Below are 72,089 nucleotides of genomic sequence, written 5' to 3'. Positions count from 1 at the left end.
ATCTGTAAAAACCATTTACAGATAGGAGAGTAAACGCACATTAATTCATGAAGAGTAGCTATAGTCTACTCCTATTATTGTTATATTTTTGATTCTTTTACTTCCTTGAAAGTATCTTTCTAATCTCAGTTTCCTATGATCCTATTTTTTTATATTGTAAATATAACCTTATCTCTAATGTTCAAAGACCTTTAGAATAGATTTCAGGTAAGCATGGATTAAATAACTGATTCAAAAAAATAACTGATTCATATTTTATAAAGCATTGCTTCTTTCTGCTGTAAAATAAAGGGAAATATGCTATGTATAGCAACAAATATATCAGAAAAATTCTTATTACTATTATTATACTTCTATATATGGCATAAAGAATCTCAAGTTACTGAATCAAAACAAATTGTATTAATCCAAATTATGTATCTTAATAACTTTATTCCAAATAAATTGATCAAATCTCATGATTTTTCAAATGTCACAAAGATTACAAATTAGTTATGAATTTAATAAGATTAAAATATTTTCATTTAAAAGTTTTAACAAATTCTAAAAACTGCTAGTATAGTATAGTGGTATAGTGCATGATCTCTGGATCAAAAGCTTGGTCTGTGTTCAAAACTTTTCTTCATCAATTTCTTGCTCCTGTGACTGAACAAAAAACACTTTAGGTCTTGAAATTTCAGTTTCCTCATCTATAATTTAGGATTAACCATCCTTCCTCACTTCAACTATATCTTTCTGATATTGGGATCAAGAATACATGACTCACAAAATCAGCTTGTAAGTTTACAGAGTATTAAGTGTTGCAAGGTTATTTTCTTTTTGCAGTGAACTGAATTATGAATTATTGTTATTGCTTTAATTGTTAATTGAGTTAATTTACTTACATTAGTTGAGCAGAAATTGTCAAGTCTTATGGAACAGATCTAGACTTGAGGAAGTATGTCAGAATGACTTTAGAAAAATATTACTTAGGTCTCGAATATGTGTGTTTTTGGTTACAAAAGAAATTGATATTAAATTAAAGGAAAATGAAACCCCAAATTGAAACCTAAAAAAGTTTCCAGATATGAAGTGTAAATAAACTTCAGGTGTTCCCAAATCACCTACTCATGTAGATACTGTGAATGAAGTGACACTTTGTGCACGAATGTGTAAAATTATTTTTAGTATTAAGGAAAGCTGTAGCTTTCCAGTATTAAGTAGCAATATAAGAAAAAAACTATTCTGTCTTTGAGTTGTCGATCCCATAAAAATTAAAATAACTGAGATAATGTAAGGGAGAGACAAATATTTTAAATATAAAACCATGCTAGGATCTTCTACTTTTGGTTAAGATGGAATAATAATATACTGCTGCCTAAAGACAAAACCAACCAAATATTAGACAGAATGTTTGAAACAACAGCACACAAGACATTAGGTATCAAGAAATGACAAAGGATCGGAAACAAGGAGGTGACTCACTTTCTAGGCTATAGCACAGGGAGGAGAAATCCACAGTCCAGCCATTTCCCTGAATTAAGGTGGTAAAGCTAGCAGCATTGGGATGCCAAGGTAGGTACAGTCTGTAGAACAGAGTAATATAGAAAAGAGAGCTATCCTGAAAAAGAATTTCAAATATATTCAGAAGGACCCGCTTGAATGCTCAGTTGATTACTAATTGCAGCATCAAGTAAAGGCACTGCCTGATATCAGAGAAAGAACCACTCTAAATTTAGAGATAACAATATCTGGCATTTAAAGAAGTGTACTAATGCCTGTTCTCAACTATCAAAGTGGAAAACTTTACTAATAGGGAGGCAGTGTTTACTGCAAAAGTGGGAGAAAATTTAACTCTTAACACAGCTCTAGAATCACTTAACAAAGCTTAAGAGCAAGATTCAAAAGCATTATACTATTTCCAAAAAGCTTAACGACGTCCCAGAACAAAGGTGAAGTATATAGTAACAAAAAATAACATCCTATAACCATGAGGGAAAAATACACAATATCTGGTATCCAGGCAAAAATTTTGGGGTATGTAAAGAGGAAGGAAAATAGAAACTAATGAGGAGAAAATCAAAACTGACACAGAAAATACACAAATGATAGAAATTAAAGGTTAAATAGTAAAAAAGAACATTAAAACAGCAATTATGATAATATATTTTATGTGCGCCCTGGTTAATTTACTATTTGATAGGTCCCCCCCCCCCGCAAGTTATTAAGTTTCTCTTGATGCGTATTGTTGATGTATATTTATGACATGTTTCTAATTATGGATAAATTGTCATATTTTTAATAATCAAAATGAAAAATAAACCATATTTTCTAAAGCCTTGATATTTATTTGACTTCTAAAAACACTTAGTTGCATGCTTTCAAGCCCAGCTTGGTTTGGAAAATAAGTGAAAAAAATCTTTCCTTTTGTCCCTTTGATTTCCGCACTCTGACCTAGAGGACAAAAGTCTCTCCCTCTTGATTATCTGCACCGTATGTTACTTGATTCTGCCCACTGCTATGTTCTATCAGCTGAGCAATTGTGTGTTTGAAGTAGACTAAGTAATATGAGGGAATCAGAAGCAGTTTGGTATAGTGTAAGAACATTACCTTAAGGCTTAGGCTTCCTTTGAATTTCAGCTCTTCTCTTTACTCTTTCTTTGAGTTAAGAAGAATAACATAATCTCTCTGAGATAATTTACCAAAAAGTGAGAATCATAATACTTACTTGCTAAAGAGAAGAGATATATAGAAATGCCTCGCACATAGTAGATACTTATTAAACGCCAGCTTTTAGGGATAGTGATGATGAGGAACAGAATTGAAGTGAATACTTGAAGAAATGGAACTTGAAAATTTTAATAGGGCACTGTGTCCAAACAGAAGACATGTTATTTTTCTGATTGGCTACCATGTGGTGTGTGTGTGTGTGTGTGTAAATATATTTTTCTGTCCTTTCAGTTCTAATTTTAAAATGAGGGCTGTTTGTTGAATGTCTTAACATGGAGATATTAGTATTTGACCCTGTGTTTGGAAAGAGTACAGTAAATCTTAAAAACTTTTTAATTTTGTTATTTGGTCCATTGTTAGGAAATTCAATGAAATGTGAGTTAAAACACACTATACTATCTACAAAGCATTATATAAATATAAGCAGTTTTAACAATACTTATTATTTTCCACCAGTTTTAATTTCAATTAAAATAATTTAATAAATAATAAAATAATAAATGTATTAAAACCCCCAAATTCGAGAGGAAATATAGGCTAAATCGTAAATAAAATACAAAAGTCATGAAGACCATTTCTAAAAATTATTGAGATCAAGGAATAAATTGCATTAACCTAGGAATGGATATAATTATTTTGCTTAAAGAGTTTCCTTCCTCTAAGCTTTCAAGCCTTCACAAATTCATAAAGGATGAAATGAAATATTATCTTTAGTGCTCTACATTGGGTGATTATCTTCAACTAATCACATAATGTGAATATTTTGGCCTTTATGTTAGCCTACCTGAAATTTTAATTTATTGCATACTTTGGAGCACTGGTAATATAAGACTATTGGTAGCTAGAATGTATTTAATTTAGAAGCAAGACTATGGAGATTTAGCCATTCCTTACAACAGTTATTTAAAGGTGTCTGCTGAATAAAAAGGATTTATTTCCTCACATAAAGACTTAAAATTTTATCAAATTATTGATTGTAGTTTGGTTTTATGTAACTATGTTAAGTCATATAATATATTTAGTTAGTAGTATAGTAATTTATACTAGAAAGATCATAAGTGGGCAGGCTGGATGGCTCAGGAGTTTAGCACCAACTTTGGTCCAGGGCATGATCCTGGAGACCCAGGATCGAGTCCCATGTTGGGTTCCCAGCATGGAACCTGTTTCTCCCTCTGCCTATGTCTCTGCCTCTCTCTGTGTGTCTCTCATGAATGAATAAACCAAATCTTTTAAAAAAAAGAAAAAAGAAAGATCATAAATATCCACACTTTGGAATCAAATGCCTTTTGCTCAAGATCTCCAATTTTGTTTGTATGTATATTTTAGCAAACAATTTCTCTATAATCAAATATTCATACTAGATTTTAAATTTATAAATATTTATATTTATATTTTTATATTTGTATCTATAAATATTTATATAGAAAAAATATTGATAAATCACTCTAAGATAAATAACAGATCTAACAACAAGTTCAATGGATTACCAAAGGATGTAATTCTATGGGAAATCCTACAGGAAGTTTGGTTTGAGTTGAATGGCTTATGGGGCACTGAAGGATTATAATCAGCATTGCACAGACTAAGATTATCTATTTGGCAGTGCAGTTTAAATATTGTCTCTAGTGGAAGAACTACTGAGTGACAAAGAAGACAAGTTGATGGCAAAGAAGGAAACTGAGGAAAAAAGAGAAACAATGAAAAGATCATGAGGATAGATTAAGGGAAATAAGTGACAGCCTGAGGAAGAAAAACCTACATTTAATTGGGGTTCCCGAGGGCGCCGAAAGGGACAGAGGTCCAGAATGTGTATTTGAAGAAATCATAGCTGAAAACTTTCCTAATCTGGGAAGGGAAACAGGCATTCGGATCCAGGAAATAGAGAGATTCCCCCCTAAAATCAATAAAAACCACTCAACACCTTGAAATTTAAGAGTGAAGCTTGCAAATTCCAAAGATAAAGAGAAGATCCTTAAAGCAGCAAGAGACAAGAAATCCCTAACTTTTATGGGGAGAAGTATTAGGTTAATAGCAGACCTCTCCACAGAGACCTGGCAGGCCAGAAAGGGCTGGCAGGATATATTCAGGGTCCTAAATGAGAAAAACATGCAACCAAGAATACTTTATCCAGCAAGGCTCTCATTCAGAATGGAAGGAGAGATAAAGAGCTTCCAAGACAGGCAGGAACTGAAAGAATATGTGACCTCCAAACCAGCTCTGCAAGAAATTTTAAGGAGGACTCTTAAAATTCCCCTTTAAGAAGAAGTCAAATGGAACAATCCACAGAAAGAGGGACTGAATAGATATCATGATGACACTAAACTCATATCTTTCAACTCTGGTCGTGAATGGGCTTAATGAAAAGCCCATCAAAAGGCACAGGGTGTCAGACTGGATAAAAAAGCAGGACCCATCTATTTGCTGTCTACAAGAGACTCATTTTAGACAGAAGGACACCTACAGCCTGAAAATAAAAGGTTGGAGAACCATTTACCATTCAAATGGTCCTCAAAAGAAAGCAGGGGTAGCCATCCTTATATCATATAAACTAAAATTTACCCCGAAGACTGTAGTGAGAGAAGAGAGGGATACTATACCATACTTAAAGGATCTATCCAAGAAGAGGACTTAACAATCATCAATATATATGCCCCGAATGTGGGAGCTGCCAAATATATCAATCAATTAATAACCAAAATTAACATACTTAGATAATAATACACTTATACTTGGTGACTTCAATCTAGAACTTTCTACACTCGATAGTTCTACAGAACTTTACATCCAAACTCACCTGAATACACATTCTTCTCAAGTGCACATAGAACTTTCTCCAGAATAGACCACATACTGGGTCACAAATCAGGTCTGAACTGATACCAAAAGATTGAGATCGTCCCCTGCATATTCTCAGACCATTATGCCTTGAAATTAGAACTAAATCACAACAAGAAGTTTGGAAGGACTTCAAACATGTGGAGGTTAAGGACCATCTTGCTAAAAGATGAAAGGGTCAACCAGGAAATTAAGGAAGAATTAAAAAGATTCATGGAAACTAATGAGAATGAAGATACAACTGTTCAAAATCTTTGGGATGCAGCAAAAGCAGTCCTAAGGGGGAAATACATCGCAATACAAGCTTCCATTCAAAAACTGGAAAGAACTCAAATACAAAAGCTAACCATACACATAAAGGAGCTAGAGAAAAAACAGCAGATAGATCCTACACCCAGCAGAAGAGGAGAGTTAATAAAGATTCGAGCAGAACTCAACGAAATCGAGACCAGAAGAACTGTGGAACAGATCAACAAAACCAGGAGTTGGTTCTTTGAAAGAATTAATAAGATAGATAAACCATTAGCCAGCCTTATTAAAAAGAAAAGAGAGAAGACTCAAATTAATAAAATCATGAATGAGAAAGGAGAGATCACTACCAATACCAAGGAAATACAAACGATTTTAAAAACATATTCTGAACAGCCATACACCAATAAGTTAGGTAATCTAGAAGAAATGAACGCATTTCTGGAAAACCACAAACTACCAAAACTGGAACAGGAAGAAATAGAAAACCTGAACAGGCCAATAACCAGGGAAAAATTGAACCAGTCATCAAAAACCTCCCAAGACACAGAAGTCCAGGGCCAGATGGCTTCCCTGGGGAATTCTATCAAACGTTTAAAGAAACCATACCTATTCTCCTAAAGCTGTTTGGAAAGATAGAAAGAGATGGAGTACTTCCAAATTCGTTCTATGAGGCCAGCATCACCTTAATTCCAAAACCAGACAAAGCCCCCACCAAAAAGGAGAATTATAGACCGATATCCCTGATGAACATGGATGCAAAAATTCTCAACAAGATACTAGCCAATAGGATCCCAAAATACATTAAGAAAATTATTCACCATGACCAAGTAAGATTTATTCCTAGGACACAAGGCTGGTTCAACACTTGTAAAACAATCAATGTGATTCATCATATCGGCAAGAAGAAAAACAAGAACCATATGATCCTCTCATTAGATGCAGAGAAAGTATTTGACAAAATACAGCATCCATTCCTGATCAAAACTCTTCAGAGTATAGGGATAGAGGGAACATTCCTCAACATCTTAAAAACCATCTAAGAAAAGCCCACAGCAAATATCATTCTCAATGGGGAAGCACTGGGAGCCTTTCCCCTAAGATCAGGAACAAGACAGGGATGTCCACTCTCACACTGCTATTCACATAGTAATAGAAGTCCTAGCCTCAGCAATCAGACAACAAAAAGACATTAAAGGCATTCAAATTGGCAAAGAAGAAGGCAAACTCTCCCTCTTCGCCGATGACATGATACTCTATATAGAAAACCCAAAAGCCTCCACTCCAAGATTGCTAGAACTCATACAGCAATTAGGCAGTGTGGCAGGATACAAAATCAATACCCAGAAGTCAGTGGCATTTCTATACACTAACAAGGAGACTGAAGAAAGAGAAATTAAGGACTCAATCCCATTTACAATTGCACCCAAAAGCATAAGATACCTAGGAATAAATCTAACTAAAGAGGTAAAGGATCTATACCCTAAAAACTATAGAACACTTCTGAAAGAAATTGAGGAAGACAAAAGAGATGGAAAAATATTCCATGCTCATGGATTGGCAGAATTAATATTGTGAAAATGTCAATGTTACCCAGGGCAATTTACACATTTAATGCAATCCCTATCAAAATTCCATGGACTTTCTTCAGAGAGTTAGAACACATTATTTTAAGATTTGTGTGGAATCAGAAAAGACCCCGAATAGCCAGGGGAATTTTAAAAAAGAAAACCATAGCTGGAGGCATCACAATGCCAGATTTCAAGTTGTACTACAAAGCTGTGGTCATCAAGACAGTGTGGTACTGGCACAAAAACAGACACATAGATCAGTGGAACAGAATAGAGAATCCAGAAGTGGACCCTCAACTTTACGGTCAACTAATATTTGACAAAGGAGGAAAGACTATCCACTGGAAGAAAGACAGTCTCTTCAATAAATGGTGCTGGGAAAAGTGGACATCCACATGCAGAAGAATGAGACTAGACCACTTTCACCATACACAAAGATAAACTCAAAATGGATGAAAGATCTTAATGTGAGACAAGATTCCATCAAAATCCTAGAGGAGAACACAGGCAACACCCTTTTTGAACTCGGCCACAATAACTTCTTGCAAGATACATCTACGAAGGCAAAAGAAACCAAGGCAAAAATGAACTATTGAGACTTCATCAAGATAAAAAGCTTTTGCACAGCAAAGGATACAGTCAACAAAACTCAAAGACAACTTACAGAATGGGAGAAGATATTTGCAAATGACATATCAGATAAAGGGCTAGTTTCCAAGATCTATAAAGAATTTATTAAACTCAACACCAAAGAAACAAACAATCCAATCATGAAATGGGCAAAAGACATGAAGAGAAATCTCACAGAGGAAGACATAGACATGGCCAACATGCACATGAGAAAATGCTCTGCATCACTTGCCATCAGGGAAATACAAATCAAAACCACAATGAGATCCCACCTCACACCAGTGAGATGGGGGAAAATTAACAAGGCAGAAAACCACAAATGTTGGAGAGGTTGTGGAGAAAAGGGAACATTCTTGGACTTTTGGTGGGAATGTGAAATGGTGTAGCCACTCTGGAAAACTGTGTGGAGGTTCCTCAAAGAGTTAAAAATAGTTCTGGCCTACGGCCCAGCAATTGCACTGCTGGGGATTTACCCAAAGATACAGATGCAAAAAACGCCAGGACACCTGCACCCGGATATTTCTAGCAGCAGTGTCCACAATAGCCAAACTGTGGAAGGAGCCTCGGTGTCCATCGAAAGATGAATGGATAAAGAAGATGTGGTCTATGTATACAGTGGAATATTACTCAGCTATGAGAAACGACAAATACCCATTTGCTTCAACGTGGAACTGGAGGGTATTATGCTGAGTGAAATAAGTCAATCGGAGAAGGAGTAACATTATATGGTCTCATTCATTTGGGGAATATAAATAATCGTGAAAGGGAATAGAGGGGAAGGGATAAGAAATGGGTAGGAAATATCAGAAAGAGAGACAGAACATGGAAGACTCCTAACTGGGAAATGAACTAGGGGTGGTGGAAGGGGAGGAGGGCGGGGGGGGTGGGATTACTGGGTGGCGTGCACTGAGTGGGGCACTTGATGGGATGAGCACTGGGTGTTATTCTGTACGTTGGCAAATTGAACACCAATAAAAAAAATTTATTATTAAAAATAATAAATAAATAAATAAATAAATAAATATTGTCTCTAGTAAAATAAGGAATTATAGCTTCTTCTCTTTTGAAGAGTTTTAATACTCATTTTATTGTATATATGGTATACCCTGAAGTTGTCTGTAAAGATACATGAATTATTTGTTTAATGGGAAAAATAGTTTATTCTGATATAAACTAAAAATGCCTTTCTGCAGTAAAACCACATCAAGTTATAATACAAATGCAATAAATGTGTAGGTATACATTTGTATACAAATGCTCTTTTTTAAATTTATTTTTTAATACTCATATTTTGGTATGAGACAATTTCAAAGTTTCTATTGGCTCATGCATGTTTAGATATTTAATTGAAATATAAAATTATAACATTATATAATATTGTGATTGTTCTATAATACTAAATGTGTACTGTACTAGTGTTCTAGGTCTGCACTAATGGATTACACAGACTATGTGGCTTAAAACTACAGAAGTCTGTTCTCTCACAATTCTTAAGGCTAGAAGCTCTAAATGAAGGTTTTGGTAAAGCCATAGATGGTCTCTTTGAAGTCTCTAGTGAAGCCTTTGTCAACCTTTCTAGCTTCTAGTGATTTCTATCAATTATTGGCATTTGTTGGCTTATAGGTATATCATTTCTCCATTATCATATGGTGTTAGCCATGTTTGTTGTGTCTCTGTGTCCAAATTTCTCCCTTTTGTATGGTTCCAGCTAGACATGACACAAATTTTGAGGGGGAACTATTTAAGCCAGTACTTATACATACTGAGGTTCAGATTATAATGCTAATGTGAAAGATCAGTCTTCCACGATTCTGCTGATTTTATTTTTGGATGGCCTTATGTGAGTTTGTAGGGTTTTATTAAATCAGACATAAAATTTATTGTATGCCCCTTTCACCTTGATGAGGGAGACAGAAGCAGAATCTGGGTTCTATAGCTGGCGGGTCACCTCACTGAGTGAGCCCAGAATGCTCTGGGGCACAGAAAAATACCCATGGTTTTAAAGAGCAACTAAAATATAAAGGATCCAGACCTAGAACTCTGCCAAGTGGCAGGGTAGCTGCTGTACACTACTATATGTTTAGCGGTGGTGAATTCACCGATAGGACATTAAAAAAAAAAAAGCGAGAATATGAGAACAAGAATGAGAAAGTTAAAGTATTGAAACCTATGTAATTGTGTTTATAACCTAATAAACTAGTATCTTGGAATCTTGAGAAAAAAACAAAGCAAAATAATGGAACTGTATCTCATTGTCCTTTCTAGCTTTGGAAACTGATGATAATAACAAAAGAGAAATGCTTTTTTTTTAAGTTTAAAGTAAGAAATTGTGAGGTGCTTCTAAATTATATAAGTATAATATATAATTTAGAAAGTATAATATGTAATTTAGATAACCTACCAGTTAAGTATCCTTTTTCCTAAAATTAGCCTTTCAATAGTCACTTCATCAAAATGGGACCAGTCAGACTTTAAGATAGACATTGCACAGAGTTACTTTGTATTCATGAGATTCTTGGAAGATGCTTGTTGCAATTAGTGTTTTTAAGACAGAACTACCTCTGTCAATTATGTCAGCTATAACACATGCAGCTCTGAGATAGCTAGATGAAAGTTATTTATGTGTCTTGTAAAATACAGCAATAAAATCACTTCATATCTGAGCGATTGTTGTATGCCATTGGCAAACATTTTTTCCTCAGAGCATTTCTTTTGTGATAAATTAAAATTGTGATAGTTAATATATTCACATAAGTAATAGATATCTGTGAAATTTTAAAGTTTTTTAGTACCATTTTTTAACCATAGGGGTAATGTGTTTGAAGCTGGAGGAATAATTTTCTCCAAATGTTAAAGTTAAAATAAAAGAGCAAAAATGAAAAAAAAAGTTTTAAAATGTCTAAAAAATGACATTTATGATGTATATAATTTATAGTATTTTATACAGTTTTTGGGTTTATCTAGTATCAAATTATTTCAAAATTTTACAGCAAAGTTTAATGTGAATATAGGAAATGTGTGCATATTATAGGGAACTAATATTGTAAATGTCAAGGGTCTACAGAACTTAACTTTCTCATTTATGGTTGTTCTCCCACTGAGAATAATTTGTCAACTTGGAAAATGCAGGAAAAAAATGATCATATCAAAGACTTTGGAGACTTAAGACAGGAAATAATTAGGGATGAGATAAGGAAAAATCAGAGATGTTAAGTAAAACATTTGGGGATATTTTTCCTTTGTAGTATTCTACTGACTCAGAAAGAAGCAATTAAGAAGCCGAGAGCCTGAATGGGACTTTTCATAATCTGCTAGGGCTAGGAAGGGTTTCTCAGGCTTGGTAGTAGTAAAATCTTGCATTGAATGATGTTTTGTTTTTCTGTGCAATTTAAATGTTTTATAGCATCCCTGGTTCACACCCACTGAATACTAGTATGAACATCCTTCTTCTACCAAGTTGTGACAACCAAATTGTTCTTGGTAAATGCCAAATATCCTCAGGGGGGACAAAATTGCACCTGATAGAGAACAAATGGGACAAACTAAAGGAAGAAAAGTTTTAATTTAGGGCTTCCAAAGAGGGGTTTCCTATTAAGTGTCCCAGGCTTTTAATTGATACCCAAAAAGGTATTCTCATACTTCTAGATGCTACAAGAATAAACTTGAAAGAAATGACCCCCAGCAGAGTCTAAAGTCAACTTCAAAATCTTGAATCCCTTAAATGGTCTGAGATAGCTAGTACACCAAATGTCCACAAGAAGCAAACGTAATATTAATATCACCCTAGACCATAAATTATGTTTACAAATTTTCATGTTTACTGAATACTATTTCATCAACCAAATCAAGCATTCAACAAAAATAGACACCATGATCAGAATTCAAGAGATGTTCTAAAACCAGGGCTTCAAATAATGGAGTTATCACAGACTTTTAAAATATAGTTAGTATATTGAACAAATAAAAGGGGAGATTGCAAACTTTCTCAGATAAATGGAAAGCATTAAAATGAAATATGTAAAAGTTCTAGAAATGGGTATGGAATCTAAAATTAGAGAGGTAGAAGTTATGGTCTAAGAAATTCTCCCAGAGACATCTAAAACAACAGAGCTGTGGAAAGTAGAAAAGAATTTAAGTAGAGACTGAATAAGGAGGATTCTGCTTCTGGTAAAGAAGGAGTTACAAGAAATGGATTATCTGTCCCTCCTCCCTGCCTGAAACAAAAGAAAACAGAAAAGAAAAATAAAGAAATCAACTATCTTAAAGACAATGAAAATCAGGCAATGAGACACACTGGTTCTTGAGAGATAGGAGATAAGTGAGGCACACCCTAAAACTTCCCTTAGTACCTTGAAAGAGTGTCCAGGCTCTGTTGCAAGCTGTGGAGTTATTGGGACTCCTGGAGTTGAGGAGATAGACTTGCAAGTCCAGGGAAACCAAGGCAGCTAGGCATCTCAGGGCAGAGTACCACAGAGAAGAGAGCTGCACAGAGAGAGCTTTGCAGCCCTCCAAATTGAGTACCAGGAGATTACTTATCAGTGAATGCATGTAAGGAAACTACTCAAGTCCCATGGAAACACCAGGCAAAAGTTTCAAGGTAACATTGCCTATACTATCACCCTCAAGCCAAACTATCCATGGGGCTCTGAGCAGACTACTCGGGAAGGTTTGACCTCAGAAGTGGGAAAGTTAGCTCTAGATCAAGCATTGCTCCAAACCAGCCTGACAGAAAGAAATGCAATACCCAGAAGAATCAAACTGCTTTCAAGAATTTTCAAGTTCTGCACCTCAGAATAAAGCACAAGAATATTTATAGACACAAAAATAGTCACCAGCAACAATGTCAATTTCATAATGTCTGCCATCTAACTAAAGTTTTCCTAGCATGCAAAAAAAAAAAAAAATCAGAGTAATATCACCATAATGAGGAGAATAATCATTCAATAAAAACTAACACCGAACCAGGACGCGGATGTTCACACATAAGGATATTAAAACTGTTTTTATTATGATTCCATATGTTCAGAAAGTTAAATAGAGCCATGGAGAATATAAAAAAGACTCAATTTAAACTTTTAGAGGTGAAATCTATGATGTCTAAGCAGGGAAGTATACCCGATACTATTATTTGGATCATTTGGATCTGGATAACTTGTCTAGTGGCAAATTACACATGGTAGGAGTGAAAAATAGGAGTGAACTTAAAGACATAGCAATAGGAAAGATACAAAATGAAACAAAGAAGGACAAAATAATTTCAAAAAATGAAAAAAGTATCATTGATCTGGGAAATAATTTATAGGCACCACATCTGTAAATTATAAAAAAGATTGCCCCTCAGGGGATAGATTCCAGTTGATCTTCACAGTCATAGTAGTGCCATTCGCTCTCTGGACAAATGAAACAGTTCTCGTTAATGATATGGGAGAAAAAAAAATCTTTTGGAAGATGTATAGGAAGGGTTTCCTTTGTCTGAGGGAGACTGGCAGACCACCTTCCCCTTTTCTTTTATGAACATGTTGTCATGAAATGTCATTCAGAGACTATGGACATGAGGGCAGCCACCCTGAGGATGAAGCTGAAAACCAAATATTATGGAGAAAACCAAATGGAAAGAACCAGAGCAGTTGGTGTCTTCATTAAGTCATTGAATTAGCCAATCATCATCCCTTGGGACATAGACAGCGTGATAGCGATTTTCTTCATTGTTTAAGCCACTTTGAGTAGAGTCCTTCGCTATTTGTGGCTGAAAATACATTGATGTGATTGTTCAAATCCATAAAGTAATACTCAGAATTGAATCAAATCACTCCCAAAACTTCCAAAGAAGCATTCAAAGTATCTTTTAAATAGGATATTTCCTCTTTTTCAGCATCTGTGCTCCTTCCTTGACAGAAATAACTTCTAAAACCCTTAGATCTAATCACAGTGATTCTAGCCCGACATCCTTTCCCCAAATTTTCCTAAATGCAGCCCTATAATAATATAGCTAAAACACCAATGTTATCAAATCACTTCCTTATGTGAACTTCTCCAATGGTTTTGTGCTAACAGAAAATTTCCTTAGCTTCTATGAAGGATGTTTCATGATATAACATGCCTCTTAGTGTCATTTTCTATTATTCTCTACCAAAAGGCTTTATTGTTAAGCTACTGACTTTAGATAATTTAATTAGTACCTTCACTTTGAGATAAATATTTGCAGTTAGGGACATTTCAAAGATTTCTGACTTAGCTCTAGTATATGCTGTACTACCTTCCTAAAATGCAATGTGTAAACCTGAGATTCTTTGTAGATGCTTCACAAAAATCTTTCTACATGATCATCAAAGTACTTTTCACTCAGCATATACTTTTTCTGTCTATAGTGTGGTACTATTATAATATTGCATTGATTGGCTCTGTCTAGGTAGATGCTCTTTTCTCCATTGAGTAGGACCTTACTGGGGGTCAATGAGAGTAAACAGGTCATCTTTTTATGTCTAAACACTAGATTAGTAATGGAAGATAATAAGTTCCTAGTTGCTTGTTCAACGAATGAATGATTTACCATAAATTTATGTAAAGTCCTATGATAAAATATTATCTGAATCTCTTGGCTTTGATGATAATAAAATATTGAGCAAAAAATTTTCTCATTTTGCATTGCAAATATTGTAGAATATAAGAAATGTATTTCAATACAGGTGGCTTTCTTTTTTTATAATAAATTTATTTTTTATTGGTGTTCAATTTGCCAACATACAGAATAACACCCAGTGCTCATCCCGTCAAGTGCCCCCCTCAGTGCCCATCACCCATTCACCCCCACCCCTCGCCCTCCTCCCCTTCCACCACTCCTAGTTCATTTCCCAGAGTTGGAGTCTTTATGTTCTGTCTCCCTTTATGACATTTCCCACACATTTCCTCTCCCTTCCCTTATATTCCCTTTCACTATTGTTTATATTCCCCAAATGAATGAGAACATATAATGTTTGTCCTTCTCCGATTGACTTATTTCACTCAGCATAATACCCTCCAGTTCCATCCACGAAGCAAATGGTGGGTATTTGTCGTTTCTAATGGCTGAGGAATATTCCATTGTATACATAGACCACATCTTCTTTATCCATTCATCTGTCGATGGACACCGAGGCTCCTTCCACAGTTTGGCTATTGTGGCCATTGCTGCTAGAAACATCAGGGTGCAGGTGTCCCGGCGTTTCATTGCATCTGTATCTTTGGGGTAAATCCTCAACAGTGCAATTGCTGAGTCGTAGGGCAGGTCTATTTTTAACTCTTTGAGGAACCTCCACACAGTTTTCCAGAGTGGCTGCATCATTTCTACAGGTGGCTTTCTTACATCCAAGGATGATTTAAATCAATAAAGAAATAAAAGCCATTAAAAGGAATGGATAATATAAATAAAATAGTATAATGCAATTTGGATTTGCAGAGAGCACTGTGTTCAATTGTTTTCATATTATGTATATAATCTTCATGCAATTACTTTAACTATTTAAACCTCAATTTCCACATGCATACAAAGACAAAATTATAATACCATATTTTAGTGGGAATATAATGACATATGTCAAACTCCTCTGTAAATGATTAGCAGCTCTGCCTAGGTTAGCTCTAAATTTACCAAATCTTAATTATCATAATCAAAATAACTTGTCATAGCCTGTCTCTGCTGTGTTAATATAGGGTATAATCTGGTATATTAATTTGAGCTACACTAGTATATTTACATAGAAGTAAGAAAATAACAATTTTCATTGACCAGATGCAAACTTTTTAAAGCTATCTGTATCCATACTGTTGTATCTCTCTAATTTTCTCCAGACACAAATTAACCCACAGCTTTTATAATTGCTAAATTATAAGGATATCATTTGCTCTTATCTGAAGCTGTATTTATATCAGATCAGAGGAATTGATATTATCTTTCTCTTGGGAAGTGGTGAACTCCCTTCTACAGAAAACAGCAAGTCGTTACTTAAGGACTGGTTCATCAGACAACTTATGAATCCTATAGGACACAGCACTGAAATGGACAGCCTTAGTGACAAAATTACATGATAATTGCCTTATGAAATGTAGTTGAAAATGTATGTAGGCTTTTTAAATTTGTACCAGGGCAGAGCTGTCCAACAGAACTTAAGCAAACATGGAAATGTACTATATGTGTGCTGTCCTGAGCACTTGGAATAAGGCCAATGTGACTAAAGCACTAGTGCTTTAATTTAATTCAATGCATTTAAGTTAATTTAAATATCACATGCTTTTAGTAGCTACTGTATTGGGCAGCAGAGATCTGGGGAATTAATTTAGAGAAAGAAAAACAAATCCTCTCAGCTTGAAAATCAGTAAGAAATCTATCATACATGCTCCACTAAGCTCTCAATGGAGAGAATTTGAAAGTCACACAAATAAGCCACCAGCCCCTTCGCTGTCTCAGAGCTGCTAATAACAAGTAGAAATGTGAATAGACCAGCCCTTAAAAATATCTTCATGTCAATGTTTGAAAACTAAAAATAGTTTTGAGAATAGAACATGTACTAAAATAAAGAGTGGAATGAAGAAAGGCTGCACAGTAAAATGCAGGAACAAGGGAGGCAGACAGAATAAAACAAAAAGAATGATGAAGCAAAACTAATTTAGACCCCTGAAGAGATCTGAGAACCATATCCACAAAGTCTTGCAATGAAAAATGGAAAACATACAGTGATAACTCGAGGTCGGGGAAAAAACTACTCCAGTGGTAATGATAACTCTATTGTAGTAGTAAGCTTGAAGGATAATAATAGGAATGGGAAGGAGGTCTCATGTTAAGTAGGAATGCTATACACAGTTGTCCAGGTTGTGGCCTGTGCAAGGCAACTGGATGAGGGCAAGTAAGGGCTGAAATTCAGCTAATCTTCTATGTACTAATCGATAAACCCTACTTTCAGATAGCATTTATCAGAAGGAGAGAGGTATTTTCTAATTTTCCATTCCAAAGTAATCTCTTTTTAATCCTTTCACATAAGGGTCCTAGTTTTGTACTCCCCCAAAGGGATAGTGTGCATTTAAGCAGAATCTTCAAAATGAATATTCTACAATTCATTACAGAAGTAACATAAGTTGCAGGTAATATCCGTGTGAAGAACTACATGTAAGGAACAAGGAGAGAAAGCTGACAGATTATTGTAATTTTTGCATCTAAGTAATTTGAAGTATTTTAGTCACATTCATTTAAAAGGAAAACAAAAACAAAATAAGAGAAAGCTAGGAGTGGAAAAGTTTACAATAATGATTTTGGTTTGATATCTATCTGTTTCATTCTGCAGGTATTCTCTGTAAGTATTCAAATTATAATCATCCCATAAGTGTGAGACAATGGTGTCTGTGCTGATCTGATGCAATTATTTTTCAGCCATTTGCACGTACTTAGAGATATATATTTCTTCTTTTACGTGACTAGATAAAAAACAAGAATAATTATCATGATTCACAACAAAAAGGATAATTATCGGAACGCCTGGGTGGCTCAGCAGTTGAGCGTCTGCCTTCGGCTCAGGGCGTGATCCGGAATTCCGGGATGGAGTCCCACATCGGGCTCCCTGCATGGAGCCTGCTTCTGCCTCTGCCTGTGTCTATGCCTCTCTCTCTGTGTCTCTCATGAATGAATAAATAAAATCTTAAAAAAAAAAGAATAAAAAAAGATAATTCTCTTAAGTGTATTAAATTTTACATTTAAATACTACTTTTTACAGGGTATCCTATCTTTTGTAGATCATAAAAGCTCTCAATATAATATTAATAAATATTTATAATACAAAATAAGAGTACCATAAAAAAGTTAAAGAGAATGATGTAGCATAGAAAAGATTGGCACATGTCTTACATACTTCAAAGAGAAAGAGAATAATTGAGGGAAAACTATGAGAAGTAAGTAATATTTGACGTCAGTGTTGAAAAATTGTCAGGGAAAATTTTGATTCCTTAGGATGGATGGAGTGTCAAATCCCAGAAGAGGTATTAGTTAAATGCATGGAGGGAAAACAAGCAAAGCCCAATGTATGGTTTCAGGCAGTTGTATTAGCTTTTTTTTTTTTTTTTTTTTTTTTTGACTGGACAAAAGGTATAATAGGAGAAAGGAGGAAAAGGCTGAAAAGATATGTTGTCTCATTTTCATAAAGGGCCTTGAATAAAAACAAAATAAAACAAAGCAAAAAAGAATGCATCATTGAATCAGTGATGTGGGGTTATGGGGAATCTGATCAAAATTGCTTTGGGTAAAAGCATTTGCAGTTTATGTGGTGCTGGGCTACAGGCAGATAGCAAATTACTGAAGAAATAAGAGGAACTTCGTCCATCATAATATGAGCAATGAATTTCATATATGGAATAAACATCTTCATATACAAGGCAAAATCTAAAGGATAAATTTGGAAGTTATTTGCATGGACTTGCTGTCCATGTGTAAACACAAACCTGGTGAAATGGATGAAATAATTGAGGGATTTTTTTTCATTCTTTCCTTTATTTGATTTTTTTGAGAAACTAGCACACACACTAGAGATACAAAGATATGAGCCCATGATGTCATTGGGAAGGCCTTTTAAGATAGGAGGTATTACTTATAATTAGTATTACTAATAATTATTACTATTACTGCATTAGTATACTGCATTTTCACATGAAGTATGTTTGGTTCTAATACATGAAAATTTATGAAAAATAAAAATAAAAAATTACAGATATTATTTAGAAATGAGGGTAAATTAAAACTAAAGTGTTCTTAAAGTTACTAAGCATTATGTTTATCAAAGCCTAAAAGATATCCCTTTGGATCTGCCTTAATATTTTCAGTGTTTCTAAGGAAAAATACAACTCTAAGTTTGAAAATATATTTCACAGTGATATTGGATCTCAATTCACTTTCATACCCCAAGGACTGTCTCAATGACATCAGAACTTTACAGAAGAATGGAATTATATTAGCAAACATAATGATATAAGGCAGCAGTAATCAACTGCTGTATATATTTCTATAAGAAGGGAATTTTAAAGTCATGTGCAATTAATCTGAATTTATATTTTACAGTTTTATGTTCTTTTTGTTCATCATTGGAAAATTGAGTTTATGAAATATAAGGCATATTATTTATTGTTTTTTTCATAATAAAAAATAGTCACAGCCTTTAGTGATTACATTATAATGTTTTTCACATAACTCTATACAGAAAAAGAAGACAAAAAAGTTATGTTTTTCTTTCTTTTAACATGGTAGCAGCATGAAATAGCAGCAAAGTTTAAGGATATTTTTCTTTAAAGAGATCACTTATTGCCCAGATTTTGAATTAAAGTCTATTCTAGCAAGTTATGTGACTATGATATAAATTTTACTAGAAAGAAATCGCCTCATCTAAATTTAACATCAGTATCACTAGTAGTTTACTTAACATCAGTCTCACTAGTAGTTTACTTATATCTTAGGTTTTATTTATTTATTTTTTAAATATTTTATTTATTTATTCATGAGAGACAGAGAGAGAGAGGGAGAGACTGGCAGAAGGAGCAGCAGACTCCTTGCAGGGAGCCCAACACGGACCTCCATACGGAATCTCCAGGATCCCTCCTTGGGCTGAAGGCAGCGATAAACTGCTGAGCCACCCGGGCTGCCCCTGTTCTATTGATTTTAAATTGCTGCCAACCTTAGTTCATATTAGCATCATTTGAGTTTCAACTAATACTGGAAATCTAAAATTCTATATTTCATCCATTTGAAGACTGCCAAATTGAAATTTATAAGTGAATAATAAAGAATGTATCAGAACTCTATACATTCTTTATTTTTTAATAGATTTTTATCTACCTAAAAGACAGAGCACAATGGGGGGAAGGGGCAGAGGGATAGGACAAGGAGACTCCTCTATGGGTGGAGCACAACTCAGGGCTTGATCCCAGGACGGCGAGTTTATGACCTGAGCTGAACTCAGACACTGAGCAGACTGAGCTACCCAGGCTCCCTATACATTCTTTAAACATATTTTATTTTGGGGTACCTGGGTGGCTCAGTGGTTGAGTGTCTGCTTTGACTCAGAGAGAGATCCGGTAGTTCAGGGAATCGAGTCTTGCATGGGGCTTCTCCCAAGAAGCCTGCTTCTCCCTCTGCCTGGGTCTGTGCCTCTCTGTGTGTCTCTCATGAATTTAAAAAAATTATTTCATATTACACTTGAGGTAATATTTAATGTTTAGATTAAGAATGTATATGGAAAGAGTTATCTTACTTTATCATATGTCGTTATCTATGTAAACCATGCTAAACATGTGAAGGAGAAGAAAACTAGCTAGGCAATTATGAAGTTGAATAATGGTTATTTAACAGTTTTCTTCTTCATATTATTGATCATATTTGAAGATTAAATTGTTAATGAGGTCTAATTTCTTACATGTATCAATCATAAAAAAAAAATGCTGCTAATGATCTTGGCTGGGTGCAGCACCTCAGCAGGTGATTCACCAGCGAATGCCTAGAAGCCACTGCAAACCGCACCTCTGCTGTCAGCCTGCACATCTGCTACTGCCAGAGGGGAAAAATGGCTTTATCCTTCCTGCCTTTGGAAGCTTTTGTGAGCATCTCTCTTTAAGAGCAAGCTAACTGGAAACCAACTGCAGGATATTCTGGCAAATATTATCCTCACACTTTCAAGAGTGAAGGAAAATGTAGAAAAGGTCAGAACGATGCTAGAATGACAAGCTGGCTGCACATTGGCGGTCACGAGATGAAAGGAGAGACAGTAAGAGGCATTTGGATTTTGTCATTGATAATCACATTTAAGGGAGAAGGGAAATATTTAAATTCTAATTTATCAAATCACACAAGCATATGAAATCTGAGATGTCATTGTGGAATCCTGAAAACAAAGAGGTTGAGTTTATAGCAGAGTCAGTGAGAAATTCCGCAAGTGTCCTGCTCCCCAGCTCACTCCTCTACCCCATTTCCACACTTCTCAATTTTGTTGGCACCCTTTTCATTTTGAAGGTAAATTGTGACTAACATGAAAACAATGCATCCTAACCAAGGGAGAGGTGGGGGGAGAGAGGACTGTAATAAAGACTAGGCAAGGGCAGCCCGGGTAGCTCAGTGGTTTAGCACTGCCTTCAGCCCAGGGCCTGATCCTGGGGACCCGGGATCAAGTCCCTCCTCAGGCTCCCTGCCTGGAGTCTGCTTCTCCCTGTGTCTCTGCCCACCCTCCTCTCTCTGTGTGTCTCCCATGAATAAATAAATAAAATCTTAAAAAAAAAAAGACTAGGCAAAGGATTATATTTCAGAAGAATTATGTAAGAAAAAAAAGTGTAATTAAGAAAATAGCAATTGCTTCAAATAAAATAAACATCAAGCAGTATGTCACTGCACAGGATCTGAGCCTTATTTTACTTGGGGCAACACGGACTCCAGCAGGGTTCAAGAAAGCACGCCACGGGAGGACGGTTCCTTGTCCACCTGTGGCTGTCCCTCCACCTCGTGGAGGTGGCACCCGCGGTGACAGCAGTAGCCCCTGTCCTAGGATCTTGGGCATGGCATTGGTTGGGGTGCAGGTAAATTGGTTTCCTTTGGTTCTTTCTCACTTTCTAAACCAGATTACTAAATTTTCCTCTTGATTCTGAGTCATCTACATTGTTCCCAGTAAATTCATTTTTTTTTAAAGATTTGTTGATTTACTTCAGAGAGAGAGAGAGAGAGCACGCATAGTATTAGTAACAGGGGCAGAGAGAGAGGAAGAAATGATCTCCAGCGGACTGCCCTGAGCACCCAAATCCATGTGGGGCTGGATCCTAGGAGCTTGAGATCATGACCTGACAGAAACCAAGACTGATGCTTGAAGGACTGCACTACTCAGGTGCCCCAGTAAATTCATTTCTTTTTTTCTTTATGTATATTTTTTATTGGAGTTTGATTTGCCAACGTATAGTATAATACCCAGTGTTCATCCCATTAGGTGCCCCCCTCAGTGCTCATTACCCAGTTACCCTATCCCCCGCCACCTACCTCCTTTTCCACTACCCCATGTTCGTTGCCTAGTTAGGAGTCTCTCATGTTTTGTTACCCTCTCTGATTTTTCCCACTCATTTTCTCTCCTTTCCCCTATAATCCCTTTCATCATTTTTTTATGCTTCCCATATAAGTGACATTTCTTATTTAAGTTAAGAGTCCAGGTTTCTGGCTGATAGGAAAATTGGGCCCCTGGAGTGAATTTCAGGCAAGTGGCCCTGAGGGACACTGGGCTAATCTGAACTGGGTTATCAGCACACTTTGGGCTGATGGCAGTGCAAATGCAGCTGTATTAAGAGTAAAGGAAATAGCAGTTCATGGTATGTAAGGATGAAACAGCTCATTGCTTTAGCACCTATTGATACTGGAATAAACAGTCCTTTGTGGGGAGGGTCTTAAGGGAGCCAAGAACCTTTGGTGTCTAATTAGCATAAAGATGTTGAGGGATTCTATCTATGTTGCTACACTGGCAGAGATTTGTGATTCTTGGAAAATTAGCTCAGAACAGAAGAGAGGAGAAGTCTCCAGTTTTGAAAGGTAAAATTTTTTAAAAAGATTTTATTTATTTATTCATGAGAGACTCAGAGAAAGAGGCAGAGGCACAGGCAGAGGGAGAAGCAGGCTCCACGCAGGGAGCCTGATGTGGGATTCAATCCTGGGTCTCCAGGATCAGGCCCTGGGCTGAAGGCAGCGCTAAACCGCTGAGACACCCAGGCTGCCCTGAAATGTAAATTCTATTTCCATATTCCATTATGTGAGAACTACTGAAAAATCATCACTTCAATAGAGAGAAGTTGATAGAATATATCTTACCCTGCCTGGAGTCTTTCTTTCTTTTTTTTTTTTTTTTTAAGATTTTATTTATTTATTCATGATAGACACACACACACACACAGAGAGAGAGAGAGGCAGAGAGGCAGAGACACAGGCAGAGGGAGAAGAAGCAGGCTCCTTACAGGTAGCCCGATGTAGGACTCGATCCCAGGATTCCAGGATCATGCCCTGGGATGAAGGCAGGCGCTCAAACCACTGAGCCACCCAGGCTGCCCTGCCTGGAGTCGTTCAAGGAAGATTTTTTTTTTTTCCTTCAAACTACAGGTAGTTACCTATTTATTAGTAAGTCATGAAATCAGTTTGAAAATTTTTAGTGAAATAAAATGCAGTAAAATAGAATAAAACCAAAAAAGAAAATGAGTGAATGTACATTACATATTAAAAGTAGGAAAAGCAGGGATCCCTGGGTGGCTCAGCAGTTTAGCACCTACCTGCCTTTGGCCCGGTGCACGATCCAGGAGTCCCGGGATGGAGTCCTGCATCGGGCTCCTGGCATGGAGCCTGCTTCTCCCTCCACCTATGTCTCTGCCTCTCTCTCTCTCTCTCTCTCTCTCTCTCTCATAAATAAATAAATAAATCTTTTTAAAAAATAAAAAAATAATTAAAGTAGGAAAAGCGTTACTTTTGGGAATGTGTGTTTCAGTTATATATGTACATGATATGAGTTTTTCTGAGTACTTATATTTGCCTGTATCAGGTTGTGATGAAAGATGTGCTTCTAAAAGGATCTTGGCCAAAACCTTAAAAATCTTAATGGAGCAGCAGGGGTAGAGATAAAATGGAGTCAGGAGATTTTTAACATTGCTGTTAAAACCTTTAATAATGATGCTTATGTGCTATCAAAAATTTTAAATATGTATTTTCTTATCATATGTACTTTCCTTATCAGATAAGAAGTTGGACTAATCCATGTAATGTTTCCCCAGGACAGGAGAAAGAATTAGAAGAATTCAAGTTAAGGCAACATTGCTTTTTTTCTTTTTTTCTTAAGGGTTTTATTTATTTATTCATGAGAGACAGGGAGAGAGAGGCAGAGACACGGGCAGAAGGATAAGCAGGCTCCATTCAGGGAGCCCGACGTGGGACTCGATCCCAGGACCCCAGGATCACGACCTGAGCCAAAGGCAGATGCGCTCAACAGCTGAGCCACCCAGGCATCCCACTAGGGCAACATTGTCCAGGAGAAACAACCCATAAACAAATGTCTGACAGAAGAGTTGCTCTTCATAAGTGACCATGGCCCCATAAGAGCTATTAAAATATTATAATTAGTTTGGCATATGTATTATTTTCAAACCTTTATTGGGAAACTTAAACACTCTATAGGAAGGTTTTTATTATAAAACTAGGGAACAATTTCTTAACTAGACTGTTCACTTAGACTATAGAAGCAATTACTAAAATGTTTCTAAATATTAAATTTAACATTCTGTAGTAGGTAAGATGATCCCTCAAAGATCTTTATGTAATCTTTGCAGTGTGTGAATATATAATACTAAAAAGCAAAAACATTTGTATTTATTTAGGGTCATCTGCTTTAGAATTGAAAGATTGTCCTGAGTTATCAAATATGGTACAGTCTTACCACATGAGCTCTTAAAAGCAGAAAATTTTCTCCAGCTGGAGGCAGAAAAAAAGGCAGCAGAGGAGAAATGAGAGATTAGAGGTTACATTAGTGCTGTTGCTGGTTTGAGGAAGGGACAAAGTGACAAGAAAAGCAGGTGGCCAAAAATAGCTGAAAGAAGCTGGCAGGGATCCCCGGGTGGCGCAGCAGTTTGGCGCCTGCCTTTGGCCCGGGGCGTGATCCTGGAGACCCGGGATCGAGTCCCACATCGGGCTCCCGGTGCATGGAGCCTGCTTCTCCCTCTGCCTGTGTCTCTGCCTCTCTCTCTCTCTCTCTCTCTCTCTCTCTCTCTCTCTCTCTGTGACTATCATAAATAAATAAAAATTAAAAAAAAAAAAAAAAAAGAAGAAGCTGGCAGCCCCTGCTGGCAATCTGCAAGGAAATGGGGAGCTCAGTACTCCGTACTTCCTACTACCACAAGGAAATGGGGAGCCACAAGGAATAATTGAAGCCTGCCTACAACCTGCAGGAGCCAGAAGAAAAATCCTCGAGGGCCTCCAGATAAGAGCTCTGGCCATGGACACCTTGACTTTGGCCCTCGGAGGCCCTGAGTAGAGGACCAGCTGCATCTTGATAGAATCCTAACTCTATGGGACTGTGAGACAACGCATTTGTGTGGTTTTAAACTGTCAACTTTGTGGTAATTTGTTATGGTGGCAATGGAAAACTAATACACATTTTTAGCTTAAATGTTTATTCTCCATACACTAAAGTGATTGCAGAACTACATAGTGACAGCTACTCAATGAAAATAAATATTGTTCTGACAAGACTTTTTTCAGTCTTTATAGTACTCCAAAAGTGAGTTGGACTTTGCTATAAGTAATCAATGGCGTTATATGGAAATGCTAAGACTAATATTTTGTGCTTAAAACTTTTAAAGTGATGAATAATTGAATATTTGCTCCTTGGTGATTTCTTTCTTTGATGATTGTGGGAAATTTTTTCCACTTTAAAAAATGGCCAATCTGGAAACATTGATTTCTTGTAAAATGAATTATTTTTGAGATATTTCTCAATGCTGGGCAAGCATGGAAAAAAGGATCATCTATAATGAAGAGTAAGCACACAAAATAGTTTTTTTCTGAGTCATTCATTTTAAGGTTGCATGAGATAATAAGAGCAAAGAAGAAAAATTTGCAGTGGCTTTTTTTCAATATGTGCTTTGACCTTAAAAATATTTAATACCATGCTTTCCAGCTTAATAGGAAATTTATAAATACATATCTTTTTTTTCTGGCTCAGTTAATTTTTTTCCCTGCTATAAATTAATATATTTTCTTTTTCCTGTGCTTAAAATGAAAGAAGTAGCATTTAAATAAGATATCAAAAAAATAAGTGTGCATTTCTTACAGAAAAACTCTTATGTATCTCAAGGGCTTATTTTAATCTTTACTCATGTCCTCATTGAACACAAAGTACAGAAATACCCTAAATTTTTCCTCTGAGTTCTCAAACCTTCAGATTTGCTATGATCCTTTATGTTCAGTATTCATTCTTTCCTTTGTCTATATAGAGAAATGTGTGCACACACACGCAATACACATACATCTGTGCACACATGCATACTTACAGAAACTAGTTACTATGATTTTGAGAAAAGGAAAAATTTCCTTTGGATCTCATGAAAGAAATAGGTGAAAAGTGGGTAGAGTGCAACACAGGGGAAAAGCAGACTGGGAGCCTGGTGGAAGCTGTGCTCAGAGATTGGGAGTGGATATAAGGTGAGTTGAATCTGATGGATCCTCCAGCCCTGCATCCCAAGCTTTGAGGCGTTTTTGAAATATCTGCATCATTTTTAATAATAAATAGAAATTTAGGTTGAGAAATAGGTCAAACTAATTTGGGAAAATGAGAAAGTGGTTAGCTTTTCCACCTACACTAAGGTACTGCCTGGAGCCCCATGATGCAGGAAAAAAAAATTCCTTAAAAATGTGTAAGTGGATTGAAACTAGGTATATATGTCACTTAAATATAAGAGAATTGAAAAGAATGATTTTTTTTAGTTCTGTGGTTATTTTTGACAATGTATGACAAAATAATTTAATCCACAATATTTATTTAATGTGTTTCCTTCTTATTTAGTCTGAGATCTACTTTTGACCTTTATATATCCCTTATTTCCTGTTTGCATATTTGAATTACCTATCTTATAGCTTATTCATGTTTTGGAGCTAATAAATGTTACATGTAAGTAATATGCACGTAACAATGAATTAATATACAATTGGGAGCATTTGATACATTTTTTAATCTTTAGAATATTTGATATATTCAAGTAAATCAATTTTCTAAAATCAATAAAAAGTCAAAAACAGAAATGCAATGCTTGCATGCAAAATACCTATAAATATAAGTATAAATATAAGAAATTGGTAACAAAAAGAAAATCATAATTAGTATAAACAATGAATTATGTACACTCCAAACCACTCTGCTGAATGACTAAGTGAGAGAAAAAATGATTTCTTCTCATCACAATGTATTGTTAAAGGCAATGCCGTTATAAAGACTGAAACCACAGGGGCACAATGTCAAAAAATGGCTTTGTCTAAACCCTAGCATCATTTCTCACAGGCTGATACTCTTGGGCAGAAGGGTCAGTGGGTGAATGTATCATCCTCTAGTCATCCTGCAAGAAGGCATGCTTGGGCCAGGACTCAGATGAATGTACTGTCAGGCTTTGTTCCTTGTAAAGGATCTCATCCTCAGCTTTCCCATTTATATGGGGTGAGCTTGATATTAGCCCTACCAGTAAAGAACACATTTTTTTTCTTGGATCCAACTGTTTACAGAGATGCTGGGAACAAGTTTCTGAGATGAAGCTGGAATTTTGTGTAACACCTCCCCTTGATTCTGTGGAAAACAGAGTTCAGGGCAGCTAATCTTAATGGGATGGAAATCTCACTTCCTATTTTTATATTTTCCAGGTAATCTGAAGAGAACTCCCTGAAACATTTGCCGTGTACAACTCTACTTTCCCTATACGTAGGACAATGTAGGTTTATTTTTTCCTTCAGTAAAGATCCAGCCAGCTGGGACACAGTTGTATGGAAGTGCTGACATATCCAACCTGTGGTTTTCATTAGAGTGTGAGGATCTACATCTACCTAGAAAATAAGATAAAAGATAAAGATTTACACAAGAGATTTTTATAAACAACACCCCTAAAGTATAGCCCATCCCTTCCTCCTGCATTTAATTGGCCAAACATCACTCATATGCTTATGCTTAACAGCAAGGAAGGTATAGCTAGTTTGTCTAAGGAAACGGACATGGGTTCAGTGAATAACTAGACAGTTTGTGCTACAGTGTAAGTAAGATATCCCTTACAAAGTTGTTTTATTTCCTTCTCAGATTATTCTCATTTCAAATTGGCTGTCGTGACATTTCCTTGAAGAATAACAGTGTCTTACCCAACAGAATTTCTTTAATCTACAGGCTGGAAAGTGGTAAATATGAGTGATGGTGTTACTTGTTGTGAAGAAGTGTTTGCACATGTAACACTTGATTTGCATGTGGTGTTCTTTGAAACTAAAACAGTACAGATCTTTTGATCTCCTAAAGATTAGCGTTTCAAGTTAAATTCAAATTATGGAATATTTTATATAATTATCTTCAAAAGCCACATTAGTATGAAAAGCAAATTTCAGCTGATAGTTCTTTGGGTACACCCCCCCTTTAGACCTATTCTGTATAAGAAATGACACACACAAAATTTTACTTTAGAGCCTAAAACCTTTAGAAAGACTTTTGTTTTTAAATAATATGCAGTTTTTGAAATAATAAAAATCATGCTGCGATATTTTATAATGCTACTTAATAGCAACGAAAGTACAATTTAAAAAGAAAAACATAATGAGAAATCCGCTAACAACTAACAATAATATATAAGAAATCAAGAAAGAAGTTAATCTTAAATTTAATTATATAGAGTACTTGATAACGTTCATATACTGTCAGTTATCTACTTAAATTTGCATCATAATATTCCTTAGTGATCAAAAATTATTTCCAAAACTTATTACTTCTAGAAATATGGGGGTTTTAATTTTGATGGGTAAGATGGTTACTTGTAATTTAAGAGAAATTTAAAGAGACATGCACTTCAACATTCTAAAAGGTAAAAGGGATAACAGAGAAGTTTTGCCACTTGAAATCTCTGCTTTAAAATTACTGAAATGCTAATATTATAGATTTTAAAATGCAATAAAAATTACTAAATATGCCAAAAAAATTACTAAATATGCCAAGAAGTAGGACAATGTAATTCATGATGTGGAGGGAGTCAGTCAAATTAAAATGACCAAGAATAACACAAATGTTGAAATTAGTGTAAAGGACAAGTTCTTATAATAGTATTCCGTATGTTCAAAAGTTAGAGACAGTTATTTTTTTAAATTTTTATTTATTTATTCATGAGAGACACACAGAGAGAGAGGTAGAGACATGGGCAGAGGAAGAAGTCAGCTCCATGCAGTCAGTCTGATGTGGGACTCGAACCCAGGATCCCGGGATCACACCCTGAGCTGAAGGCAGATGCTCAACCGTTGAGCCACCCAGGCATCCCGAGACATTTTCAAGTTTTAAAAACAAACTTATTCTCAGACCATACTTTTGTTCTATACCAAACCTAGAACCTGAAATCTGTCTTGATGGTCTAGAGACATTTTATTCAAAGTCTATGCTTACAGGAGAATATTGGTGTCAATTTTTTACACTTAATCTGAAACAATCTAAATAAGATAGGTGCAAATATGATAAATCATTGTTTACCTTGATCCTCTGGCTATCAAATAAATTTAATTTTATTCTCTAATTCCTAATACAAATTTAAAATAGAATATTACATACCTTCATAAATGTGAACAATAAATGCATCACAGAAATCATTACTGGCATAATACCATGCTGTTTCTTCTGTGTCACATGTGATTTTTCTGTGTCACATGTAACATATTACATTTTATTGATTGTAAAATATTTTCAATTCTCGAAAAGTTTTTTTTCACACTTATTTTGTTATCACATATGGCCGAAAATAAATGGTCCTCTTATAGCTGGATAGACCTCCAATTTCTAGAGTGTCTGTATTACCACTGCTCTTATAAATGTGAGGTTCATTATTTCAGGGAATGAAAAAACCCTTCTGTCCATGTTAATAATCTCCAATGATGGTTGCTGATAAATACTTCCTAACTCCTCTCATCAGGTTGTAATACATTATTAAGAAAACAACTTTAAAATATTTTGATTTCAAGAACACATAGAACTTTCTCAAATAGCTCATATTTGAATAAATAACCAATCCTTTTAAATCTTTGAGTTAACTGAAATACTTAAATTTGTTTTTAGTTTGAAAGTTCTATAGTAGAATTCAAAAATGTTGTAAATATAAGAAAAAAATACTTTTTTTATTTTTAAATTTCTAGTATTTTCACAACTTTTTTGGTATTAGATCAGTTTTGTAGATCCTTAAGAAATTTAAAAAAAAAAAATCAGTGACTGCCAGTGGATCATACTATCTCTTCTGTGAGGATTAGGAATGGGAGCTCAGGAAGGTGAGGTGATTCATACAGAGCACTACTTTTCAAACTGTGCTTCAGGATTGTCTGGGGGATCCTGTTATACATTCAAATGTCGATTGCACTCCAGTCCTACTCACACAATCCCTGACAATGAATCTAGCATGAATAATTTTAACCAGCTTCTTAGGCAATTCTAAATTACTTAGGCTGTATCACTGGCCCAGATATTAAAAAAGAAAAATCAATTCTAGGACTGAAGCTGCATATACATCAAGTAAAATATAAACCAATTGTGCTTAAAGAATGTCTTGAGATTTTGAATGTAAACACTAGAATTTTCTAGAAATAAAGTTCCCATAGTTCAACATACTTCTGCTTAATATTGAGCTCTGTTAGAGTATTATCCTAAGTGAAATAAGTTAGATGGAGAGAGAGAAATACCAAATAATTTCACTCATGTATGGAATTTAAGAAAAAACAAACAAACAAAAAACAAACAGATGAACATAGGGAGAAAAACAAGAGAGGCAAACCACTCTTAACTACAGAGAACAAACCGAGGGTTGATCAGGGGAGGTGACTACATGGGTGATGGGTATTAAGGAAGGTATTTGTTATGAGCACTGGGTGTTGTATGAAAGTGATGAATCAGTAAATTGTACACCTGAAACTAATATTACACTGTATGTTAACTAACTGTAATTTAAATAAAAACCTAAAAAAGAAAAAAACCCTGAGCTTTTGAATTTGTTTATGCAAACTAAAATGCTCTGCTTTCAGGTATCATTGCACACATCTGGGGATTTTATGAGTATCATATGTTCTTTTCCTGTTTCAGTCATGAAGGTACAGACACTTAGAGTAAATGTATTTTCAGAATTATATGGCTGGTAAATGATATGCTAAAGATTTGCATTTACAATATTTGATTTTACTTGTAATATTTTATTTAGTGTAACATCTTATCACATCATAATCAGGTGAGAAAAAACTATCTTTTGAGGTAACAAAAATTAAAAATAAAATTTTAATTTTTAGTTTTGGTGAGGGCTGTGAGTGCAGTAGTGAGTGAGTGAGTGAGTGCACTTTGAGATGTTATAGCTACCCATAGCGAATTATTTGAGTCACCTACTATCTGAATGAGACATTATTCTATTCCTCTGTGCCTCAGTGTCACTTAGAGTGACTTACCATTTAGAGGAATAATAACAACCCATCAAGGAAATATAAGCTTTACAAAAGATTTCCAGAAAGGAAAAAATGCATAAAGATTAAGCTACCTGTTCAGCATGCATTCTATTCTTTAGTATTAAAATTGCAAATTAGAAAACTCTATGATAGTATATAAGAATAAAATGAGTATAATTTGATAAATAATGCTCTATAATAGAGATGTACTCACTGGAAATGAGTATACTTCACACTGAAGTGTGTATAGAATGGAATCAACAATCAAATTGTGTCAAAAAATAAAGAGGAATCATGGGCTGTAAAAAATAGACCTGGTGAAATGTCTGATGAAGCCACCCTGTGAATAAAATGAAAGGAAAGACAGGGCCAGCACCTCAGGAGGAAAATAATAACAATAGAGGAGAAGTCATGATAATATCAGTGGAACTATTTACAATCAAGCTATATGAGAAAATGAAGGAAAATAGTTCAGAATATCTTTTGATTTGCTGATGAGAGAACCTCTCTCATGGGCACTCTAGTGTAATATAAACTTATTGGTAATATTATCAAAATAATGTATTTGTTTTGGTTAATGCAAAGTTGGAGAGAAGTAAGAGTCTTGTCATAGCATGGCTGATTTAATGATATTAGTAACTTTATGTAAGTTATTTTCATGGCTAATTCTTTTGTATCCAAACATGAACAGAAATAACAAGCAAAACGGGTCTCTCTTCTGTCTGGTGTGTGTGTGTGTGTGTGTGTGTGTGTGTGTGTGTGAAAATATGAGAAAAGAATGTTCGTTTTCTTTCACTTAATAAATACACAAAAAGTTATAATTGAAACTAACATCCAACCAACACCTTGACATTATGTCATAGTGAACAACAAAATAATCATAGTGGTGAAAAGAGGTAACGGGAGAGATATTAACTGAATTCGAACCTAGAGATTCTTCATGTGAGAATGGAGAAAATCCTTTGTCTTTTGAGATTGAGTTCTATCTATTTTTGTTCTGCTTTACGTATATTTTGTTTTGTTTTGCTTTTAAGATGAGGAATCACTGCAAATACTTACCCTGAATTTTTTCAAAGGATGATTCCTTGTGAAAATAGTGGGATGAGTAAGACCTTCTCTGTGATAAACATCATATGCATGATACTTTGCATCACACTTTTTCTTACCCGCAACAAAAACCTGAAATGTTCAGTCAACGAAAGTGTTAGTAATGATATTCTATGTCAATTTACCATTTCTGTCAGCAAACTTTGTTATAAAAGAGAAAGTGAGAGAAAGTAAGAAAGATGAACCCACACACAAACACAAACAAATGAAAAGATTGAGATATAGTGAGCTTATCTAAAACCAGGTATATTTGACCAGATTCTGAGAAATAAAGATAGAAAATTGATCTTGCAAATAACATATATATATAGTATTTATAATATATTTTATAAGTAATTATATATATTTATAATTATGAACAGATGCATAATATGACATTCTAAAAGATACCACACATTTTTTTACGTTGCTTTTTAGAGACAAAGCAATCTTAAAGATTGGACATATTGTGCCCCTCGAAAGGTTGGCTGTAACTGAAACCCAATCTCAATTTCATTCCCTTCTTTCCAATATACTACGGAGAATAATTTCTAAATTCTAATATCCATCCATAATTATGTAGCTTTGTGGATACTGATTTAACTTTCTAGAAAAACATCCATCATTTATTTTCCTTTCAAACATCTACTCACTTCTCCAGACTTAGATAATCTGTTATTTCTTTTTCACAATCAGCTTCCACAACCAGAATTTATGTTAAGTGTATTTACTCTAATTAAAGAAAAACACGAAATAATACAAAACATAATGTTTCCCAATATCACATTTTAAATTTCTCATTCTCCACTGCCTCTACATTCAACTCTATTCCTTTCTCCTCCTGCCTCATCATCAGCTTACTTAATCAATTGCTTTGTTCCAGTTAAGCTAATTTTATTCAATGTTCAGGGCATTTCATGGTCTTTATTGCCTGTAATTTATCTCACACAGCTATTATTTCTGCTTCAAACTCCTTTTTCTTTTAAATCTATCCCATGTTGATTCCTCTACCTCTTATCTTATCATCTACTTCTTAGCATAAATGTCCATTTTCTCCAGGAAGTATTAGAAAATTCTCCTTCCCCTTACATAATTCTGAAAAAAAATCATAATTACTTGTCTCAGTGACTAATGTCCCCAACTAGACTCTTAACTCTTGCAAAATAATGTCTTCCATATTATGTACTGACTTCCTCGCACAATGCCTGACCCAATTATATTTGCTAACTACGTCTTATAGAAAGCCTTCCAGATACACATACGTCAGTTCACTAATGCAAAAATGATCTATGAGGAGCACCTGGAAGGCCCAGTGGTTGAGCATCTGCCTTTGGCTCAGGTCGTGATCCCTCAGTCCTAGGATGGAGTTCCATACCAGACTCCCTGGAGGGAGCCTGCTTCTCCCTCTGCCTATGTCTCTGCCTTTCTTTGTGTGTCTGTCATGAATAGATAAAATCTTAAAAAAAAAAGTGACCTATGAAATTAAATAACAGAAGCATTTGGTTAAAAAGTATTTTAGTAAATCATTTACATGTATATGTCTTAGAATAATACTGCCTGGTTTTGGATCCTAGGTCCACTATATATACAATATAATGTTCAGCAACTTATTTATTTTACCTGTTTCTCTTCCATCATAGATAAAATGGTATAACTATAGTATCAACATTGTGAGGATATTAATTTTATTATTTTAAAGATTTTATGTACGTATGTATGTATGTATGTATTTGAGAGCACGAACATGTGCATAGGTGAGCAAAGGGAGAGACATAGGCAGAGGGAGAGAGAATCTTCAGCAGACTCTGTACCTAGCATGGAGCCCTACCTAGGGCTCACTCCCATGATATCCTGAGGTCATGACTTGAGCCAAAACCAAGAGTTGGAAGCCTAAATGAGTAAGCCATCAAGGCACTCCTCAACATCATAAGGATATTTTAAAGATTAAAATGAGATAATACATGAGATAGCCACTTAGAAAAAAAGTCTGTAGACACATAAAATATTATGATTATATACCAAACAATAAAATGGGCATAAAAAGATTTAAAATTACAGTTCTACTAAGTTTTCTGGAGCTCAAAATAAATAAAGGAAAAAGAGGTACATGAAAAAAATCTTATATAAGCAATATTATAGTACTACACAAAATGTATAAATTACATTTTATATAAAATTAAAACAAGGGCATCTGGGTGGCTCAATTGGTTAAGCGTCTCCCTTTGGCTCAGGTCATGATCTCAGGGTCCTGGGATTGAGCCCTGCCTTGGGCTCCTTGCTCAGTGGGGAATCTGCTTCTCCCTCTCTCTATCCTTCTGTGTGTTCCTTGTCACTCTCTCTCCCTCTAAATGAGTAAATAAACATTTTTTAAAAAGAAAAAGAAAAGAGAGGAATTCAAGAAGATGCTTTGGACATGACAGAGTCAGCACATTTTCAAAAAAGTATATACATAACAAATTTTATATGTTGATTATGCCTCAAAAAATTGAAACTGGAAGAAAAAATAAATAAAAAATGTCTAAGATATTTGTGGAAGTGGGATTATTAAGTAAAGTGACATGCTTAAATTAAGACCAGGATCCCATAAAAGTCCATGTAATACTCAAAGGAGGCAGAGCCCACACATAGTGAACTGGGTACAGAGTGGATGGATGGAGACACATCTGAAGTTTAATCTGGATAGATAAGAACAAACTGTAGAAGGTTTACAATTCTAGGCTGAGAATGAAGCTTTCATTCTGGATTTCATAGTATGTCTATAAAATTACGATCAAGCAGATAACATATTCCATTACATATCTATAATTCATAAATATTACAATAGAAAAAATTAGTAAGAAATAAAATTTATTAAAATGACATTTAATGTATTATTATTCTAAGTAATTCTTGTTACTCTTTTCACCATTAACATAGATTTGAATCTGATTATTTGGATAGAGAGCAGAGGAATGTAACCTAGAAAAAAAAGCAGTTCAATTTGGTTAAGAAATGTGACGATTAATAATAACATTTTTGATTTACAGAACTTTTGCTTCTTCTCCCAACAAGCAAAGACTACAGAATTTAATACAAGCATGATGGACTAGATTATAAAATTCAAAACGTTTTATAATTAAGTATAGGTGTGCTCCAAGAGTAGAGAAGGGAAGATGTGCTCTAAGAGTTTTCCTACCATGAGAGCAATGAAACTCATTAAACCCAAGATTTGGAGATGATGAGACTCATGTTAGGATGTCATCTGTATCCCTGAGGAGTTACTCAATTATCTAGACATTTGAGCTTTCTGTGGTGCAAGTCAATAGCCAGAATTTGAATATGGGCCATGTGTTCTGCTGTGGAATCACGTGCTTCTCTAATCCCAGGCAGGCAAACGGTGTTAAAGGCTCCAGACATCCCTGGGCCTTACAGAGGCAGGTAGAGACATGTTTGAGAGGCCAGTGTGCAGGAGGATGTTTGGGTTTCAAATGATCAGGGCACAGATTAAAGGTCCTTATGACTCCAGCATGTGGCAGTTTTGGGTTCCTCTACAGAACCAAAAGCAAGTAAGACAAGCACCATGTATGAAGCACCAAGTATGAAGTCTAGTAAAAAACGTGATATGAGGCAATACAGAAAGGTTTGAAAACTTCAGTGTCCAAATGTAACCCAAGTAAAAATGAAGGGCACAGGTATTTTTGGAAAATAATTATGTCTAAAAACAGAAGAAACAGACTAGCAGTAGTAAATTTTTATTTGTTTTCCTGGAAAAATTGGGGTCTCACATATAAGTTTATCATTATTATTCATACATATGTACATTTATTTATTTTTATAATTTGGTGAATTTTTTCAGCTTTATTGAGATAATATATGTATATTAACATTCTGTAAGTTTAACGTTTACAAAGTGTTTGTTTGCATTGATTTGTTGCATTTATGTATTGCAAAATGATTACCACCAAGAATTAGCTAACATCTGCATCATGACCCATCATTACCATTTCTCTTCTGTGGGGAGAATATTTAAGATCTACTTTAACCAACTTTCAAGTATATAATGCAATATTATTAAATATAATTATTATATTATCACTAAATCTCTAATATTTACTCATCTTCTAACTGGATGTTTGTGCTCTGTGACCAACATCTCCCCCTTTTCCCTCACCTTCCACCTCTGGTAACCACCAAGTTCTCTGATAGATATTTAGGGGAAGTTTCATTTATATATAACTAAGTTGTAAGGTATAGATTGTAAGCCTGTGATGTAATATTATAGTGACCATCTGTAGACTATATTGACCATATGCAGTAATGGGGAACAATGAAAATCTAACAACTTCCCCTGCTTATCCTGGCAGTCTAGTTGGAAATTTCTCCTGTTACAAACTAGTGAAGTTGCCTTAGTCTGAAATGCTAGTTGGGAAGGGATCACAAAGGGGTTACAAATGGGATAGGGCACCTTGGTGTTTGTAAGAGGTCAGAAGACTAGAGAATTCTATGTACAATATTGCACCATTAAGGAGGATACAGCATCTTTGTTTTTTTTTTTTCTTTTTTCTTTTTACATTGGTAAGGAAAGACTTTATTAGAAAAAACAAACATATTAAGTTTTTATTTAACTTCCAGTTAGTTAATATATAGTGTAATATTGGTTTCAGGTATACAATATAGTGATTCAACACTTCCACATCCTTGATTTTTGAATTAACTCAAACTATTTTTTTAATTTTATTTTTTATTTTTTATTTATGATAGTCACAGAGAGAGAGAGAGAGAGAGAGAGAGAGAGGCAGAGACACCTCTGAGGCAGAGGGAGAAGCAGGCTCCATGCACAGGGAGCCCGACGTGGGACTCGATCCCAGTTCTCCAGGATCGCGCCCTCGGCCAAAGGCAGGCGCCAAACCACTGCGCCACCCAGGGATCCCCAAACTTTTTTTTTTTTTTTTTTTACAGAGAATAAGATACTCTTGTTTGTTTAAATTAAATTTTACCTTTTTAGCTTCTTTTCAAGTTTTTCAAGTTTTTTATTTAACTTTCAAATAGTTAACATAAGACATAATATTAGTTTCAGGTATACAATATAGCAATTCAACACTTGCATACAACACCTGCTGCTCATCATATTACCTGCACTCTTTAATCTCCATCATCTATTTCACCCATCCCCCACCCACTTCCCCTTTGATAACCATATGTTTAATCTCTACAGTTGAGTCTGTTTCTTGGTTTGCCTCTTACTCATTCTCTCTTTTTTTGTTTTTGTTTATTTTACTTTATGCTTGTTTGTTTTGTTTCTTAAATTCCACATATGATTGAAATCATATGGTATTTGTGTTTCTCTGACTGGCTTATTTTGCTAAGGATAATACTTTCTAGCTCCATCCTCATCATTGCAAATGATAAGACTTCGTTCTTTTTAATGTCTGAGTAATATTCTTTTGTATATATACCACATCTTTTTTTTAAAAAAAGATTTTATTTATTTATTTATGAGAGATACAGAGAGAGAGGCAGAGGGAGAAGCAGGGTCCCTGTGAGTAGTCTGATGCAGGATTTGATTCCAGGATCCTGGGATCATACCCTGAGCCAAAGACAGACACTCAACCACTGAGCCACCTAGGTGTCCGTATATTAGATCTTAATCCATTCATCAGGTGATGGACATTTGAGCTGTTTCCATAATTTGGCTATTGTAGATAATGCTTCTACAAACATTCAAATGCATGTATCTCTTTAAATTATTAGTATTTTTGTATTACTTGAGTAAATATCTAGCAAAAGATGCTAAATAGTCAAAGCAACCTTGGAAAAGAAAAGTAAAGCTGGAGGCATCACAATTCCAGACTTCAAGCTATATTACAAAGCTGTAATCATTAAGACAGTATGGTACTGGCACAAAAAAAAAAAACAAAAACAAAAACAAAAAAAAAAAAACAGATACATGGAACAGATCAATGGAACAGAATAGAAAATCCAGAGATGAACTCACAACTCTATGGTCAATTGCTCTTCTACAATGCAGGGAAGAATACCAAATGGAAAAAAAGTCTCTTCAACAAATGGTGTTGTGGAATGGGGCAGCAACATGCAAAAGAGTAACACTGGATCTCTTCCTTACTCCACACACAAAAATACATTCAAAATGAATGAAATACCTAAATGTGAGACAGGAAACCATTCAAATCCTGGAGGACACAGGCAATAGCCTGTTCCACAGTGGGTGTAGCAACTTCTTACTAAATATACCTACTGAGGCAAGGGAAGCAAAAGCAAAAATAAACAGTTGGTTCTTCATCAAGATCAAAAGCTTCTGACAGTGAAGGAAACAATCAACAAAACTGAAAGGTGGCTTAAGAATGGGAGAAGATATTTGCAAAAGATATATTTGGTAAAGGGTTCATATCCAGAATATATAAGGAACTTATAAAATTCAAGACTTCAAAAATGAATAATCCAATTACAAATGGTCAAAAGACATGAATAGACATTTTTCCAAAGAAGACTTACAGATGGCCAACAGATACATGAAATGATGCTCAAAATTACTCATCATCAGGGAAATGCAAATCAAAACTACCGTGAGATGTCACCTCACACCTGTCAGAATGGCTAAGGTCAACAACACAAGAAACAACAAAGATATGGAAAAAGGAGAACACCCCTGAACTGTTGGTGGAAATGCAAACTGGTGCAGCCACTCTGGAAAAGAGTATGGAGGTTCCTCAGAAAGTTAAAAATAGAAATACCCTATGATCCAGCAATTTAACTACTAGGTATTTACCCAGAAAATAATATCCTTTTTATGTCCCCATGTGCCTGTGTGGTCATGAAATCTCATTTATCTTCTATCTATGTTCATAGTATCTATTTATGCACTTCATGACAACATTTTCTCAGAAGTCGATATTAGCACTCTATGCTGCAAAACTCCCCAATAACTTTTAAATTCAATAGCTTATACTGTTATTTAGGTCAAAACATCTATATTACTCCAGATAAAAACATTTCCACTCATTGTATTCTAACACTATTCTTTTGTGTTAGAATTATGCATATAATGAACTAAATACCAATATTTTTTCTAAGTTATGGACCTGTCTTAATGGTCTAAATTGCCCTGCAGAAGACCTCATCCTTCTCAAAACATGCAAATGCATTTAACTACCTGTATTAAATAATTATATTTTGAAAACATTATAAAATTAAATTTGAATTTAAAATTAAAAATAGGGATGCCTAGGTGGCTCAGTGGTTAAGCATCTGCCTTTGGCTTAGGGCATGAACCTGGAGTCCTGGGATCAAGTCCCACATCAGGCTTCTGCATGGAGCCTGCTTCTCCCTCTGCCTATGTCTCTGCCTCTCTCTCTGTGTCTCCCATGAATAAATAACTAAAATCTTTTTTAAAAATAAAAATAAAATGCAAGTATGTGCTTTGCATTCTCATACGCATTTACATTTGGAATAGGCTCTATAGACCATAGAAATTATATTTTGTAATGAAAAATATATTGAAGGCTGGGAAAGCTTTAGCATATTTAATAATCAGTACCAAAAAACGCAAACTCCAGTGTGGAAAAATAAGATAAGCAAATAAAAAAGTAATTCAGTAAAGAATAAAGTACTGTAAAGCAAATTTAAAAACTCAGTCAAATTCACATCGTAAATTACTGGCAATACTTTAGAATGAAGATTCTCTGTCTTTCTGTCTTGATTTCTTCCCATTATATTTTATTCTCACTTGTGTAATTATTCTATCTGCTTGTGGTGGGAAGCAATAAACTCAGTACCTAGGAATGTTTACATATGATTTTTAAGTTATTTTTACTCTTTTGGAAAATTATTTTAATTCAGCAAAGAGATATTTACCAACTCTAAAGAAATGGTTGGTTCATACATATTATGCAATATACCATAAATTCATGGAATTCAAAGGTCTATACAATTTCTTATATTATTCAAAATGATAGAATATTGTTCTATAAAGTACAGATATTAAAATAATTAACTGATTAATCTATATTCTATACATTTTTTGTGTTGTAGTATTCTCATGCTCAAAATTGTTACATTCTGATAATTATGCATTTAATCAATTTTATTATAATGCATAAACCATTCAAAATTAAATTATAATTATGTTTATTAAGTGTTAATTTCATATGTCAAGTTCATCTGTTAAGTGTAAAGTACAGTGCTCTCTCTTTTATTTTTATTTTTTTTATTTTTTTTAAATTTTTCTTACAGTGCTCTCTCTTAAAGAAGTAAGTGAATTCCATTCCATACTGATATTTTAATTCCATACATAAAATTATAACAAATGATCATTTTTAACGCAAATGCATATACATAGTAAGTTGCTGTTCTTTATTATTTTTTTTATTTTTTGAGCTAGTTCTACTGTGCCAAAAAACCTTACATGTATATAAAGTCAGTATTCTCTTTTAAGAAGTAATCAATTATTTAAAATATTAGTTTGTCTATAATATACTCAAGGACTCAAAATATGATTGATAAAAAGGTTTTCAGAAAATGATACATATAATCATCTATCAAAGTTGATTCTTACATGTAATTAATTTTGAGTCTATCTTTAGGTACTTTACATCCCAAACTAACTTTTAAAAAATTATTTTAACATATATTTTTAAAAGGAACAACATTTACAATGTGTTTAGTTTATATTAACATGCTTATTATTATAATACTTAATCCATATATATTTTATAATAATTAAGTATTCTAAGTGCCTAAACATTTATTATTCTTTCCATCTCAGAAAATTTATCTCTAATATTATCCACTCATTATATTTAAACAATATGTTTCTAGTCATGTAATTACCCATATATTTACAAAGAGCTAGAGAGTTACACAGTTCAGAAGAAAGAGAGCTAAGAGTGGACATAGTGCTTTGACAAGACCAGTAATATAAGATATCATGGAAAATCCTGTATGTCCTGGGAAAAAAATGAACATCTACAATTTTTTCAATTTACTGAGGTAGATTGAATTTAAGGAAGGAATTGAATCTTTAACTTAGAAAATTATTGATCACTAGGGCACCTGAGTGGCACAGTCAGTTACATCTCGGACACATACTTTCAGCTCAGGTCATGATCTCAGGGTTGTGAGATCCAGCACTGTGTAGAGCTCTGTACTGAGCATAGAGTCTGATGAAATTTCTCTCCCTCTGCCCCTCCCTGTCTCTCTCTCTCTCTCTCAAATAAACAAATAAATCTTTTTAAAAAGAAAACTATTGATCATTATGGAATAAATTATTAAAAAGTCATGTCCACTGGAACTTAGTGATGAGAACTAAACTTGTGAGAAGAAATGTAGAAGAGAATTCAGTTTTCCCTCCTGTAAGCTCCTCTCCAGTAAGTGCATTATTGCCCTCCTTCACCTGAAGCTGGAAACTACATTCTAACATGAAAAGAGATGGAGAAAATAAGTACATTTTGTATGTTTGAGGTTTAGAAATAATACAACGTGAGGTAGTACAAAGCTGATGGAAATGATAAAATGAAGAGCTCCTCATGGTTCTTTAGAATGTATTTGAAAGCATGCTATCATTCTTATCTAATTAAAATAGGATGCAAGAAATACTTATATTAGAACATTAAAAATCTTCAACTGCTAATTTTTATAAAACACAGAATAGAAAAGTTCATATATGGCACCACTTCTGATTTTCTCTACCTTGCTACATAAATAAAATTTTTATTATAATTATAAAATGAAAGATGGAGCAAAAAACCCTATTAAAATAGTAAGACAAAAAATTTTATCAAATCAAAAGGATTCAAAACTAAAACATATATGTATATAAAACTAAACCGAGGACTGCAATCAATTTTTCCTGACAAATTCCCCAAAATACATTGCTGATACTTACATTTTACTGGGATTTGAAATATGGTCATAAGGAATTCAAAGTTCCAAGGGCTGCCATCAGGAGACCTGCATTGTAGGCCCAACACCATCACATAGGAGCTGTAAGCTTCAGCAAACTATATAGACTCTCAGTTCCTCTCTTGCTTTATCAAAACTAGTAATAAGTTTAGTAAGCTTGGGTTCCTGTGAGGATGGAATAAGATAATATGTGTGAAGTTTTAATTTCATAATATTTTCACTTCCTTAATTTTCAATAGTAGTACTTACTTCATAGAGTTTCATGAAGATTCCTAAATAACTGTTATTGTAGGTTTAGTTATTATACCAACTGGCTTGTCTTGCATGATTAGTCTGGATTCTAGATTCAATGTTATATGCATTATATCATTTAACCTTCACAACAACTCTATGAGCTCAAAACCATATGTTCAATATTTAGAGTTGAAAGAACATATGTAACATCTTCCAGTTTTAATAGCTAACAAGGCTCAATTTCTAGTATACCTGAAGCAAAAGATTGTACTTTTAACTATCACTCTATATTGAGACAATATGAATGATCTAATGAGCAAACTTATGTAGAAATATCCTCTCTGCTACACCATAAAAAATATGTCCTTCCTAAATTAATCCCTAGATATTTATTATAAAGAATCTGTAAATGGGCAAGGACAATCTGTAAATAAAGAGCTGGGAGAGAAGAAATTAGATGCTAAGTGGACTTAGGGTGAATAAGCAGAGTTTGAGGCACTGATGAGTGAGGTTCAAGAAAAGGAATGTGTGGGGAATTAGGGAGAAGATTCTGAGGTCAGAAATTGGATCCCATATAACACCCTATGAAAGGATATTTCCTTGTTGTTGTTGTTGTCTGTTAAATGCAGGGTTTTTTTTTTTTTTTAAGATTTTATTTATTTATCCATGAGAGACACAAAGAGAGAGGCAGAGGGAGAAGAAGGCTCCCTAAGGGGAGCCTGATGTGTGACTCCATCGGGACCGGGATTACCACCTGAGCCAAAGGCAGATGCTCAACCACTGATCCACCCTGGATTCCTAAATGGGGATTCTTAAATAAAATACACTCTTGTACTGAACTGTGCTGGACAGGACTTCAAATGGATTACATTTCAGGAAGTATCATCAGGATTTATATATTCTAAATTAGAGCACACAGCCATGGGCTAAATTAAATCTTTCTTGTAGTCCTATAACCCTAAACCAGGAATATTTTTTTATTGTTTTCTTCTTCCCTTCCCTTCTTAACTTCCCTTCCTCTCTTCCCTCCTTCCTTTCTTTCCAACTTCTCTCATTCATTCCATCTAAATCAGGAATACTAAAGTGTTGCAATATTGTGGTAAATGAAGAGGATTAAGTTCATTTAAAACATGATAACGGGGATCCCTGAGTGGCTCAGCGGATTAGCACCTGCCTTCGGCCCAGGGCGTGATCCTAGAGTCCCGGGATCAGGTCCCACATTGGGCTCCCTGCATGGAACCTACTTCTCCCTCTGCCTGTGTCTCTGCCTCTCTCTCTCTGTGTCTCTCATGAATAAATAAATAAAAAATCTTCAAAAAAATAAAATAAAATAAAGATGATAAATATTGTAGTAATGCTAAGAACACCAACCAAACAAGCAATCAGAGAGATATTACTAAAACTGGAGTTGTAATTCCTGGACGATAGTCTTTTCAAAGTTTTATGTTCTCTTCAGAGAACCAAATCAATGCAGCCCTCTGTGAATTAGCTAAATTAAACAAGTAAAATTTAAAAAAAAAGTCTTAATGAAATAGCAACTTGGAAATTAGTTTTAATTACAACTTTCACATAAGAAAACATTTTTTCCTTTTGGATATTGAGGATGATAGATGCCAACCCTGAAATAAAATACTATTGCTCAGCTTTTCCAACTGTGACTTAAAGTCTAGGTCATCTTGTGCTTACCAATCTAAAAATTCAGGATTTTAAAGCACTATTTTTTTTTTTAATGTGGGCAGTGCTGCATCTGCAGTGTCTATCATACAAATTCTACAAGAAAAATCAAGGCCAGATGGGGAGGGTTGCTGCTTTGTGTGTGGAAGTTTTCCAGATCCTACCTCAAAGGACATTTCTGTATAGTATTGGGCCATTTTTCTAGAATCAGCATATGGCCAGGTGCATAGTGATTGCATTCATAGGCTAAATTCCAAGTAATAATGAAGCAACACCAAGAAAGTCTAGAAAATCTATTACTGTAAGTAACAGTAGAGAGGAGAATGAGAGACAGTGGTACTTAATCTGGGATTCATGGTTCTAAGAAGGCCCCATATATAAGCTTGAAGCTTAAATCCTAGAATTTAGATGAATTTTTGTGTGGAAGTGCATCTGTGCATCTTGTGTGTGTGGGGACTTCTCCAGAAAAATATGTAATCAAATATTTTTAAAGCAATACTGGTGGCTTAAAAACACATTCTCTTTATATAGGTTTGACATTTAGTAATAATAATCAGATTTTTTAATTTTTGAGAAGACCCAGATACTAGGTCTTATCAGATTAAAGCATGGGATCTTATCAGACTAAAAAGAAAAAAAATGTGAATATGTGGCAGGTGGTAAAATTTGCATTCAACATACTGGGGCAGACCTAGGGAGCTGAAATAATACAGGTACAAATTGGCCTAATGACGATAGAGCTCTGCAGAGGCTGGGGTGAAAGCTGCGGCCAGGCAAATCATCCAGTCTCCCATCAGGTGATGTGACATGTAGATGCAGTTTTAGGCTGGTGGGGAGACTGAACCCTACATTTCCTTCCAGTGATTTGAAGTGAATTCTCACTGGGTCCATTACAGCCATTCCTTTATCTTCTGGTGTTTCTTAAACAGCAAGATACATGAGTTTAACCAAAAATATTTGAAAGATTGGAATATCTTTGTGAGTGTTCAATTGCAGCAAAAGGAGAGAACTAGTGGGCTTTTTGCCTGAAAGCTCCTCTCACCTTTACAGACTGAAAACATTAGGTGAATCTTAATTAGGGAAGCTTTTAATGATGAATTCTTTTTCTTTTTCTTTTTTTTAAGTATAGCCACATGCTCCATTTTCTTCTTTTTTTTTTAAATTTTTATTTATTTATGATAGACACACAGTGAGAGAGAGAGAGGCAGAGACATAGGCAGAGGGAGAAGCAGGCTCCATGCACCGGGAGCCCGATGTGGTCTCCAGGATCGCGCCCTGGGCCAAAGGCAGGCGCTAAACTGCTGCGCCACCCAGGGATCCCTGAATTATTTTTCTAATGATGAAGATTGATGTTGCACTATTTCCTTGCTCAAAACATGTCCCTTTCTACTAAGATTTGATAGAAAATTGTCTGATTTACCTGGGATGAATTACATATTTTGAGAAGAAAAATGAGAAAATGTAAGCAATGAAATGCAAATAAGAGGAGGTACTTAGGATACATTTAAATATTGCAAATGACTTATTGGTATGTACAAAAATAGATCAGGTTACGCGATCATATAACATTGACTGATGTGGGCATATTATGAAGTTTCTCTCCATCATTAAATACAATAAGTCTATCCCCCCAAAAAATATAAGAAAGAAAAAAATCCTATAATCTCCAATCTATGTTTCTTGTTGAGTTATATATGGAGATACATCACCTGGATCACTTTTCAAAGAACCCTCTTATGTGTCAGAGAGAAATGTAGTCAAAAGTGACCAATTTGCTTAAGACCTCAATAAGCTTATGTTTAAAAAATTCAGAGAAATGGGTGAAGGGGGTCAGAAGATATATAAACAAAGAAAAATTAAAAAATAAAAATATCTCTCAGGCTGTATTTATGTACATTCATGGGGACCTTACCACATAGTCACTCAGTAAGTATTTAATGAAAGAATAAAGAAACATCATTAAAAGAGAAGAGAACAAAAAAGTTGTAAAATAAGTGTAAGTGATAACTAAAAAAAGAGAGAAAAAAAAACAGCACAATATCTGGCAATTCTAACTACAGATAAATAGGAGTCATTCTTTCCCCCAAGTGACCTAACACAAGTACAGATTCTATAATAAACCCCTTCTTACTGTCTTTTATTGAGCTACCTTACTGCTCCTCATGGAGTGTGATCTCTATTGCCGCAAGTATTATTATTATTATTATTATTAATATTAATATTATATATAATTATGCATTATATAATAATATTATTATTACAGGTATGTTTCTGATTGTCTTTAATGAATGAAAATACACAGTTTTATCATAGTTTTTACGTGTTTTCCTCTTATCAAAACTTTGTGCCACCACAAAGTAAGGTCAGTAAATCCTTCCTTGAACACTTATATTACATTCATATATTCAATACAACAAAAATCACACTATATTTTAATTCTTCATTTGAATGTCTTCCTCTTCACTGGACTAAATCTATTCTTTTTTATTCTTTCATCCTCAGAAGCTACCTGGAACAGTGTAATCACTCTACACAATTTGTAACTGAATGAATGTTCTCAAATTACCTCTCAAGATTTAATGGTTATGTGCTAGAGAAAGTGTGGTAATAAAAGATTATTTTAGAGAACTATGAGAGAATATAAGATATTTGTTATTATTCATTAATTTTCCTGTAAGCATAGTCCATTGCTTGTACTTTTCTGAGGTTAAAATGTATATTCCCTGAGAAAATAATATTGAAAACTTTTTAAAGATAATTTATTTATTTGAGAGAGAGTGAGAGAAAAAGAAAGCATGGTGGGGTGGGGGGTTGAGAAGTAGAGGGAAAAGCAGATTCCTTGTTGAGCAGGGAGCCCAGCCTGATGCAGGGCTCCATCCCAGGATCTGACCTGAGCTGAAGGAAGATGCTTAACCGACTGAGCCACCCAGGTGCCCATGAATTTTAATTCTATAGTATACCCATATGGAAAGGATAATTTTTTATGTTGTATGTGTATAGGTGGACAGAAAGAGATAGTGGAGGGAGAGACATGAAGGGAGAGAGAGAGAGAAAGAGAGAGAGAGAGAGATGAGTAGATAGGAAGACATTGAGACTGAAACAAAGAATTCAATAAAATACAATGACTGAGTGACTAGAAGATTGCAAAATCACAGCTGAGGGTGAAGGTTTTAATGCCATACACAGACAACATGGGAGTTTGAACAAAGGCCATAGGGAGTTAAAAGATAAGCACTACAATAAATGGATATTCTTGGGAAAGAGGAAATTTCTCTTAAGGCAAGGAATTTGGGGTGGATCCTGTAAAGATCACAAGAATATATAATTCATTTTCTTTTGGTCACCACAGAATGGATCTTCAGAGTGCAAGAGAGAGGATGGAGAAGTGAAGGTCAGAATTGGGATAACTCAATGGATAACATTTAATCAATATATAAATTACAGTATTTGAAAGATCATGTCACTGGAGAATATTTTGTTTGTGGGTAGAATGGTGGAGATTAATGGAATTGTGCAATCAATGAGTGTTAATGTTTCATCTGCATAAACATACGGCCAGATAATGTTGAAGAACAGATGTGATTAACAAGCCTGCAATGTCTGCTAATGGTAGCAAATAGAATCATAATGCAAAGTGTCTTTATTTTCCCTGAAGGAATTTCTCCCCAGATGGTTTAGATGAGGTTCAAAATAGATCTTAAAATTAACTCATGCTGATATAAACTGCATCACTTTTTAGGTTCTCATTTAGGTAATATCTTCTACTGCAAACCTTTACTAAGAAAAATGTTCAGATGATATGTTTTATTTTTATTTACCTTCCACTATTTCAATCTAGAAAAGTATTTAGAAAAACTAGATATTTAAGACACATTTATATCAACACAAATGCATTACTACTAATGCTGATCTTATATATCTTGACAATTAACCTGTGAATGTTATTTTATTTTATTTTTCTCCATATTTCTAAGTTAAATAAGTTAATCTGAGAAATCAGATACCACATGATTACAATTGTATGACATTCATGAAAAGACAAACATAATAAACATTAGGCTGGGTTTGGGGTTGGGGTGGGGAGAGGTGAATAAGTAAGATAGAATTTTTTAGGACAATACAGGTATTGTGTTTGATATATAATGGTGAGCAAAAGACATTGTTTTTCAAAACCCATAGAATCTTATAGCACAAAGAGTAAACCTTAATGTATGCAAATTAAAAAGAAATAAGTAGTCAGGGGATCCCAGGAGGGAAGTCAGAAATCTTAAATGAGTTTCACAGGGTTAAAATTGAAGTGTCAGCTGGGCTTCACTCCTTCTGGAGGCTTGAGGGGAAAATCCATTCCCTTGTAGTTTTTAGCTTCTAGAAACTATCTGAATATCTTGTTTCATGGCCTCTTTCTTGAACTTCAAAGCCAGAAGTGTAGCATCTTTCAATCACTCTCTGACTCTGACCCTTCCACCAATCTCTTATTAGAACTCATTGTATTAGGTCCACTTTAATTATGCAGGATAATGTCCACAGACCAAGATCTTTAACTTCATCAGATTTTCAAAGCCCTTTTGTCACGTAAGATAACATATTCACAGGTGTCACAAATTATAACATGGAGATCTTGGAGGTGGCTGTTACTCTGTTTACCACAGTGAATAAAATAAGTTAAATCTGGCAAAATATTAAAATTAAATGAAGTAGAGGAATATATATTCATGGGTGTTCATGATAATATTCTTTCCAAATATTTGGAATATACAATAGTAATTATTAAGTAAATAAAAAATTAGACCCTGGTTGTATTAGAAAACAATTCTTGGAGGCTATGCATCTGCATTGTCTAGACCTTCTGAGCAAAGGGTATTGAAAGAATGCTCACATAACAGACAGCAGAGCATTAGAAACTGGAGAGAGTTTATCTAAATTGAAATAGTGTCTCTAAAATATCTTCAATATAAAGAGCCACAGAGTGATTGGGAAATATAAAATCCTCTTGCTCTTTTCCTTGGAAACATTTGCTTACATTCCAGGGTAATGAACTTAGCAGTGCTTTTTCCCTGTCCATCAGAGAATATATATTTAATGGGGAATCTTTCTCTTTGGAGGGAAGGTTGGACAGATATCCCTGCCACCCCCTTATGAGCTCTAGATCTTGTAATTTGGGGGATCTTTCCCTTTGGTATAACCCATTGATAAACATTTGGCTTTCATTGTGTTGTTCTTTGGGGAGATGGGAAGTAGGCAACCCACAAAAGCTGTGAGATAACACTTCAAATCCTTTAGTTTCAAGGTTAGCATTTAGATCTCTATCATAGTCATAGATATTATCTTTGTTGTATTTTCTTGCCATGCAATGACAACAAATAAAGATCCTCATTCTGTAATATTATTCCACAGACTTTTTTTTTATTCCTCAGAATTGCATATTTTTAACTGTATATAAACATTTACATATAGAAAAACATGGTCATAAAAATAATAAAATCTGATTAGTGTTGGAATAGTGGAAGTTTATATGTTGTGTGTAGTTGCAGTCACTTTTTAGGCCATGAACTCCCAGTTTTCCATCTGCACCTAATTTTTTGCTCTTCACATAAAGTTAAAAACCTCAGTGAGATTTCTGGCTTGTTAAAAAGAAGGTCAGTCAGTTCTTTTCCCAGCCAGTTACTTACAATTTAGAATATATATATTTAAAAGTGCCTCAGACATTATAAAATCTAAAAATAAAGTAAAAATGGAGCTGTATTTATGCTTCAACAATAACTCTGAATAAAATATTCTTCAGCTTAACCGCAAACATGGCCAAGTTCACATTCCAATTCCTGTTTTTATTAACATTAACATTGAGTATTTTTCATGTATCTATAATTTATCTATCAATCTCTATCGATCTATTATCTATCTGTATTTATCTATCTATACTAATGTGAATATATCATTTTATCTCTATTACAAAATGATCGTTTTGCTTTATATTTTTAAGATTGTATTTATTTCAGAGAGAGAGCATGAGTCAGGGCGGGGTGGTTGCAGAGGGAGAAAGAGAACTAGACACTCCACTGAGCAGGGAGCCCAGTGCAGGGCTCAATCCTGGGACCCTGAGATCATGACCTGAGCTGAAGGCAGATACTTAACTGACTGAGCCACTCAGGTGCCCCTAATTTTGTTTTAGTTATGTAGATATTTTGAAATGCCAAATAAAATTAGAGAATGATATTTTAGTATTTTAAAAAGAGATGAGTGACAAACTATTTTATTTTATTTATTTTATTTTATTTATTTTACTTTATTTTATTTTATTTTATTTTATTATTTTATTTATTTTACTTTATTTTATTTTATTTTATTTTATTATTTTATTTATTTTTTTAGAGGAAGAGAAAGAGAAAGTGTGAGTGGGGAGTAGCGGAGGGAAAGAGAAAATCCCAAGCCAGTTGTATGCTCAATGCAGAGCCCCACACAGGGCTTGATCTCAACACTCTGAGATTATGACCTGAACTGAAACCAAGAGTCAGCCACATAACCAACTGAGCCACCCAGGTACCCCACAGTTTTCATATGCATTCATAATTACTAATAGTATCCCATTTCTCTACTTCCATTACTACTTGATGTATTCAAACTCCATAACATTTATTCTAATAAATGGCAACATTCTCCATCTGGTATCCTAGCTTCTGGTCTTAACTCATTAAATTTATTTCCCACCTAGCTACAAAATAATCTTTTTAAAGAAACAATTGTTATCATTTAATCTCTTCACCAAAATAATTATAGGCTCACAGGATAAAGTTCAAGGTCTTTTTCTTTATACACACAAAATGGCACCCATTTATATCTCAAGCTTAGTTGTTTTCCCTAACTACTTCATTAATGACAGCAAAACATTGCTTATAAATTTTCCTTAATTCACAGTGTTTTCTTTTATTTGCTTTTATTTGTGACAGGTCATGTGACTAAACAACACTGTCTTGTTTCTGTTTCTAGAAAGTGTAGTTCAATTCATCTGTCATGTTTTTTTCTACCATCATACTCACTCAAACATTAAATCTCTGTCACTAGAGTCTAAACTCTGAAGAAAAAAAAGTTGATTTGTCTTATATATCTGTAACACACATGCAAATATATATACACACACGGACTGTATAGATATATATAAACATACATATATTGTATATTTACATATAATATACATAAATACATACATACATATATATGCATAAAATATACATATTTGTAGTGAAAATCATAAGATATATTATACAGTCTATTTGAAAAGAGAAATTTTCTTTTCAAATTTTTTTTTCCTCTTAAGGTATCCTTGAAACAAAAAAAAAATCAATACTTTATCAAGGTTATAAAGTATGATGCTATAATTTATACCGACTTCAACTGAAATCATTTATTTTTAATTTTTTTTATTTTTCAATTTTTAAGAAAATCTTTATAGTAGTATCTATTTCTTGTCAGGCAGTATCTCAACAGGAAAATTCAATATCCAATTACTAAGTATTTTAAATATGTAATGCACAGTCAAGAATATTTTAGAATAAGAAAGAGAAGGTTTTCAAAGAATAAAATGGCATATTGGTATAGTTTAGTATAATTTATATTTTTTCGGTAAAAACATGGCCATTTATTTAATCATTTAATACTTTATGGAAGCAAAGAATGTATATTCTTTTCTGAAAATATAAGCCATTTCTTTTTTTCTTTTTTCTTCTTTTTTTTTTTTTTATTGGAGTTTGATTTGCCAACATTTAACACCCCGTGCTCATCCCGTCAAGTACCCTCCTCAGTTACCGTCACCCAGTCACCCCATCCCCCTGCACACCTCCCCTTCCACCACCCCTTGTTCGTTGCTCAAGTTAGGAGTCTCAAGTTCTGTCACCCTCTCTGATTTTTCCCACTCATTTTCTCTCCTTTCCTCTATAATCCCTTTCACTAATTTTTATATTCCTTGCATGAGTGAAACCATATGTTTGTCCTCCAATCAACTTACTTCATTCAACATAATACCCTCCAGTTCCATCCATGTTGAAGCAAATGTTGAGTATTTGTCATTTCTAATGGCTGAGTAATCTTCCATTGTATACATATACCACATCTTCTTAATCCATTCATCTGTTGAAGGACATCAAGTCTCCTTCCACAGTGTGGCTATTGTGGACATTGCTGCTATAAACATTGGGGTGCAGGTGTACTGGCATTTCACTGCATCTGTATCTTTGGGGTAAATCCCCAGCAGTGCAATTGCTGGGTCACAGGGCAGTTCTATTTTTAACTCTTTGAGGAACCTCCACACAGTTTTCCAGAGGGGCTGTACCAGTTCACATTCCTACCAACAGTGCAAGAGGGTTCCCCTTTCTCCACATCTTCTCCAACATTTGTTGTTTCCCGTCTTGTTAATTTTCACCATTCTCACTGGTGTAAGGTGGTATCTCATTGCGGTTTTGATTTGTATTTCTGTGATGGCAAGTGATGTGGGACATTTTCTCATGTGCTTGTTGGCCATGTGTATGTCTTCTTTGGTGAAATTTGTGTTCATGTCTTCTACCCATTTCATTATTGGGTTGCTGTTGAGTTTAATAAGTTCTTTATAGATCTTGGAAACTAGCCCTTTATCTGATACATCATTTGCAAATATCTTCTCCCATTCTGTAGGTTGTCTTTGAGTTTTGTTGACTGTTTCTTTTGCTGTGCAGAAGTTTATTATCGTAAGTCCCAACAATTCATTTTTGCTTTTGTTTCCCTTGCCTTCATAGATGTTATCTTGCAAGAAGTTTCTGTGGCCAAGTTCAAAAAGGGTGTTGCCTGTGTTCTCCTCTAGGATTTTGATGGAATCTTGTCTCACATTTAGATCTTTCATCCATTTTGAGTTTATCTTTGTGTCTGGTGTAAGAGAATGGTCTAGTTTCATTCTTCTGCACATGGCTGTCCAATTTTCCCAGCACCATTTATTGAAGAGACTGTCCTTTTTCCAGTGGATAGTCCTTCCTGCTTTGTCAAATATTAGTTGACCATAGAGTTGAGGGCCCATTTCTGGGTTCTTCTCTATTCTGTTCCATTGATGTGTCTGCTTTTGTGCCAGTACCACACTGTCTTGATGACCATAGCTTTGTAGTACAACCTGAAATCTGGCATTGTGATGCCTCCAGCTATGGTTTTCTTTTTTAAAATTCCCCTGGCTATTTGGGGTCTTTTCTGATTCCACACAAATCTTAAGACGATTTGTTCCAACTCTCTGAAGAACGTCCATGGTATTTTGATAGGGATTGCATTAAATGTGTAAATTTCCCTGGGTAGCATAGACATTTTCACAATATTCTTCCAATCCATGAGCATGGAATATTTTTTCCATATCTTTGTGTCTTCCTCAATTTCTTTCAGTAGTGTTCTGTAGTTTTTAGGGTATAGATCCTTTACCTCTTTGGTTAGGTTTATTTCTAGGTATCTTAGGCTTTTGGGTGCAATTGTAAATGGGATTGACTCCTTAATTTTTCTTTCTTTGGTCTCATTGTTAGAGTAAAGAAATGCCACTGATTTCTGGGCATTGATTTTTGTATGCTGCCACACTGCTGAACTGCTGTATGAGTTCTAGCAATCTTGGGGTTGGAGTCTTTTGGGTTTTCTACGTACAGTATCACGTCATCTGCAAAGAGGGAGAGTTTGACTTCTTTGCCAATTTGAATGCCTTTTATTTCTTTTTGTTGTCTGATTGCTGAGGCTAGGACTTCTAGTACTATGTCAATTAGCAGTGGTGAGAGTGGAGATCCCTGTCGTGTTTGTGATCTTAGGGGAAAGGCTCTCAGATTTTCCCATTGAGAATGATGTTTACTGTCGGCTTTTCATATACAGCTTTTAAGGTGCTGAGGAATATTCCCTCTATCCCTACACTCTGAAGAGTTTTGATCAGGAATGGATGCTGTATTTTGTCAAATGCTTTCTCTGCATCTATTGAGGGGATCATATGGTTCTTGGTTTTTCTCTTGTTGATATAATCTATCACATTGATTGTTTTACGAGTGTTGAACCAGCCTTGCATCCCGGGGATAAATCCCACTTAGTCATGGTGAATAGTCTTCATTATGTACTATTGGATCCTATTGGCTAGTATCTTGTTGAGAATACTTTTTGCATCCGAGTTCATCAGGGATATTCATCTATTATTCTCTTTTTTGGTGGGGTCTTTGTCCGGTTTTGGAATTAAGGTGATGCTGGCCTCATAAAATGAGTTTGGAAGTATTCCATCCCTTTCTATCTTTTGGAACAGCTTTAGTAGAATAGGTATGGTTTCTTCTTTAGACATTTGATAGAACTCCCCTGGGAAGCCATCTGGCCCTGGACTTTTGTGTCCTGGGAGGTTTTTGTCCTGTTTCAATTTTCACTGGTTATTGGCCTGTTCAGGTTTTCTAATTCTTCCTTTTCCAGTTTTGGTGATTTTTAGCTTTCCATAAATGCATTTATTTCTTCTAGATTACCTAATCTATTGGCATATAGCTGCTCATAATATGTTTTTAAAATGATTTGTATTTCCTTGGTATTGATTGTAATCTCTCCTCTTTCATTCATGATTTTATTAATTCGAGTCTTTTTTTCTTTTTAATAAGGCCATCTAGGGGTTTATATATCTTATTAATTCTTTCAAAGAACCAACTCCTTTTTTTTTTTTTTTTAATCTGTTCTACTTTTCTTTTGATCTCTATTTCATTGAGTTCTACTCAGATCTTTATTAACTCTCTTCTTCTGCTGGGTGTAGGTTTTATTTGCTGTTCTTTCTCCAGTTCCTTTAGGTGCAAGTTTAGCTTGTGTATTTGAGTTTTTTCCAATTTTTTTAGGGATGCTTTTGCAATGTATTTCCCTATCAGGATTGCTTTTGCTGTATCACAAAAACTGAAAAGTTGTATCTCATTCTCATTAGTTTCCATGATTCTTTTTAATTCTTGTCTAATTTCCTGGTTGACCCTTTCATCTTTTGGCAGGATGGTCTTTAACCTCCATGTGTTTGAGTTTATTCCAAGTTTCTTCTTGTGATTGAGTTCAAATTTCAAAGCCTTGTGTCCTGAAAATATGCAGGGGACAATCCCAATCTTTTGGTATTGGTTGAGACCTGATTTGTGACCCAATGTGTGGCTATGCTGGAGAAAGTTCCATGTGCACTTGAGAAGAATGTGTACTCAGTTGCACTTGGATGCAAAGTTCTGTAAATATCTGTGAAATCCATCTGGTCCAGTGTATCATTTAAAGCTCTTATTTCTTTGGTGATGTTGTGCTTTAAAAATCTGTCATTTGCAGAAAGTGCCGTGTTGAAGTCTCCTACTATTAGTGTATTATTATCTAAATATGTCTTTATTTTGGTTATTAATCAATTCATATACTTTGCAGCTCCCACAGTAAGGGCATAAATATTCATTATTATTAGGTCTTCTTGTTGGACAGACCCTTTAAGTATGATACAGTGTCACTCTTCATCTCTTACTGCAGTCTTTGGGATAAACTTTATGTGATATGAGGGATGGCTACCCCTGCTTTCTTTTGAGGACCATTTGAATGGTAAATGGTTCCCCAACCTTTTTTTTTTTTTTTTTCAGGCTACAGGTGTTCTTAGGTCTAAAATGAGTCTCTGTAGACAGCAAATAGATGTGTCTTGCTTTTTTATCCAGTCTGAAACCCTGCACCTTTTGATGGGATCATAAGCCCATTCACGTTCAGAGTTACTATTGAAAGATATGAATTTAGTGTTATCATGCTACCTATTTAGTCCCTGTTTTTGTGGATTGTTTTCTTGGACTTCCTCTTTCTTTTACGGAGTCCTCTTTAATATTTCTTGCAGAGCCGGTTTGGTGGTCACATATTCTTTCAGTTTCTGCCTATCTTGGAAGCTCTTTATCTCTCCTATTCTGAATGAGAGCCCTGCTGTATAAAGTATTCTTGGCTGCAGGTTATTCTCATTTAGGACCCTGAATATATCCTGCCAGCCCTTTCTGGCCTGCCAGGTCTCTGTGGAGAGGTCTGCTGTTATCCTAATGCTTCTCCCTGTAAAGGTTAGGGATTTCTTGTCTCTTGCTGCTTTAAAGATCTTCTCTTTATCTTTGGAATGTGCAAGTTTCCCTATTAAATGTCAGGGTGTTGAATGGTTTTTATTGATTTTAGGGGGGGATCTCTCTCTCTCCTGGATCTGAATGCCTGTTTCCCTTTCCAAGTTAGGGAAGTTCTCAGCTATGATTTGTTCAAATACACTTTCTGGACCTCTGTCCCTTTTGGCGCCCTTGGGAACCCCAATTAAACATAGATTTTTCCTTCTGAGGCTGTCATTTATTTCCCTTAACCTTTCCTAATGATCTTTTAATTGTTTTTCTCTTTTTTCCTCAGCTTCCCTCCTTGCCATCAACTTGTCTTCTATGTCACTCGCTGGTTTTCTACCTTGTCAGCCCTCATCCTTAGGACCTCCAGTTTGGATTGCATCTCATTTCATTGATTTTTAATTTTGGCTTGATTAGATCTAAATTCTGTAGTCATGAAGTCTCTTGAACCTTTATGCTTTTTTCCAGAGCCACTAGTAGCTTCATAATGGTGCTTCTGAATTGGCTTTCTGACATCAAATTATAATCCAAATTGTGTAACTCTGTGGGAGAGAGGACTGTTTCTGATTCTTTTGAGGTGAGTTCTTCCTTCTAGTCATTTTGCTCAGTGCAGCATGGTTGTATGAGTGGGCTGAGTCAAGAATATCAACCATGACCTAAATAAATTTCACCCTAGATGATTCTGATGAAGTCAGAAACCAGAAATTGAAAACAAAGATCAGAATGAAATAAAACAAAAGGACCACTAAAGTGAAAGACAAATTTTAAAACAAAGTAGTAAAAAATAAAAGGCCACGAATCCCAAAGGAGAAGAAAAAAAAAGAAAAAGAGAAAAAAAGAAGAGAAAAAAGCAAAAGTCAAGTGGAAAAAAGAAGAAAAGAAGGGGGCTGGGAGATGGTGGTGGTGATAAAGTTGTAGTGGAGGGAGAATGTAGTGTACCTGAGGGGTCCTAGAAGGTGATCCTCTTCATTCTGGGTATATTAAGTTCTGTACATTAGAAGATGCTCAGTCCCAAATTTATATAAACCAGAAATACTTGTAGAGGCCCTCAACATTGACCACGAAAACATAAATGAGACAAAAGAGGGGGGCAGAATGGGAATGAGGAATCTCACAGAATGAACCAGCATGGTATACCATTTGGTTCTGGGTGCATGCTGCTCATATTCAGAAAATATTAACTTCCACCATTGTAGAACAAAATGAGGCAGATAAAACAAAAAACACAAAACAAAAAAATATATCTTGTATATCTTCCAAAATTAAGTTGAGTATGTTGAAGGGAATGTAGAAGTGGAAAATACATCTAAGACATGTAATTGTAGAAATATGAAAGTAAAAAAGGATGAATCTTAAAAATGAAAAGGTAAAATATTGTAGTTAAGGTGGGAAAAGAGAAAGAATGTTGGAAATTTATAGTCTGATATAAAAATGAATTGTCCTGGAAAAAGGAAGGAAAAAAAAAGGAGGGGTACCCTCTGGTTTTATGTAAGTCCCTCGACTTCCAGTGCTGCTTGGTCAAGAACTTGCTCTTCCCCTGTTCTTCCAGCTGGTCTTCTAGGGGAGCAGCCTGCTGTGCTGATTCTCAAGTGTGTGCACCTGGGGCGCTGCTAAGCCCCCTGCCAGGTGCACGGTTCAGTGGGAGCTGTTTATCCTGTGACACCCCTGCTCCCTGGTGGTGCCAATCCATCCCAGGCACAAGGTGACACCAGGAGGGACAGCAACAGTGGCGGGGCCAGCTCTGGAGCCCTGGAGTCAGCCCCCGCAGTAGCTCCGGAGCTCTCCGTCTGCAGGGCCTGGAGGCTCCGGGGCGGGGCCGCTGATCTGCTCAGCTGGGGCAGGAGCGTCCTCGCTGTCCTGGGCCCTCCCGGCCTCTGCCTGTCCCGGGGGAGGCCGGATCCTGGGCTGTGTCCCGGCGCCCTGTGCTCCGGGGCCTGCGCTGGTGGATTCGCGCTCCCGGGCCGCAGCCCCCTCCGCGGAGCTGCCTCGAGCGCCCGGAGCTGCTCCCCAGGCCGAGGGGCAGGCGTTCCAGCCCTTTCCTGCTCGGCGGGCGGTGTGTGGCGCGCTCCCGCCCGGGGCGCAGTTCCTCTGTCAGTGGCCCCGGGAACCGGGGGCTCCACTGCCCCTCCCGGGATCCTGCTCCAACTCCCTGCGAGCGCCTTTCCGACCGGGAGGAATCCGGGGCAGATTTTTAAAGTTCCCGCTTCTCCGGAGCTGGGCTCTCCTGTCCTGGGGGCCCTTGCCGGGGGCCTTAGTCTGCTCCTCGTGGGACCCCTCCCCCACTGCATTCTTTTTTATTTTATTTTTTTCCACCTTCCTACCTTGTTAGAAATGCAAGCCCTTCTCTCTGTAGCTTCCGGCTGTTCTCTCTTTAAATCTCAGGCCAATTGGTAGGTGTTCAGGATGGTTTGAAAGTCATCTAGGTCAGTTGCGGGCGGGGTCAGGTGAGGCCCCTCCTCCTCCGCCAGCTTGCCCCGCCCCATTTTGTTTTCAACTCAGTGTTCAAAGTGCCCTCTCACCTTCAAATCAGAATAAATACATTTATTTGTTAATATGACTAATTCTTCCTCCTATTTGCATCATCTTCAAGTTCATTTGTTAGTATTACAATCATAGAATGCCTGAAAATTTACTGTTTCTTATATGTCCTTGAGTGGTCAGACTCACCTGTATGAAAATATAAGTCGAATAATTGTAACAATTTTTAAAGGGGAAATCAATTAACTCTTCTTTTCACATTGTCAGGTTTTCTCCCATCTGTGCAAAAAAAATGAATTGGTGTCATAAATCTAGAGGCAGCCAAAAATACAAGCCCACATATAACATCCTACTTATGCAAATAATGCATCTGCTGCTGTACTAGCAGGCCAAAGACTATTTCCAACTAGACTTATACACACCCACAATACTGTGAGGATTAAATCAATCAAAACCATATTCTACTAGAATTATATAAAAAAAACCCTAATATATTCATGCAATATAATTATGTACAACTGGCTTATGAAGTGTTTTAATTACCCAGCACATCTGAATGCCAACTCATATTTTGACTACCATTAACCAATTGTTCACAAAAAAATAACTTTTCTTCTACATTTCTATTAGTGGAATTTTTATTTATTTAGAAAATTTTAAACATATTAAATACATTAACTTTTTAAAAAATTTTCTAACCATACTAAAACTCCTCCATTACTTAATTATCTAATTAGGAAATTAAATCAGGAGTAGCAAAATGTGAGATTTTTCTTATATTTAAATATTTTATAGATTCAACTTGTGCTTTTTGTATGAAGAAAATTTTGGTTATAGGTGTACTATGCTTTATTTTAATTTTTTAAACATTAAAATAAAGTTCATGATTAAATGTAAATATTTAATTGTTTTAAAATGTATTTTACATGTGTTATTGAAAATAAGTCTCACAACCACTGTATGAAGAAAATAGATTCACTTACTTTTTTTTTTTTCACTTACTTTTTTTTAACCACTTGTCAAATGGTAAACATGCTCTTTCAGCAAATGATGTCCTCTAAGTGAATTCAGAAACAATCATTTAAACTATGCTGCATGAAGCACTAGGTTTGCCCAACATTGTATGTAAATTTGTTATGTGCTGACTTAATAACTACAAGTTAGTTAATGTCTATTAGTTAACCATAAGTAATTATTAAATTATTCATAGAATAAATTATTTATAGGAGAAAAAGATTCTAGTGCTTCCTTTCGTCATGGACATTGTTCAGTAACAAACTATGTTAATGATCACTAGATTATACAATTTATAAAAATTTCATTAATGTTGACTTCCCATTAAATTGATTTTTATTTTATCCCTACAAATTTATAAAACTACCTACTTCATTTCTTTACCTAAAAGCATAACATTTTTATATCAATAACCTACAAGAGACTCAATAGAAGTACAGTAATTTTAAAAAAATTATACTTTGTAATAAAAATATATATATACACTTTGATAAATAGATGTGTGATCTTCCCCTTCATCTCCAGCTAGGATATTCAGCCATATATTGTCTCCAACACTCAAAATCACTTCTCTAAATGAAACTGCAACTAAATAGTGAAAACATGTCTCTACCCATGCCAAACATTCATAACTATTTTTCTCAGGTTTTATAATTTTTACATTTTCATTGTATATATGTATCTTTTACATAGATAACATTTTTCAGGTTTCAAAATTTGAAAGTTGCACAATAGTATTCCATAGAAAGTCTTTCTCCCACTTAAGTTCTCCAGATATCTTAGTACTTACAATATTGAGAATATTTTTCTTTTTTATAACCTGACATTTATCTTAGGGATCAGTTGATGTCAATATACACATTCCTATTTTTTTTCAGATTTACTGAAGTTCTATGGGTGTATCATTCTAGAAGTTGTCTTTAGTATGTGCCACTATTACTCACTTAGTTATAGAACCCAGAATCAAAGCCAGTTCAAAACAATCTTTTAACTTAGCTGTTCAAATAGACTCTATTTTCTTCATCCTTGCTCCCTAGAAAGTTTATTCTTTTCCCTAAAAGTAATTGTTTAGAACCCTAAGACAATCATGTCACTTCTATGTTTCAAATCATATCATGGCTTTCATTGTTCTTACTTACACTTTCCACTGTGTTACCTATTTTTCTCATACTTTGTCTAGGCTGCAGCCACAATACTATACTTAACTGTTGTTTACTGAGCAGCTGCTAATACATCGTGCTCTGTTTTAGGTGCTGGGAATACCAAAGGGAACCAAAAAAAGTTCCACTTTTCATAATCCCTATGTCCACATGAGGGAAAGAACATATGGCAGGTGATGAAAAGTGCACATGAGGATAAAGAAGATCCAGGACAAGAAGTGATGAGAGGCGCAGTGTTTTTTTATAGGTTGGCAGGAGGAATTTGTGTAGGTAACTGAGGCACAGCAATTCTGTGCTGAAAACAAATCAGTAGCAAAGATTCTGAGGTAGAAACATGATTTGTGTAATAAATAAGTCAGGCTCATTAAATGTAGAGGCCAGACCAGGTGGGCATTGAGACAAGAATGAAAGCAGGGAACATATTAGGGAACTACTAAATGGAAAAAAAAAAAAAAAGATTAAAATGATGGCACTGTAGGCAGGGATAAATAATGAAGTGACTGAAAATTGGTCTAATTCAAAATATATTTTAAAACTGGATTTGCTCCTAGATTGCATGTGAAAGGTTTTAGAATGGAGAGGTCAATGACAACATTAAAGTTTCTGGCTTGAGCAAATACAAATTGCAGTAACTGGAGCAATATGGAAGCAGCAAGTTTTTTTGTTTATTTAGTTAGTTTTGGTTTTGGGAGGAGGAAAGAGTTCAGTATTTGAAGGGTATTCAACATCTAAGTGGAGTCAAGCAGGCAGTTAGATGTATAAGCATGACTGTCATGGAGAGATCTGAGCCTCATGTAGGACTTTGGAACTTCTTGGAAAAGTGATAACATTTAATAACATGATACTAGCCAGTATTGTACATGAAGAAGAGGGAACTAAGGACTGACTTCTGGAACTCTTTCTTATTTAGAAATCTAACAAAAGGAATTGAGAAGAAGCAGGGAAATTGTAGGATAATTATGTAATCTGGAGGCCAAATGAAGAAAATATTTCAAGAAGGAAAGAGGATCAAGAAAGAAGGAATCAAGAAGGAAGATCTTCAAGAAGAAAGTACAATCAAGTAGAAAGGAATTAACAACACAGGAGACAGCAGATACTGGTGAGGATGTGGAGAAAGGGGAACCCCCTTCCACTGTTGGTGGGAAATCAAACAGTACAGCCACTCTGGAAAACAGTATGGAGTTTCCTCAAAAAGCTAAAAATAGAGCTACCTTATGGCCCAGCAATTGCATTACTATGTATTTACCCAAAGGATACAAAAATAGTGATTCAAAAGTACATGCACCCTGATATTTATAGCAGCATTATCAACAATAGCCAAATATGGAATAGCCCAAATATCCATCAACTAATGAATGAGTAAAGAAAATGTGATATATATATTGTGATATATGTGTGTGTATACACACACACACACACACACACACACAATGGAATATTGCGGAGTCATCAAAAGGAATGAAAATTTGTCATTTGCAATGACATGTATGGAGCTAAAGAGTATTATGTTGAATGGAATAAATCAGTCAGAGAAAGACAATTATATTGTTTCACTCATGTGGAATTTAAGAAATGAAACAAAAGAGCATAGCAGAAAAAGAGGGAGACAAAGACTTAACTATAGATAATAAACTGAGGGTTGCTGGAGGGGAGGTGGGTAGGGGAAGGGGTTAAATGGGTGATGGGAGTTAAGGAAGGCACTTGTTGAGATGAGCACTGGGTGTTGTAGGTAAGTGATGAGTCACTAAATTCTACTCCTGAAACTAATATTACATTGTATGTTAACTAACTGGAACTTCAATACAAACTTGAAACCACAAAAATAAAAGAAAGGAAGGAAGGAAGGAGGGACAGAGGGAAGGAAGGAAGAATCAAGCATTAAATATGGCTAAGAAATACAAGAAAATGAAAGCAAAAAAAAATGACTATTTGATTAAACAATGTAGAGGCCTATGGTGATGTTAGAAAGCATAGTTTGCCTGAAATGATAGGAATAGAAACCTGTTTAAGAGGGCTGAATATAGAAATAGAGAAACACATTACATCTGAAACTAATGATTTACTATATGTTGGCTAATTGAATTTAAATAAAAAGGAAAAAAAGAAATGGGGAAACACAAGTACAAACAGAAAATTCACATGACTCATTTCAGCATTTTTTATTGTAAAGTAAAAAATGTGGCTGTATCTAAAGAGAAGAGTGACAATCTCCAGATGTGGTTTCTAGTTCCCTTTATTTCTTATCAGTTTTTGCCTTATGTATCTTGAAGTGCTGCCATTAGGTGTATAAATATTTATGATTGTTATGTCTCCTTGATTCATTTACTCTTTTATCATTCTAAAATGTCTCTTTTTATGTCCATGTCTTGAAGTCTTCTGCATCTGATAATAATAAGGCCATCGACAACCTTCTTATGCTTACTATTTGTGTACGTTTTAATCTGGTCAGAAAATATTTGCCTTTTAGTTAAACGGTCTACTTCACGTATACTGAATACAAGTGAATGCATAATTGTTTTCATGCCACAATGGTAGAGGTGAATGAATACTTGCAATAAAGACCATCTGGCCCTAGAATATTTACTATGTGATTCCTCACTGAATGAATTTGCTGACCTTTACTTTAAAGAATGCTGAATTTTGTTCCATAGAGCAGTTAAATTATTACGGAATCATTTTAATCATGTCAGGTTTGGTTTTATGATTTGTTAAGGTGGCCAGATCTATTTCTGTTTTGTGCTTACTACTGTGTTGGCCTTTTTACTAGGACATATTTCTTCTTAAAGTAAACGTTTTCTGGAGCTTTAATGAATATCTGAAGTCCTCAGTGAAGTCCCATGACTCTGTCTGGCTAAGCTGGAACTTAAACATTTCCAGAACAACATTAGTCTGGTGTATTTGTTTAGTCGTCTTCTTCTTCTTCTTCTTCCTTCCTTCTTTTTTTTTTTTTTTTTTTTTAGTTTATTTATTTATTTATTTATTTATTTATTTATTTATTTGAGAGAGAAAGTGACACTGAATAGGGAGCCTGACACCGGTGCTGGGCTCAATGCAGGGCTCCATCCCAGCACCCCAGGATCATGACCTGCACTGAAGGCAGACTCTTAACTGACTTAGCACCTAGGCACCCCTCTGCCTAGTGTTTAGCTGTATAGCAGCTATAGTGTTGTGCTTTAGAAAGTCTTGGGACACCTGGGTGGCTCAGGGAATAATCCTGGGTCCAGGGATGGAGCTCGGACTCCCTTCAGGGAGCCTGCTTCTCCCTCTGCCCATGTTTCTGCCTCTCCCTCTGTGTCTCTCATGAATAATTTTTTTTTTTTTTTTAAAGAAAGTCTTACCTATGCTAGTCTGGATGTGCAGACCAGACCCCAGCTCAGGGGCAGAGGGGTCAAGAGGGTCAGAGGGGTCAACATGCACAAAAGCCTGCATGGGTGTTTATAGTAGGTTTGTTCATAATTGTTAAAAGTGGAAGCCATCAAGATATCCTTCAGTAGGAGAATGGATAAATAAGCGATGGTACATTCAGACAATGGAATAGTAGACCATGCTATAAAGAAAATGAACTATCAAGATATGAAAAGACATGGAGGAATTAAATGCATATTACTAGGTGAAAAAAGCCAAGCTGGAAAGGCTACTTGCTATTCAATTCAAACTATATGACATTCTGCAAAAGGTAAAACTACAGAGACAATAAATAATTCAGTGGTTTTCAGGGATTAGCGGTGAAGGAGGGATGAATATTTGGAGCACAGAGACAAATCATTATACATTTGTCCAAACCCATAGAAAGGATAACACCAGGAATAAATCCTAATACAAAATATGGAGTTGACTGATAATGATGTGTCTATGTAGGTTCATCAATTGTAGGTTCATCACTTTGGTGGTGGCTGTTGGTAATAAGGGAGTCTGTACATGAATGGCATAAGGAGTATATGGAAAATATGTGTACCTTCTCTCAATTTTGCTGTAAATCTATATTACCCCATTTTTAAAAAATGAATGTGACAGAAAGCATATTGCCTGGGTTTTTGGTATTTCTCTACTTCCAGTTTCCCATCATCATGCTGCATTTCTGCCCTTGGGATCCACAGGATACCTTGTTCCATTGAAACAAGGTATTGAAATGTTCCATTTTGCTTTAGCTATTTTGATTGGTTTATAATTACCTGCAACTAAACTCCCAATGATTATGACTGTCTTAGAACATGTAATTGAAATGATCTGTGGGGGGCATGTGGGGGGCTTATTCAGTTAAGTGTCTACCTTTGGCTCAGGCCATGATCCCAGGGTCCTGGGATCAAGCTCCGAGTTGGCTCCCTGTTCAGCAGAGTCTGTTTCTTCCTTTCCTCCCTGCTCATGCTCTCTCTTGCTATCTCCATCTCTCTCAAATAAATAAATAAAATCTTAAAAAAAGTTAAATCCCACTTGGTCATGGTATGAATTTCTGTTTATATGTAGTTGTATTTATTTTGTTAGTACTTTGTTGAGGATTTTTTACAACTACAATTATAAGAGATATTAGTCTATAGTTTTCTTATAATGTCTGTCAGGTTTTGGCATCTGTGTAATACTTGCTTCATAAAATAGATAACTTCTCCTTCTCCTTTGAGGGGAGATTTTGTAAAAAACAAAAACAAAAACAAAAACAAAACTTACTAAACCATCCTTAAGTGTTTCATAGAATTCATCTGTGATGATATTTTGACCTAGATATGTTTTTGTGGGAAGTTTTTTTAAAATTATTAATTCAATCTCTAAAATGTTATAATCCGTTCATAATTTTGAAATCTTTTGGAACAGTATTGGTAGTTTACATTTTTCTAAATTTTTTTCCATTTACCTGGGTTATTTAATTTGTTGGCATAATAGTCCCTCATAATTCTTTTTATTTTCATAAGGTTGATAGCAATGTATCTTCCTTCAAACTTTATTTGAAGGAATAGACAGATGTCTATTTTCTTTTGTTAGTTCAGCTAATTAAAAAAATATGTTTTCAGAGGGCCACCTTTTATTTCCTCAATTTCTCCATTGTTTTCTCTTTTTTTAAATTATTTATTTATTTTAGAAAAAGAGAGAGTACATGAGCAGAGGGAGAGCAAGAGAGAGAGGGTAAGCAGAATCCCCACTGGTTGGAGAGCCCAACGCAGGGCTTGATCTCAAGACCCTGAAATCATGACCTGAACCAAAACCGAGTCAGACGCTTAACTGATTGAGCCACCCATGCACCCTTGTTTTTCTACTCTTTATCTTAAAGATTCCTGATATCTTTATAAACCCTTCTGCTTGCTTTGTATTTTTACCTCCCACTATCTTAAGATGGAAGGTTAGTTTATGAGAACTTTAATTCTTTTTAATATAGGAGTTTACAGCTATAAATTTTGCTCTAAGCACTGATTTACTGCATCTCATAAGTTTTGGTATTTTGTATCTTTATTTACATTTATATCAAAGTATTATCTAATTTAACTTAGGTTACCTTGTGATTTCTTCTTTAGTCTTTGATTATTTAGGAGTATATTATTTAATATCCACATATTTGTGGACATTTCTTTTTGTTCTTGATTTCTGATTTCATTCCATTATGATTAGAGAACATACTTTATATAATTTGAGTCCTTTTAAATTTATTGAAGTTTGTCCAGTATACGGTCTAGAAGATGTTCCAGGGATACTTGAGAAGAATGCGTATTTTTCTGTTCTTGATTGGAGTCCTCTATAGATGCCTGTTAGGTATAGTTGGTAGTGCTCGTGTCCTGTATTTCCTTGTGAATCATTTCTAAATGATTAAAGGCTATAAAAGTCTCCAATTATTTTTGAATTGTCTACTTCTTCCCTCAATTTTCTCCATGTTTGCTTCATGTATTTTGAGGCTTTATTATTATGTGCATATATTTTTGTAATTGTTATGTCTTCTTGATGGATATTTTATCATAAATGTTCCTTTGGGTATCTATTAAAATAAAAAAATATTTTCAATCTATTAATACAAGTTTTCTGGCTTTCTTTTATTTATTTATTTATTTTTTTAAGATTTTATTTATTTATTCATGAGACCACAGAGAGAGAGAGAGAGAAAGAGAGATAGGCAGAGAGAGGCAGAGATGGAAGTAGACTCCATGCAGGGAGCCTGATGTGGGACTCAATCCGGGGACTCCAGGATCATGCCCTGGGCCAAAGGCAGGTTTCTAAACTGCTGAGACACCCAGGGATCCCCTGACTTTCTTTTAATTCCTTTTAGCATGATATAACTCATCCTTTTACTTTCAACCTATTTTGAATCTCCTATATACAGTATGTAGTAGAGTTTGTTGGGTTCTTTTTTTAAACCTCACATTTCTATCTTTTGTTTTGATCACTTAACAAATTTTCTTTAATATTGTTATTGATACAGTTGAATTTATGTCAGCCATTTTTCTTTTTCTTTATATCTCATGTTTTGTTCCTTTAATCTTCCTTTAATGTTTTCTACTAAGTGAATAGAGTATGATAATTTAATCCCCCCCCCCCTTTTTAAAGTATTTTCTTAGTAGCCACACTAGGGCTTATCAAATACATCTTAACTGAGCAGTATCTACTGAGATTTGTATTTACTTAATTCCAGTGAGAAATAGAAAGGTTTCTTCTAGACAATTTTATTCCATCTTCTTTTTTGTGTTGTCTTTGCCATAATTATTACAAGTATAGATATTACAATGTACAATGTACAATATTATAATTATTACTATATAATGTTATATCTATTAAAAACAAGAGAAGAAAGCAAAGCAATCTACATTGATGATTTTGTTATAGTAATCTTGTTTCTTATTTCTGATTTTATTTGGTCTTTTGTATTATTTAGTTTACAACTGGTGTTTCTTTACACTGATACAACTTTGTTTGCTATGAACACATAGATTTCTATACATTACATAATCAACGACATGATCATATACACACTATCTTATTTCTAACTCAGTTAAGTGAAAAATTGAGAAATACAAATTGAGTCTTTTATATTTACATGATGACTTATTCACCCTCTTTGTTATTTTGTATGGATATAAATTACTATCTTCAGTTACTTGTTGACAGCTTGAAGGATTTCCTTTTATAATTCTTGTAAGGCAGGTCTGCAAGTAACTAATTCTACTAGTTTTGATAATCTGGTAATTTCTTTGTTTTGCTTTAAATTAATTAATTAATTTATGAAAAGTAAATCTAAAGCTTTGTTCAATTATTTTTAGAAATCTCAATTACTTGAAAACTTGTATATGAATTATGTTCTAATTTGCTTAAGCCTGACATGGATACTTTTTTGTTTGTTTGTTTATTTTGAAGTTTTTATATAAATTCCAGTTAGTTAACATACGGTATTATATTAATTTGAGGAATAGAATTTTGTGATTCAACACTTAAATACAACATCTAGTGCTCATTACCAGTGTCCTCCTTAATCTCCACATCCTTGCTAACACCTTTTGTTTCTTGCCTTGTTGATTTGACATTCTGACGGGTGTGAGGTGGTATCTCATTGTAGTTTTAAAAGATGTGCTGGCTATAATATGGTTAGCAGATTGTTTTTTTTTTTCCTTTAAATTTTAAAATATCAAATTCTACTATCTTCTAGCCTCCACTATTCCTTTTTTCCTTCTCTTCTCCCTTCCTTCCTTCCTTCCTTCCTTCCTTCCTTCCTTCCTTCCTTCTTCCTTTTTGCCTGCATTATTTCTGATGAAGCATCAGCTGTTGATTTCATGGAGGATTCATTATGCTTGATAAGCCAGTTATTAGTTTTATTGTTTTCAAAATTGTTCTTTTCTTTTTCAGTCTTTTTACCTAATGTGTTATTTTTTCTTTATTATTTTTTTATGTAGAAACTTCTGTTTGGAATCTTTAAACATCACAGTATACTCTGGATTATTACCCTTTAAGTCTGCTATCCCCACTTTGGAAATTCTACAAATGTCAGATTCATTGTTTGCTTGGTCACATATCCTCCTATTGTATTTATGCTTTATTTGACCAAGAAGTTCTTTGAGTACCTTTCTATGGCATTCAGTGTGGAAGATAAAGTGTTTGAATCTATAACTGGTTGGAAATATACTATTACTGACAACTACTGATTAGCCTGGCAATTGCCGTCTGATCACATGCCCTTTTTCCTTCTGTTAAAGTTCCCACTATCTTGAATTTTATGTTAATAATTTTCTTGTGCTTTTATAATTTTAGCATTTATATAAATACCCTAAAGCAACGTACTGCTTCATAAACATTATTTTGAGCACAAAATAAATAAAATAATGCTTGGTGGGTTTTTTTCTGTGACTTTTTACTCAACATTATGATTTTTAAATATATCCATGCAGGTGTGTGTGGCTTTCTTTCTTATGTAGTGATGTATAATAGTCTATCTTTAACTTTACCATGACTTATTAATTGTAGAGTCAATAGAGACTTTCCCAAGTTTCATTATATTATTAAAAATGTGGATTTATTTGTTTTGTTAAAGATTTTATTTATTTATTCATTAGATACACAGAGAGAAAGAGAGGCAGAGACACAGGCAGAAGAAGAAGCAGGCGCCATGCAGGGAGCCCAACGTGGGACTGGATCCCGGGTCTCTAGGATCACACCCCAGGCTGCAGTGGCGCTAAACCGCTGAGCCACCGGGGCTGCACCGAGTAATGCTGCGCTAAATAATGAAAAATGTTATACTCTTTCATTGCACATATTTAACCATTCCTTAAGCATTATATTCATAAATGGAGTTGCTGGGACATACAGTTATATCCATATTGAACTTTACTGGGTATCTTAGGCTCCTTTGAAACTCAAAGCCTGAAACAATGATTATATTATTAACATTTAATGGAAGATGTGTAAGCTCTGGAAAAAGAATGATTTCAAGCTGCATATCCTCTGTTATCTTTTTTTAATTAAGATTTTATTTATTTATTTATTTATTTATTTATTTATTTATTTATGAGAGAGAGAGAGAGAAAGAGATTGCAGGAGCATGGAGGAGGGGCACAGGGAAAGGGAGAAGCAGGCTCCTCACATATCAGGGAGCCTGACACAGGGGTGGATCATGGCGCAACCCTGATATCATGACCTGAGCTGGAGGCAAACACTTAACCAGCTGAGCCACTTAGGTGCCCCTGTTTCTATTGCTTTAAAAATATAACAAAAATTCATAGTTGGTGTCTTGGTGTATTCTGTGCATATTCTCTAGAAATTTTTTTTTTTTTTAGAAATGTTTGAAAGAGAAGTTGAGAGTATACTTGGTAACACTCTGACCATGAAAAGTGAGTCTGTTGTTTCACAGTCTCACTAATACATTTTTAAAAATTACCTTTTAATTATTTTTTTTAATCTGGTCGGCATAATATAATTTCTCATCATCATTTAACTTACACTTCAATAATTACTCTTTTTATTTTCCAAGGATTATGGTACATATATTTTCTTTACTATGAAATACCAAATCATATCCACTATTTATGGATTGTTTATTTTTTCATTGATATATTGAAATATTCATTCTGATTATCTAAACCTTTGTCAGTGTATTCAGTAAAAAATTTTTTCTTGTATGTTGCTTGACTTTTTATTTTATAAAATGCTATAGTAGTAAAATGTACACAATTTTACAATGAAGATATTAGCTTTCTTTCGTGATTATAAAAATATTATCCAGGCAATTCTAAGAGGTTTTAAAACAACATTTTCTGCATGGGTATGTAAGTGATTTTCCCTAATTTAAGAGAGAACCTGCGATATATAATTTATTATTTTTTAATTTTATAACTGAAAGTTTGTAATAATCTCCTTCTCTTATCTGCATATCCCCTTCCCTGTTGGCAACCACTAGTTTCCTCTCTAAATTTATGCTTCTCTTTTCATTGCTGTTGTTTGATCATGTTGTTTTTAGATTCTACATATAAGTGAAATCATATTGTATTTGTCTTTGTCAAACTTATTTTATGTAGCATAATACCCTCTATGTTGATCCATGTTGTCAGGAATGGCAAGATTTCACTATTTTTTATGGCTGAGTATATCTATATCTCATACATATCACATATCACATATATCTAATCACAAAAATATTTATCAGTTCTTCTTTATCCATTCATCTGTTGACGAATACTTAGGTTTTCTCCATATCTTAGCTATTGTAAATAATGCCACATAAAACGTAGAGGTGCATATATCTTTTTGAATTAGTATTTTTGCTTTCCTCAGGAAAATATCCAGAACTGGAATTAGTGGGCTATATAGTACTTCTACTTTTAGTTTTTTGAGGAACCTCCATAGTGGCTGCACCAATTTACTTTCCTACCAAGTGGATAAAGGTTCCTTTTTCTCTGCATCCTCACCAACAATTATTTCTTATCTTTTTGATACTAACAATTCTGACTCACTGTGGTTTTGATATGCATTCTCTGGATGATTAATGGTGAAATCTTTCATGTATCTGTTGGCCATCTGTATGTCTTCTTTAGAAAAATGTCTATTCAGGTCCTCTGGCCATTCTTTAATCAGACTATTTGGTTTTTTGTTCTTGAGTTGTATGAGTTCTTTGTATTTTTTAAACTTTAACTCCTTACCAGATATATCATTTGCAAATATTTTCCCATTCTCTAGATTTTCTTTTGGTTTTATTGATGGTTTCCTTTACTGTGTAATGGGTTTTTAGTTTGCAGTAGTTCAAGTTGTTTATTTTTGCATTTGTTTCCTTTGCCTAAGGAGACATATCCAGAAAAATATTGCTACCATTGACATCTAAGAGATTACTAGCTATGTTTTCTTTTAGGACTTTTAGGACTACAGGACTTTTATGATTTCAGGTTCCATATTTATTCTTTTAATCCATTTTGAGTTCATTTTTTATGTATGGTATAAGAAAGCGGCCTGGTTTCATTCTTTTGCATGTAGATGTCCAGTTTTCCCAACAGCACTTATTGAAGAGACTGCCTTATCCTCATTGTATATTTTTGCCTCCTTATCATAGAATAATTGACCATGTATGCATAGATATATTTCTGGGCTCTCTATTCTATTCCATTGAATATGTATTTATTTTTGTGCTGTATCATCTTGTTTTATTAACTATAGCTTTGTAGTATACTTTAAATATGTGATTTTTCCCTAGTTTGAGAATGAAGTCATTACAACTCATAATTTCCTATTTACTGAAAAGTATTTTATTATTTTAATATATATATTAAGTTTTATTTGTTATAGAAATCACATGTATAGCACACATAATCAACATAAGTAGAGG

At 34.8% G+C, this 72,089-nt stretch overlaps 2 long non-coding RNA genes across 2 annotated transcripts in view; both read right to left on the bottom strand.

Moving 5' to 3' along the window:
* The window catches only part of LOC112671756 (uncharacterized), an 18,477-nt gene extending 16,897 nt beyond the window's left edge, over positions 1 to 1,580 (bottom strand). The window contains exon 1 of the long non-coding RNA XR_003143841.3: positions 1,465 to 1,580. This is a non-coding gene — a long non-coding RNA (uncharacterized LOC112671756). The remainder of the gene's footprint in view (positions 1 to 1,464) is intronic.
* A 25,279-nt stretch (positions 1,581 to 26,859) lies between these two features.
* Positions 26,860 to 58,922, bottom strand: LOC118353125 (uncharacterized). Its single transcript, XR_004811415.2, has 4 exons — positions 58,833 to 58,922; positions 42,161 to 42,342; positions 32,254 to 32,373; positions 26,860 to 27,588 (listed from the first exon to the last, which is right to left on the bottom strand). It is a non-coding gene; the product is annotated as an uncharacterized LOC118353125 (long non-coding RNA).
* Positions 58,923 to 72,089: the final 13,167 nt, after the last annotated feature.

Source organism: Canis lupus, chromosome 32, assembly GCF_003254725.2.
Source record: "Canis lupus dingo isolate Sandy chromosome 32, ASM325472v2, whole genome shotgun sequence".
NCBI lineage: Eukaryota > Metazoa > Chordata > Mammalia > Carnivora > Canidae > Canis > Canis lupus.
The sequence above is the reverse complement of the archived record's forward strand: the minus strand, read 5'-3'. Positions and strand labels throughout refer to the sequence as shown.